Source organism: Thermobia domestica, chromosome 5, assembly GCF_964235325.1.
Source record: "Thermobia domestica chromosome 5, izTheDome1.hap1.1, whole genome shotgun sequence".
Classification (NCBI taxonomy): Eukaryota; Metazoa; Arthropoda; class Insecta; order Zygentoma; family Lepismatidae; genus Thermobia; species Thermobia domestica.
This window is the reverse complement of record NC_137458.1, coordinates 250,719,212-250,791,300: the sequence shown is the minus strand read 5'-3', so window position 1 is coordinate 250,791,300 and position 72,089 is coordinate 250,719,212. Positions and strand designations below refer to the sequence as shown.

General features: G+C 36.1%; 1 protein-coding gene and 1 long non-coding RNA gene across 2 annotated transcripts; both read right to left on the bottom strand.

Annotated features, from left to right (window-relative positions):
* Positions 1-42,480: 42,480 nt before the first annotated feature.
* LOC145684814 (uncharacterized) lies at positions 42,481-57,302 on the bottom strand. The gene is made up of 3 exons (XR_014131404.1): positions 56,911-57,302; positions 45,101-45,369; positions 42,481-42,722 (listed from the first exon to the last, which is right to left on the bottom strand). It is a non-coding gene; the product is annotated as an uncharacterized LOC145684814 (long non-coding RNA).
* Positions 57,303-61,160: 3,858 nt separating this feature from the next.
* LOC145686539 (uncharacterized) lies at positions 61,161-68,667 on the bottom strand. The gene is made up of 2 exons (XM_081759975.1): positions 68,511-68,667; positions 61,161-62,375 (listed from the first exon to the last, which is right to left on the bottom strand). The coding sequence occupies exons 1-2, from the start codon at positions 68,517-68,519 to the stop codon at positions 61,389-61,391; spliced, it is 996 nt and encodes a 331-aa protein (XP_081616101.1). The 5' UTR covers positions 68,520-68,667; the 3' UTR covers positions 61,161-61,388.
* Between the last annotated feature and the right edge of the window lie 3,422 nt (positions 68,668-72,089).

Here is a 72,089-nt window from a genome sequence, read left to right as displayed (position 1 = left end):
GAGACAACAAACAAACTGTGTATCTCCGACTGAACTGAATCCGAAACGGACCCAGTAAAGGTGATACTACCGGTGTTGCATGAAATTAAGACAGTGATGACATCAAAGAATCTACCCACACAGTGTTTTATGTCTATTGGTTGCAAGTATCCCAACTACCATCTATATGCCATTCATAAACTCTGGTTCACAAACTTGTTAATACGTTGAAAGCAACCATTTGGTCCAACACAAAATCAACTGTAGGCCTGCGCCACCTGACTGGAGACCGGTAGATATTGTAGTCACCGTAAATGAGGTGGGGATATATATGTAATATATAGAGAAGAAGTCGATACAAAATGGATGAAGCTATTTTGTTCCTCAGGTCAGTGCACCGAAAGTTATCCGCGCGGTTCCATGAGTATGACTGCTTTTGTCACTGGGGAAAATTACAGCTATTTCACGTTGTGAACAATGTGAAAAATAATTCTGCGTATTACCAAGAATATGATTTGGCGGTCATTTACAACAAAGTCCTCATATAGTATGAAGAAGCGGACACCAAACTGGTGATACTGCTTCAGCACAAGGCATCCAATCACACAGCCAAATCATCGCTGGCATTCTACAGAAGGATGGAAGCTAGAACTGAAACTATAGCGATTCCGTTCACCGACATTCGAGTGAGGAGTCACAAAGCCAAGCCGGTGGACTGATGTGCATTTGGACTTCTAAGATAGGGCTATTGCTTTTGTTTTAGTAAGGTATGCATAGTTCCGACCTCTCGAAAGCGACCCAATAAGAGTGGAATAAAACTGTCCCTTGTACACCTGCAAAAGAGTTTTCTCTAGTTAAAGTGCACTACCAGGAAATCGTCAAGAGTACTGATCATCGCTTCCAAAACATTTGATAGTAAAGGGAGTGTCATAGATGGGTAAACAATTGAAAATCGTCGATGTAGAAACCTATCAGCCTCTGTATTACCTAAAGTTAATAAAATATTACATTTACACTATTATCGTCGACAGCGTCACAAACTGTCGTATCTCAGTTTTCTAAACTTTTCAGGAGAGCGATTTTTAGGTTTTTACACAACTTTGAACAGCCATAACTCAAAATCTATTTTACCGAAAGGAGAGAAAATTTACCAAGTTATAACTTAAATCATAAGAAATCAGTGTAGAAAGTTTTATGGAATTTGCTTGTAAAAGCTTGTGGAAAATTTGGCGGGAAAGAGATACGACAGTTTGTGACGATGGTAATCCTCTCTTGTATGAAAGATACGACGCATATTTTTTATTCTGAGAACTACATTAATAGATGAACAATCGGAATATATTGCACTGTTATTGAAGAACTTCGTGTTTATTACACAAAATAATTTAACAAATGCTTCCTGAGATTCTTGAGGGTAAAACGAAATTCCTGAGAACACACAAGAAACGCAATATTAAGAGCATACTAACCATAACATAAAATAATGCTATCAAGTTGTCATTGCCAGAATATAAAATCTTGCAAAGTAATTTTCAAATTGCATGCTTTGATATTGCACTTGAGAAGGATGGTTAATGTGGTAAGTTTCTGTAAAATTGAACATGTTCAGGGTTTCGAATGATTGGGGTTGGGCCCGGACACAATGATAACGAGTCCTCGTAGGCGTGGGAGACCCGGGTTCGATTCCCGGCGGAAGCTCATGTGGTTCGGATTGTACGTTAATCAGTAGGTCAACGTCTCATATAGTGTCGCTTCTGAAAGGGAAGTTAAAAATCAATCAATCAATCAAAACGAGTCCTCGTACTTCTCTGGAGTGATAATTTTTGACAAGTCTGCAAAGTAGGAACTTCTATCTGGTGGATTCAATCTGCGTTCTTTTCAGGGAAATAGTTACGTAAGTGTCCTCAAAATGACTTGTCTTAAACTGAATGCAGTTCGGATAGTCTTTGTTCACTTTCGCTTCGCGTATTTCCGTCCAGTTGATTGGATCTCCATTTTCGTCACGTCTAACTGACAGAATACAAAGACATTGGGACAGAGATCTAGTCTCATACATCAATTCTGTCAACACGATGAACGGTATATGGGTTCTTTTTCCTTGACAGTTTAACAATCGGTTCAAGTTGCGAGGGTACAAAATTACTGCCACAGTGCTTAATAGATGTGCTTAGAGCACTGTGGACTGAATCTCCCTCATTTTATCCATGCCGAAATTCAAAGAATCGGCGAGAAATTTCTCTGATGTTCTTACGTGTTTGCACCGCATACCCCATCATAGCAGCCAACCTGAACTCCTACTAGGTCCATCCTTTATTTCTCTAACCCATTCGTTACGGATTTTCACGCGCCTCCCTATAAAGAATTTTAATATTCCATGTTCCAAATCTCATGTCCATTTTCTTTTGCTGATGTCGTGTCAAGTTATCGGTCTTGGTCCGAGGCTTCTGTGATTGTTTCTGAAAAAGTGTCCTTTTTTTCTATTACATGATGAGTTTGTTAGCCTCACCCAAACCCCTAAGCTGCAGGGTCACTCCTTGTCTTCCCGCGACTGCTTATTCAGTATCTCCTCAGCTAACCTCTATATCTAAAGGCCTTCTCCTCGATCCGCAACCTGAGGCCGCGGTGGCTCAGTGGTAGAGCGTTCACCTCTGGTTCATGGGGTCGCGGGTTCCAACTCTGCTCCCGCCAAGTGAACTTTGTGGTGGACAAACAGCGTGTGCGTGGGTTTTCTCGGGGCTCTCCCGTTTCCTCCCACTTTCTTCATTCCATCATTTCATTCACCGTCTCCTTTAGCGTAACCGGCATAAGCATGGGACGTAAAACTCAAAAATGTCATGTCATGTCGATCCGCAAACTGAGGACGCCCCATGCCGTGTAAATATATATGTATACAGCCGCGCATTGATCAAGTATAACATTCTAGCTTATAAGTTTATTTGCTTCGGCTGTTCCGAGCTTAAGGTATAAGTAGGAACAAATGATAAAGAGAATAAGTGGATAACAATAAGAAATGATATAAAAAGCAATGAGTTTATCAGTACGGAACTGTATACCTACTTTTGGGCTACTTTGTATATATAAACAAATTGCTTTGAATATAGGCGTATCTGTCCAGTTGCGAAAGATCTGTTGCTCACAAACTGTCGTAACTCAAGATACGACTGTTTGTGAAAATGGTTTATATGCTTCATCTTAAGATACGACACAGTGACGTCATCACCACCGTCAAAACAACGCACATTACAGATATGTCGTTTTGGGAAATTGTAGAAGTCAGTGTATGCAACCACATAGTAAAATATCTCAATTTTCGATTTTTTTGAGATACGACACTTTGTGACGCTGTCGACGTTATATCAAGCATTTTATTTTAAAAATCTATTATAGGGATATACTGAAAGTTTTCAAAATAAATCATTATTGAATAAATAAGTTGCATACGAAGACTGTTCACTCTTATTTAAACCAATCACAAAATACGTATTTATCTGTGAAGGAATTCGGATTATAAGCTGTTTAAATTCTTGTATGGAGGATATGTAGTAACTGAGGAAAATAAACTTTTCACTCTTAAAATGTATCTTAATATAATTCATTAGTTTCTTCATTTCTATATATAACACCAACATGAGTACAATTCTTCGCATGGGAAAGACAGTTTATGAAAATAAATTCAAAAATTAAAATATTATTGAAATTGTCTACTTTTTCCTTTAGAAGTGGTATTTTCAAAAATGCTGAGACACATTTACACTGATTTCTGCAAGGAGCTTATATGCTGAGTTTTACTTGCCTAACATGAGGCACTTTTTGAGACATAATTTTTTTTATATATATAATTTAATCCTTGTACTGCCTGAGAATAGACGTTGTAACCAAAAAGGATAATAAAAATGCGGCTCGAATCTCGTGCTATGTTTGAAAATAAAATCCAAAAGACTAATCTGTTTTGTGATGGAAAGGCCAGAAACAAATCGATTTCAATAATTAGTATAATATTAACATGTTTTGAAAAATTTTAATTAAGTAAAGAAAAAATTATATTTAGGAAAGGCAATAGTCACCTCAGTGGTCAAGCGCTTAGCTCTTTCGCGAGTAGTTTGAACGTAGGGCACCTAAATTTATTATAGGTATGCGTTTGGGTTATTTTCGGAGTTCTCGCACTATTTATTATAAAGAACGTAACAGGGGGACCCACCTATTTCCAATTTTACTTTGATTATATAATGGCTAAATAGATGAAATAACTTCTAATGTTACACACTGTGAGTAAGAAAAAAATCTTACCTTGTAATGTGTTTCACTGTTCTCACGCAGTGGGATTTAGTGCAGACATCTCCGTTACATATATACAGGATGGACATCTAACCTAAGATGTCGTGTCTCAGTCATTTAATTATGTTTAGAATATTTGTTGCGAGGAGATAATTCTTTAACAATATCCGCATTTGTCAAGGTAAAATCTCAATTGTTAGCTTCATTCAAAAATACGAATTCTAGAATATTATTAACTTTAAAAAGTCCAAAGACGAGACACATTTGTATACCAATCAATAGATGTCACCAAATCTGAACAAACTTTTCATTATGAAATTAGCAAGATGGTTTTTGAGAAATAGCACAAAAATTATAATTAACTTTTAAATTAAATTTTTTGTTTACGTATAATTTTGCCAAGAGATACGATTTATATCAATTGATGAATCACATCGAATTGAACAAAACTAAAAGGTTGCGGGTTCATTTTCATGCGTAGTTTTTCAGAAAATGAGAAACATAATCCTTAATGGCACTGAAAAGTATATCGTCATTGCCAATGTTAGCAGATAGTTCTTGTTCTACTCTTTATTTATATACATACTTTTCATGCACACTCATGTCCAAAATTATTGTCGCATGTCTATAAATATGTTGTTGTAGGAATGTAATTTGACAACGAATTCGCCCGTTATTCCTTATAATGTTGGTATGTGTATAATCGGCAGACATGTATGTGGCAAATTTCGTGTCAAAAGAACAGTAAATAAGAAGAATAAAACGAAAATAAAACTTTCTTGTCCATTTAGCAACATTTTGTTTTACCCATTCTAATTTTCGTATTTATAATTCTTTTCCTATGAAGTTTACCACAAATATACATTTCCCGATTGTACACATAGAATTAGTATTAAAAGTACCCTGGAAAATCATTATTAAATTATATTACAAGAAGACAGTTATAGATATGCGACAATCATTCTGGACATGAGTGTACAGTAAAAAAAATATAATTTTAAACAGTTGATTGTATATTTTTTGTTTGTCTACTTCTAACAGTGATATACCTAATTGTGACCTAGATATCCTAACAGTGAGATATTCCTAACAGTTGCGTATATACTCCTTAACAGTGACTAACATACAGAACTTTTAAGTAAGATACAACTGATTTTTTTTAAATGTAAAGCTTGATTCTCCAATCGTTATTCCCTCATAATTTCGTTCCCTATACTGCAATATAGAAGATAGATCTGCGCGTTCCGTGAGCCACTCGTGTGATATAAGTATGAATATAGTCTCAACTTCTATGTACAGATTGGTGGTTTTGCACTTTGATGAATTCTTCCAGGTGGGTCTCACAAGTGCGGGTTTCGTTTACTGTTTGAGGCTGGTAGTTTCTTTTAGTACGAGTTTGTTGGCTTTTTGGAGTAGCTGATCAAACAGCCGCTTATGGACTTGTGTTTGACCCAGTGTGGTGACCCAATATTTCGCAAGTACAGTAGTTCAAACATTTTTCATCAGTGAGTACAACATTTCTCTTGGTGGGTACTCCAAATCTCTGGCATATGCTCGAGTGCGCATTGGCGAGAAAAAATATCGCACTGGTAACATTTTCAACAAACGCTTGGTCTCTGGTTGCTCCTACTTTGTATGGTTTTCAGTTGAGGGTTAAGCCTTATGACGTAGCTTTGTTATCTTAGCTGGATCATAAGATAATAAGCGGATATAGGTCTTTTCAAAATTTTGATCTTTTTGCGTTGTGGATGTGATATCTTGCTACTCGAGTTCTTGTCTGATCCGCAGATTGCAGGTCACTTAACAAACAAATTTACAATGCAGGCGAATGCGTTCCTCGTTCCTAATTTTGTTTGATTGGCTAATGTTTGAGCCATGTGTTTTATAAGTGAGAGGCTGTGAGTCTTCTTCTCTGATGCGATGATATTCGCTTTTGTCTGAGTAAATGATGATGGAATAGTGATTGAATGTTGTTTGAGTTTTCCTGTGATTCGTTCTTTCATTTTTTGATTAATCTCTTGACGAATGTCACTGAAAAAATAAAAAGTAGCTCACCTGTTTTAGGGCACTGATTCTTGCTATGTTTATACTTCTCCGTTTCCGCAATCTTTTCTTCCTTCAGCGATACGCGATCCTGAATTAATCGAATTCTCCGTACGAATCCTCTCTTTGATGTATTTAGATGGATTACATCTGATCATATTAGGAACGACACTGTCATCTGGGGAATCATGCTAGAACGATGCACTTACTGTCCCAAGAAGTACTGTCCTAAGTAGTAGATGGGTAGGGTCGTGAGTGGGTGTCATCAAATAGAGTCTCATTAAACCGCTAGTTGGCAGGGCATGTAATGGCCCTTTTCTTGCTCGTTTTCCTTTCATGCACATGGTGAAATAGTGTCGGGAGAATGGGTTTACACTCGGAGTAACTACTACGAAAGCTTTTATGGTTCATTACACAAACCAGAAAACCATGAAGAAACAACTACTTTTTATACCTACGAAAAATACCAGGAATAGGGTACCAAGGTGGGCGACACCCGCAGTGCTCGTGAAGATGCGCTTATTGACGTGCCAGTGAAATTCGCCTATCCAACATGCAATGAGCCACATCAGTTTGGCACCTTCAACTGTGAACAAAGTCATACTAAGCGGATCTGCCTGAGCTGTTTCCGTAAGACTCACAGACATCATCTGCTACGTCTCGCATTACAGAACAAAAAAACAAACTGGAAAAAACTATATGAAAAGTTCCTGGTGCGGTCGATATAACAGTCAACACAATGAAGCGTACATCCATCTCCTTTCTGGTTGTCAGAGTTGAGCAACTGACATACTAAGAACCACTGCAACTTTGTTCGCCACTGCCAAGGAAGTTTGCTCCTGAGTTTATGTTTGTTACTGGACTCCGTTACGAGAGGAAGTTGCTAATACGTAAGGTTGAAGCTGAACACAAGCAAGACACTTTCAGGAATCTATTGTGACACCTATCTTCCGAATTGACATTTCTCAATTTTACACTGCGGACTCCAACCAGGTGAGGATCCATACGGACAAATATCCATGTCGTGCCGATGAAACATCCGTTCTATCAGGAAACGGAACGGAAATTAGGACTAAGAGCCTTTCCATTTGAAGACTTATCTCTGAAGAGTTCTGATACCTGTTCAATAATTTCTGCCGCTTCTCCCTGTTGAAAAGACGTCTCCAACATCGGCATCCGCAAACCGTTACAGGTCTCTAAAACGCTTGCAGGGGGTGTGGGATCGAATTCTATTGCCTGTGCTTCACCGGAATCTGCTCCAATGTCGATATCTGGTGATAGCCCGCAGTACTGAGAGTCCAACAGAATGCCATTAGTTGTGGTGGCGGCAAGGTTTATTGTAAGTTGGGTTTTCTCTAATATCAGTACAATACAAAGTGAACAACTCTCTGTAACAAATTTGACTGGAAATAGTCTTCAAATAATATCACGTTACAAAAAAAATTAACTCTTCATATTGAGCTGAAGATAGGTTCATTGTTAATGGAAGTTGAGTACAAATTGGAGTTTCAAGACATTTTTTTTGTTTCTAATGTTGGTGTTGTTTTCTGTTAATTTTTGGCTGTGACTTCACCCAACATATAGGAAGAGTATAAGTCACCTTTAAAATTTAGTTCAAAGTTGAGAATCTAATAATTCATATTAAGGTATCTTGGTTCTCTTCTATATTCAATTATTTACAGAATTAAAATATAAGTTATAATTCTAATAGTATTATCTACGAGAGAACACCTTATTCTACCATTCTTTACAATTAACATACCGTACTCACTAAAACAACATAAATCGCAGCAACACATTCACTATATACTATGGGAATTGTGACATACAGTTGAGGAGGGTATTTTTTAAAGGGAACATTTCAATATCCAATTTTATGCTAAATTGATCTTTAACAGTTTGTCGGATTATGCGATAGGTTTGATGCAAACGGGAAGGTCTTTGGTAGAAATCATAAAGTTAAGCACGTCTATAAGGAAGGAATATATTCACATCGTTCATTCACTTCTGCTGCAAAATTAGCAATTTTGGAACATTTCATTCCAAAGACTAAGAAATCCTTAATTCGCGTGGAAATATTCCTTTTCGTAAATAAGCTCTTCAGCTTAAGTTATAATCCCAAAACACAGTATCATTAAAATTTTAAGGTTCTCCCACCGAGAATTGAATTTTGGACGCGTGAACCAAGACACGCACGCTAGTCATTAGACCAGAAGAGAAGCCGTTAATTAGTTGTTGTTTAATAAAAGATCTTCACTTCTATACTCAATGAAATACGGTAGACTTCATCTACTTTGGTAATTATTCAATTCCAACTTATTTGATTTTATTAATGGTTAATTTTAAAAAAAATACAATTTTCTTAACAGTTTGTCAGTGGTTTCTAGTTTTAAATATAATATGTGGAATTAGGTTATCAATCCCTCGTCACCATTATCGGCGTAATTCTTATTATAATTATCATCATACATTTCTACTACTATTACTGGCACTCTATTAGCGTTGAAAATTCGTAAATTAGCATCTCTCCAAACCGATTTGACATTAACTTTCTTGGCCTGATATTGGCCTGCCAATGTGTTCTATCAACTTCAATATTTCTCTCTGTCTCTTCACTTTTATTTTCCTAATACCTTCAATCACGATTATGACAAGGAACGGACATGTATACACGACTCCAAAAGTGCATTACCACCTGCAATTCTCCTTTTCCTGCAATAGCAGGCAACCCAAAAAGCTCGGCGGTTGGGTTGGTTGCAAATTCGAAAGGCGTTGGACTAAACCTCAATTTTGTCACAAATATATCAGTGTGGCAAACTGCAAATAAGAGAATAAATTGTTAAGAATGACAATTTTATTATTGTGACGGAGTTGGATGACATCAAAAGTTATAAAATGATTTACTTAAGCAGTTCAAACAAGATGAATGGTATGAAACAGATATAAGAAGAATGCATTTCTCTCTTTCCCCCCACCCCACCCAAAAAAAGAAACTCAAAAAGGAGTTATATAATATAAAGGTTTCATATAAAAGTCTAACAGCAGAAAAACAAATAGCTAAACGAAACGAAAAAGAGACAAACACAGATTAGGGGACACCAGTGTCATAGCAGACTTGCGGCCCTCAAATGCAAGATTAGGAAATGGGACCTAAGTTGTAAACCCCATTGTCATAATAATAATAATAATAATTATTATTATTATTATTATTATTATTAAAAAGTCGTCTCCTTTTGAAAATCTATGAGTCTGCCTAAGAGCATGAATGCATATAGCGATCATGTGTGCACGTTTTGTCAATGAGCGGTCCCAAAGGCCAAAAGGGGTGGCAATCTCCAAGAGAGAGAAATAAAAAAAACTTTCTTATAGTAAATTCTAGTTCAAAGTTCGAAGCACTTGCTTTTGCAAGTGATTTTTTTGTTTGTTTTTTCAGGGAACAGAAAAGTTCTGGCGCCTAAGAAATTATACCATATAATATTGCAAATTTAAAAGTGGATGTACTTACATTGCAATTTGTGGTAATAAAGATATTATGATTAGAAAACAATATTGTAAAAAGTAAGTTTAATTTCTTCATCCATCGCAAGTATCAGCGGCCCCTTATATCTCGCCGCCCCCCAAATATCGATATCGAAAATTTAGAATGATATATTCATGTCCATATATTCGCGATATCGAATGCTGATATATGATAATATAGATATCGACGATAGCGATGTATCGACATATCACAGGCCCAGATCCAAGAAGTGATGCTTGAAATATACTGAAATCAACAATCAAATTCTAAATAAGTTCTCCATTTCCGTATTCAAGGTTGAGGGGTAGGGTGTGATCCTGAATAGAAATTTTAAGAAAAACAAATGTTAAGATAAAAGTAGGTTTTCCGTCTCCCCTTGAATACAAAAATTAACAGAAAACAATTACTGTAATTTACCTTTTACTTCTGTTTCTGCTTGTTATCACAAATCTACGACGTACACATACTTTACATAGTATACCAAAACACTCCATAACTTTTCACAATCACGCAAGCCGGAAGATGAATTTCCTGTGATATTAAAGCGGAATGTTCTACAAAATAGTCATAATTCATTGGCCATATTTCTATCAGTACTTTGGTACGGACTAAGAGCTACAAGACTAACAGAACTAGAAATTAGAGATTTCATTCCTTTTTTCTCTCAGACTAAAAGACTTCTGCATTTTCCTGAGATTTTCATTTTCTTAATATAAGTCCCCTATCCTGGGCTAATTCTGGCTACCGCGGTTTCGAGGTAATCGGTAAACAAAAGAGTAAAGTTTGTCGACTCTCAACTCTCGACAGTTTGTGAAAAGGTAATTCACAGTTAATGTTGTTATATCTTCGTTACAAAAACACTTCTAGTTGACTCTATTCATGGTGAATTACTGAACTTATAAACATTTACAATTATTGAAAAATGAATAATTATTTGTAAACATAAAAAGTCGTTACAGTTCAGTAGAATGCAGTAGTAGATGGAACGGAATGAAAATATTGTTTATTTGTTGAGATGTGCAACCTGAATGTGAATAATAAGAATTTCCCATTCTCTTGTCCAGAGGCGGATCTACGATGGTCTTCTGGGGGCTCGTTGGTTTGTAATACACCTACTTAGAGCTACTTTTAAGAGCTCCAAACTCTGGAATGGGTTTTATTTACACATAAAATAAGAAAAATTCCCTATCTGGGGGCAATCGCCATGATCGCCCCCTGGATCCGACCCTGCTCTTGTGTCGCAGATTTTGAAGACATTTAGTTAGTATATGCTCCTGACGATGCTGATTAGGGATGGCCACATCTGGATATTTTTTTTTATTCTGATATCGGATAGAAACATATCCGGATTTGCAATATCCAGTTAACGGAAAAGAAAACGGATGACGGATAACGTATATTATCCGGATAACGGATGACATATAATATCGGGCTGACGGATAATATCCGGATAACAAATGACGGATAATATCCGGATGACGGATAACGGATGATATCCGGATGACGGATAATATCCGGATAATGGATTTGTCCGGATAATTTAGAAAATTAAGATAACGGATAAGATCTGGATAATAGAACATTCGGCCAACTAATTACATACGGACTACGAATAAAGAATAATATTCGGATAACGTATATTGTTTTAAAAAGACACTATAGAAGAGGGACATATCAGTCTTTTCTGTTCATGGAATTATTAAAAGACGATCATTGGGCAGTAATCTTTAGCATTGAAACATATTGCTTCTTAGAATGTTTCCTAGTAACATCCAATTTTCTTGTTCTTGTTGTGGGTGCGGTGGCTCAAGTTTGAACCGCTTACTCTGGTGCGTGGGGTCCTTATTTTTTCGATCCCCGGCCAAGTAAGTATGCCGTGGACAAGATCGTATCTGTAAGTTCTCTCAGGGTACTGCCGCCTCTTGCCACTTTTCATTCCATCAATTCTTCTATTATCATTGACTTGCTGTAATCATTGGGCGCTGTGGTTCAGTGGCAGACCGCTTCCTCTGGTGCGTGGGGTCCTTATTGTTTCGATCTCCGGCCAAGTAAGTTTGTGGTGGACAAGATCGTATCAGTAGGTATCTCAGAGTACTCCCGATTCTTTCCACTTTTTATTCCACCAATTCCCCTATTAGCACTGACTTGCTTTAATCATTGGGCGCTGTGGCTCAGTGGTAGAGCGCTTCCTATCGTGCGTGGGGACCTTACTTTTTAGAACTCCAGCCAAGTAAGTTGTGTGGTGGACTGGATCGTATCCGTGGGTTTTCTCAGGGTACTCCCGCTTCTTCCCGCCTATCATTCCACCAATCCCTCCATTATCACTGACATACCTTACTCATTGGGCACGGTGGCTCAGTGGTAGAACACTTCTTCTTGTGTGTGGTGTCCTTATTGTTTAATTCCTTGAAAAGTAAATTTGTGGTGGACAAGTTCGTATTAGTGGGTTTCCTCAGGGTACTCCCGCTTCTTCCCACTTTCCATTCCACCAATTCCTCTATTATCATTGGACGCAGTGGCTCAGTGGTAGAGCGCTTCCTGTCGTGCATGGGGTCCTTATTGTTTCGTTCCCCAGCGAAATAAGTTGTGTGGTGGACCGGATCGTATCCGTGGGTTTTCTCAGGGTATTCCCGCTTCTTCCCACTTTTCATTCCATCAATTCCTCTATTATTATTGACTTGGTTTATTCATTGGGCGCGGTGGCTCAGTGCTAGAGCGCTTCCTCTGGTGGTCCAAGTAAGTTTGTGGTGGGCAATATCGTATCCGTGGGTTTTCTCAGGGTACTCCCGCTTCCTCTCACATTTCATTCCACGAATTCTTCTATTATCATGGATCTGCTTCAATCATTGAGCGCAGTGGCTCAGTGGTAGAACGCTTCCTCTGGTGGGCCAATCAATTTTGTAGTGGACAAGATCGTATTCGTGGGTTTTCTGAGGGTACTTCCGCTTCTTCCAACTTTTCATTAGACATTTTCTTCTATTATCATTGACTTACTTTAATCATTGGACGTGGGGCTTAGTGGTAGAGCGTTTCCTCTGGGGCCAAATAAGTTCGTGGTGGACAAGATCGTATAAGTGGGTTTTGTCAGGGTGCTCCCGCTTTCTTCCACATTTCATTCCACCAATTCCTCTATTATCATTGACTTACCTTAATCATTGGTCGTGGTAGCTTAGTGGTAGAGCGCTTTCTCCGGTGCGTGGGGTCCTTATTATTTCGATCCCCGATGAAGTAAGTTTCTGGTGGACAAGATCGTATGCGTGGGTTTTCTCAGGGTAATCCTGCTTCTTCCCAGTTTTCATTCCACCAATTTCTTTATTATCATTGACGCTTTAATCATTGGGCGCGGTGGCTAAGTGGTAGAGCGCTTCCTCTGGTGCGTGAGGTCCTTATTGTTTCGATCCCTGCCAAAGTAAGTTTGTGGTGGACAAGCTCGTTCCGTGGGTTTTCTCCGGGTACTCCCTTTTCCTCCCACTTTTCATTCCACCAATTTCTCTCTTATCATTAACTTGCTTTAATCATTGGGCGCGATGGCTCAGTGGTAAAGCGCTTCCTCTGGTGGGCCAGGTAATTTGTTGTGGACAAGATCGTATCTGTGGGTTTTCTTAGGGTACTCGTGCTTCTTCCCACTTTTCATTCCACCAATTTCTCTATTATCATTGACGCTTTAATCATTGGAATCTGTTGGTCAGTGGTAGAGCCCTTTCTCTGGTGCATGGTGTCCTTATTGTTTCGATTCTCGACCTAGTAAGTTTGTAGTGGGCAAGGTCGTATCTGTGGTTTTTCTGGAGGTACTCTCGCTTCTTCCAACTTTTCATTCCACGAATTCTTCTATTACCATTGACTTACTTTAATCATTGGGCGCGGTAGCTCAGTAGTAGAGCCCTTCCTCTGGTGCATGGGATCCTTATTGTACCGATTCCCGACCTAGTAAGTTTGTGGTGTTCAAGGTTGTATCCGTGGCTTTTCTGAGGGTACCCAACTTTTCATTCCACAAATTTTTCTATTATCATTGACTTACTTTAATCATTGGACGTGGTGGCCTAGTCGTAGAGCGTTTTCTCTGGTGGCCAAATAAGTTTGTGTTGGACAAGATCGTATCCGTGGGTTTTGTCAGGGTACTCCCGCTTCCTCCCACACTTCATTCCACCAATTCCTCTATTATCATTAACTTATCTTAATCATTGGGCGCGGTATCTCAGTGGTAGAGCGCTTCCTCTGGTGCGTGAGGCCCTTATTGTTTTGATCCCTGGCTAAGTATGTTTGTGGTGGACAAGATCGTTCCGTGGGTTTTCTCCGGGTACTCCCTCTTCCTCCCACTTTTCATTCCACCTATTTCTCTCTTATCATTAACTTGCTTTAATCATTGGATGCCGTGGCTCAGTGGTAGAGCGCTTCCTCTGGTGGGCCAAGTAAGTTGTGGTGGACAAGATCGTATCCGTGGGTTTTCTCAGGGTACTCGTGCTTTTTCTTACTTTTCATTCCACCAATTTCTCTATTATCATTGACGCTTTAATCAGTGGGAGCTGTGGCTTAGTGGTAGAGCGCTTCCTCTGGTGCGTGGGGTCCTTATTGTTTCGATTCCCGGTCAAGTAAGTTTGTGGTGGACAAGATCGTATGCGTGGGTCTTCTAAGGGTACTCCTGCTTCTTCCCACTTTTCATTCCATCAATTTCTGTTTTATCATTGACGCTTTAATCATTGGGCGCGGTAGCTCAGTGCTAGAGCCCTTTCTCTGGTGTATGGGGTCCTTGTTGTTTCGATTCCCGTCCTAGTAATATAGACTCGCTATTGAAAAGGATACCAACCTCCCAATGGATCAGTGGGAACTCGATGGCTCATTGATGCCAGTGGTTGATACTTTGTAGTCTTGAACATACTCGAGAACTTGAAGAGAATAGGGGTATTTAAAGGCCTTGTTATCCTTGCACCTGTGCTACTGGCTGCTTAACCGCCAAATTTTCTACTGAAATTGAACTAAACGAGACCTTTTATCCAGGTAGAGCGAATTTTCAAGCGCAGTGGTCTAAAAATCCAGCCGCTGCTAGCTATAATTGGTTGGTGGTTTGGCGATTTCCAATTGCCTTGGATTATATGGAACCTTTTATTCACAGCGGTTTGGTCTACGACTTTTATCTGCTGTGCTGACTCTCACGATTTACTTTCATATATAGAATTGCTTGTTATCTGAAATTGCCGAATCGAAACAACTGGTTTCAATACGAACGTTACAAAACCACTGAGTATGTAGCGAACATTGTCTTTGATGTATTCCCTTCCCTTTCCAGTATCGTCCAAAGAAACATCTGTATTATTATTATTATTATTATTATTATTATTATTATTATTATTATTATTATTATCTACTTTTTAGCTAGAGTTGTTTTTATAGTCCGTTATTATTAATATTATTTTAAATATTTTCTCCTTTCTAGAAAATTTAAGTTCGGTAATTTCAGTCCGTATATCGATCGAATGCAAGAGACAGTGTCAACCATAAAATATTTCTCTCTATTTTGTAAGCATCTCAAAATACTACAAAATGTACGGAACTGTGTAACCCACAGGATATTATGAATTTAAGTGAAACAAAGAGATGCAATGAGATAGTTAATACTTAGTCCTTCCAACCTTAGCTCGGAATACATCTTCCATAAGTAATGGACGTGATACAATAAGGTCCTGGCATCTGACGAGGGATATATATTGCTCCATGATAGATGAAGTACTGCATCCAGTTCTGTTAAATTACTGAGCAGCCAGTCAAGAATGCATATCTGGATTTCCAACCCGTTCCACAGGTTTTCAATCGGGTTCATGTTTTTTTTTTGCAGGCCAATTCAGATGTACAAACAGCTCAGTCTTGTTCGTAAATCACGGTCTTCCATTAAGGGCTTGACAACACTCTTCAGATGTTCTGATACACTTCACCAGCTCTGTGACGTTTTGAGGTAACTAACGGGCCTGCGCTATTTCATCCAAATGCTCATAATGCAAGCACACCGTTGCCACGAGTTTGCAACAACACGATGAACGCAATCTAGATGAAGAGCTTTTGTGCTATTCCCTGCGCACTCGTCTTTTAACATCGGTTGTAAACAGTGTAAATCTGCTCTGATCGCTCCACTCTACCTGTTTCCACAGTTCCACATCACATTGAAGGTAATCTTTCGCCCAGACCTGACGTTGTTTTTTGTTTGTCGGGGTCAAATACGGTTTACGCGTAATATATATCGAAAATAAATAAAGTAACAATACTTCTCCATAAATAAATGAAATACAATTAATTTTAAGACTAAAACACATATCAAACATCAAAACATTTATACTAGCTTGCATAATCGAGATGACAGTTGTAGACTTCAGAGCTCAGAAAGCTTTTGAATGTTTTCTTGAATAGATTTGGGTATTTCAAGTTTCGTGAAAACATTCCTAGCGACCTGTGTTTCAGTCCCTCTTGATCTTATGACCAAGTGCAGAACCTCATATAATTAAACAGAATCTTAAGCTTTCCATACTTCGCAACCTTCTCTTCCATCGCCATTATAACCGTTTCATCTTCTTCATACCTGATAGTAATGCCAGTTACATATGTATACAGGTCATTTTCAGCAATTAGATAGGTTTTTAATCTTCATTTTTCATATCGAACTCGAGCTCTTTACCAACCTGGTATCCCTATAAGTTGCAATGGTGTTCTACAATATTAAAAATCTGATTTTGCCTGTAAATACTCCTATTGCCGCGATAAAAAAGTATACCAAATATTTAGCAGATTCCGTGATATGGGCATTTGATTATAACAATTATAACTCTCACCAATTTTCATCCCTTTTCTTCCCTTCTACATAAATATCAAAAAGATCTGAAACATGTATCTAATTATTTTAAATAAGAGATCTATATACCAAATTTCTGGTCTCTAACCTTCGGAAATTCCGTGACATGAGCATTTTAAGGTAATAATTGCCATTTCTCTTCCTCTCTCCTCTACTAGTCGAATTTCCAAAAATCCTTCCTTAGTGAGATCTTACATCACACCTCCTATGCCGTGTCCGAATTCCAAGTTTATAGCTAAAGCGGTGTCGCCTGGGTGTTGATGAACCAGTCAGCCACTGATTCATTCAGTCAGGACTTCTTGAATAGCCGATAAACAGATTATTATTACTCGAGACTAGTTCATTCTTTTTGCTTTATACCCAAGTAGAAGATAGAAAGAGGGAAACACATACGGTTGCCAAAGAACGAGAACCAGATAGAATTGTCGTGATAGACTCAAGACGAGACACAGCTCTACCAATAGAAACAGATACACTCCGAGATGAGACAGTATCAACTTTTATCTTGTATACTTGAATACTGATGTTTAACGATAGGGACGAGCGAATTTCAGCGAGATTTCTTTGAAACTCAACTCGACTCGAAACAGATATTTTTTAGCTCCATTCAACAACTCTACTCGTAAAATTTCCTTCAACTCGACTCGAATCCGGTCGAGATTCGAATCGAAACGAGCCAAATCGAACCGAAACCTGTATGTAGTTTCAAGTACTCTTTTCAGGTATCCTATATCAAGTATAGACAATATATTATCAATGATACTATTACTACTACTACTACTACTACTACTACTACTACTACTACTACTAGTAGTAGTAGTAGTAGTAGTAGTAGTAGTAGAAGTACTTATTATTATTATTATTATTATTATTATTATTATTATTATTATTATTATTATTATTATTATTATTATTATTATTATTAATATTAGTAGTAGTAGTAGTAGTAGTAGTAGTAGTAGTAATAGTAGTAGTAGTAGTAGTATAACAAAACCGTGTATAAACATGAAAGATAGGTGTTTTGTATCTGAATAGTAAAAACTAGTTGACTGCCGACCACGGTAGTCGTGAAGTCTAGGATGCAAGGACATCGTATATGAAGTTCTGGGTTTGAGTTCCGAAGGAGAAAGTACATGTATTTGGGCTCGAGCCAAAAATTGTTAAAAGTTCTAGGCCGCCAACCAAACATGTTCAAAACTGCTCGCCCTGGGTTTAGGGTTGTCAACGGATAGAGCACCACAGCTCAGAGCTCATTCATTTACAAGTCGAACCGAGAAGTAAGCCGAGCCAGCTTGTGCCTTTTGCCCAGTTGAAACGACCGAGCAGATGACTCATCTCAACCGGGCCGGATGAGACGAAGGCTCACCCCAAACGAGCCAGCTCGAGCCATCGGCTCAGTTAAGCCGAGTCGAACTAAGCTCGTTATAAAAATATCTTGTCGTCTTATTATCGAGACGAAACGAGATGCGAGCAGTGCCCCTTCTCGTTAGCATCACTAAAAGTATTCCACATTACTACTTACATTTCACATGGTTTCTGTTTCCCAGTCTAATTAGGCCATGATTTCAAAACAAGTTAAAACGTGCTGAACGAGCGAGCCATTTACTAAATTCGACTCGACTTGGAAAACTCGACCTCAAAAAGTGGCTCGGCTCGGAACTCGACTCGAGAAAATTTCATTTGAGTCAACTCGTGTCCAACTCTACTGATGTTTGTTTGTTGAGGTTCAGTATCCCCTTTTGAGCAGCGAAGCTAAACGAGACCAGGTCTTCCAGTTTAAGGTGGAATCTTAACCATCGTAATGCGTTCAAAAATTTAGTGATCTCCCGCGGGAAATCGAACCATAGACCACGTACACCAAATGCGCTTGCGATTGTTAGTAGGTTAATGACGGGTTAGAATATTACAGATATAGACCATGGAACTTGGGAATTTCTGTACATAAATTTGTAAATTACAACAAATCGTTTGATTATATGTTACATTATACAATAATATTCGTGCGTTACTATTAATATTGTTTGTTTTTCTGCACATACAAATTGACCTACGATCAAGCGCTCTTCACTTACATTACAAAAAATCTTTTCCTAACTGTTCCTTTATGTAATCATTTTCATGAAGTTTATCAAGCAAGAAATTACTGGAAATCACGCGAGATATCGAAAACGTTGATTGACTTTCTGTTACGATTCACAAAACAAAGATGGATAGACCCAGTTGTCTCAATGTAGTTATTATTTATCTTTGGTTTCGTAGATATCCAGGTCAAAAGAACCACTCTTAAATCATTGTTGGGCGGAAGTGATTCTACTTGTAAATCTCTGATTGTGTTTGTTTTACCACCTCAATAGTCATTCACTTTGAAATCAATTGCAGCGTGGATTTTGAAATCATTTCATTCTTTTTAATTTATTAGCCTATGTGAAAGTATGTTCGCTGCATTCAGCTTTATGCACTTTCTTTAAGTGTTGGTTTACGGAAAGAAGAGCATAGCGTAGAGCTGTTAGTTTATTATAAGCGTACTCGAGTCCGGAACAGCAAGAATTGGCATTATGAAGTAATTTATGAGCATTATTCGCTTGTATAGCTTGGAAGAAAGATTTAAGTTTCAATTCCATAGGCTGCATTGAAAGTCATTTTTGTGTGTGTGTGATAATTTGCTAGGTGTTGCATGTTTAGCAGAAACTTAACACTTAGTATTATATTCTATCTAAGCCTACGGCTGATCAGATGTGTGATCAGCACATTGGTTCCCATAGCCCTAAGCCGGCCCTAAGCAATTTATCGACCCGTACATTGGCATCATCTGCTACCCCCTTTCTCCAGAAAGAACACATCTTAAAAGCCACGACTGTAAGTATGCTGCCCCATCATGAACAACGAACTGAAAGACCACTCGCACTCAGACAACACTAAAGACTACAAATACAGTCTCGTTGTGTCTGTTTTATTCTCTTTAAATAATAACCTATTATGCTAGTGAAAGATAAAGCAAACACACCTGTAGAGGAAAGTTGATAATTCTCTTTATAGAATTCAATATCGAGCTTTAATCTCAGTATATCAGTACGCAATTCTAGTGTAACTAGCTCTTTGATCTTTATTTCTTGATTTTTCTTCTACGTCTATTGTTATTTAAAACGACTTGTTTCCATCTTCAACGATAAGGAATTTGTTTGTGACAAGAACAAGACTAGTTTTGATGTAAAAACTGTAATAACTAACTACATGGAATAGATGTTCGCTAGTGTTCGAGAATTTTTTTTCTACACCAATCAAGCAATTCATGCTGAAATTTATTTGAGCGTTTTCTTTAGCACTGTTCATGTTACCTTAAACGAATGCGATATAAACATGATTTATGAATGTAGTAGTCAAATAGAAGGTTAGCTTAGTAAATTTAACTACATCATCATGAAGTCTGTTTCCAACAAGAAATATTTATTTTATGTAGTATAATTATCACAAATTTCATCGCCCCTCTAAACTTGCCCCCCATGCAAATGCAAGCGTTGCACATATGATAGAGCCAACCTTGTTCATTGTCATCATTTCCAGATATCTAAAGTGAGAGAAAAAATCCTGATTTTTAGTCTAGAAAATGCGAACAGGAAAACTTTAGTAAGATTCTGTGTTATACATTAGATTTTTTGTACCCGGCTACGTACAGGTTTGCTGCTTAGCCAAGTCCAATCAAGCAAATAGATGGAAATCACGTGCGTCCTCTGTTAGTACGTGCAGGATATAGAAAATAATGAATATGTACTTTGGTAAATATTATCTAGTTATGTGCAGATACTAGAAAATCTGCACCACAACACGAATTTTCTAGGATTGCTCTTTTGCTACCGTGGCAGGCGCAGAGCCAAGAAACTCCGCTGAAGCCTGAATCTACGGATTTCTTTCTTTTAGATGCGCTCAATTTTTATTTCCGTGAATACTTCTTAGACAAGACGAGACGAGAAATAAAATTTTCCCGTCTTCACTCTTAAATTTCGTAGACGTCTCGTCTCGTTTCGTCTCCATCCTCGAAGAATTATTTCTCGTCTCGACTCTCGGAATTATCTGATATAACAACATTTAAACCACATTTCTTTTAATTGGAGAACTTTAAATTTGGGGGGAAGAATGGTAAATTTGGAGTTGACGAATGGTAAATTTGGGAGAGAATGATAAATTTAGAGTGGAAGATTAGTAAATTTGGGGGAGAATGGTAAATTTGGTGGCGAACAGTATATTTGGTGGGAGAATAGTAAATTTAGAGGAAGAATGGTAAATTTGGTGAGAGATCAGTAAATTTGGGAGAATGGTCAATTTTTGGAGGAATGGAAAATTTGAGAGAAGAATGGTAAATTTGGTGAGAGAACAGTAAATTTGGGGGAAGAATGGTAAATTTGGTGGGAGAATCGTGAATTTAGGGAAAGAATGGTAAATTTGAGGAGGAAATGGTAAATTTGGAGTGGAAGAGTGGTAAATTAGGGAGGAGTATATTAGATTTGGAGTCGAAGAATGATAAATTTGCGGGGAGAATTGTAAATTTGGAGTGAGTGGAGTATTTCCTATTCAAGGTGTAGAATGGTGTCCCGCGTCATCGTAGCCACCTGGGAATTAGAATGTCCTGTAACAGGAGGGCCACTTTGCGATTCAGAAGTGCTGGCTCCAGAGTTTTAAATTTATCTTGAACGCGGTTCCACAGCTGACAGTTCACTGTTGCATTGATGCTCTGGCCAGCTGGTAGCAGTTTCTGATGCATGATGTCGCGAGAAATCCACCAAGCACACAGGGGGACCTTCTTCTGGTGCAGTGCTAGTTTCGGCTGATTTGGAATCGAATCATGGGATGCTAACCAATGATGACGGCACTGTGAAGCTTTGTACAGGACCCACTTCTCATTACATGTCAACACCCTGTTCAGTAATGACTCCTTCCTCAGACGACACAGCAAAGATATACAGGTGTCTGGTCGCGTTGCCTTCTGGCCTGGAGTCAAATCATAAGACCCATCGACTCAACTTGTAATGCTTCCCAAATCAATAGAGATGCTGCCGAATGGCTTATCCACTCACACTGAATTGTTGTTCCAATTCCTCACATGTCTGGCCATTACTCGAATCAATTGCTGCCTTAAGATCTTCATTTTGTGCATATGTTGGTTTTCCGGCAAGTGGTGAGTCTCCTAGTATTTCGTGACCGTCCTTAAACTTGTTAAACCACCTCTACACTGTCCGCGTAGTAAGGAGAACCTCTCCAAAGGCCTGGCATATCTTCCGTCCCGCTACAGTGGCGTTTGACCCCAGTTTGAACTCGTACAGAATACACGCCCTTATGACGCTCTGTAGAGTTCCCATGTTCACTCTGTCGTTACGCAGGATTAAGGTGTAACTAAATTACCACAACCAGGTAGTATGTTGGACATATCCACACCAACAACTGACCTTCGCCTTATTTCTAATCGCATTCAACTCACTATGTAAGGGCAAATTGAACACAGACCTCCACAAAAAGAAAATAACTTCTTTGGTTACCTTTGTACCTAAGTATTTCATGATAGTTTGTCTTTATCACTTTTTACTTTACAAAAAGTAATTTATATATGTATCATGTTGCTGATATGTTGCCTAAGAAATAAACTTACAAAAATATAAATTCAAATTTATTTTAAAGACACGAGTATTTCAAAGCTACTGTAAAATGATACGTTTGAATACTTCAGTTAAAACTGCAATTTATTTTCATTGTACCATATTAGTGAAAAATAGCCAGTGTTATATAACAAAGTTATAGGGGGACTTGCATCTGTGGACCTGATAAGAACTCTTCCTTTGTATTTGTCAAAATTTACTGTTACAAGATTACTAATAGAACTCCAACTGACCAAAGCAGTATATATAATTTTAAAATATATATACTGCTTTGGTCAGTTGGAGTTTTATTAGTACTCTCGAATTTTCCAAAGCTACAATGAATAATTTACTGTTACAATTACAAGCTGTACAATTTTTGTTGAAATTCCTAGACTGAGCTCGAATTATCCTTGATATTCCACTATGAATGAAATGTCAATACATTTAGTCTCCAAAAGAAAGCCAATAAACGTGATGGAAAGCAGAAACACACAAGTGATTACTCAGATTCAGAAACGTGTTTTTATGCGATAGCAATATATTGCAAAAGTATATAAACCATGTCAAGAAAGCTCATACTTTTCCAGAAGAGGATTTCTATTGAACGAAATTGTTTTCCTCAAAAGAAATATCATATGTCTAACAAATTGCTGCATTTGTTTTGTGGAATCACTTCTGTTCTGTGTACGTTGTGTAATTTGTTAAACGATATATTGGGAGAGGAAATGAGTGGTTTTCTGCATTCCTTTACAGAGCTGTTTGAATCATGGACTAGAGCAGGAAAAATCGGTAAACATGTCCATTTCTTGCTTTTTATTTTGTTTTATACAGGGTAGCCATAATGTTCCTTTACTCTTGCACTCCTTTCATACCTGCATTAATAATACTTAATAATCCTTACAGTTGTGTCCAAAACGTTCGTATGTGGACCTCCATTATCCGTACACAGCTTGATACACGTCTATGTTCTCCTACTCCTCCGCTTTAGCAGCTGCGGTGTCATATGCTGGGAGGCTTCAAGCACATTTTCCCGCAGAGCATCATTGTCTACGTTCCGCCCGACGTGTGATTTGATGATACATCACAACGCATTGTCTGGTGTCATAAGATCCGGACTTCGAGTCGGCCAAGGTTAAGGGGCTAGTGAATTATCTGTCCCACATCCTATCCACCGGCAAGGGAACAGTGCGTTCAGGCGTTCACGAACAGCAAGCGTAACATGGGCGGAAAATCGTTTGGTAGACAACTATGTTGATGCCCAGATTCTGAAGTTGTGGAAGAAGCGAGTCATTCAATATCTCCAGACAAGTAACATGGATCACGGAACCCTCAAAGAAGTACTGACCATAGATGTGTTATTCTGTCACTCCCGCCGAAAGCATGACGTGCGAAGGATTGTTCTCAATTTCTTGATAAAAATATGGGATTTTCTTTGCCCTTATAAAGACGCAGTTCCTAACCCATGAACTGCGATAAACAGCGTATTCATCACATAAAGAGTGCACTTTCGAGTAGGAATGGTGGGGAAGGTCTCTTTAAAGATCCTGCATGCTTTCTGGCGGCGGTTAAGTCATCTTCAGTTAGTTCATTGATGGTCATTGGCCGGAATACGTTCAGGTCGAAGGCCATTTTCATGTGGAGCTGCATTGTACTCCTAGCAATTCTACGTTCTGCAGAACACTTTCTGGTCGACTTGCAAGGTGAATGCATCACTGACGCATTAACTTCTGAACACGTTTCTTTTGGGGTTGGTAGACGATCAGGATGAGAAACATCCAAAACACTTCCCAGGCAAAAAGCTTTCTTCTCTCATGTGATCGAAGTCGGGTGACTTGACGACTCCTTACCGAACTGTTCATGAAACCTATCATTACCTCCGGCATATTTTCGTTGATGTGCTTCCATTCGTGGACCCACTTGCCACTAAGCGCTTCTCCAAAATGAAGTCACTGGTATTTCCCATTCAAGAGCGCTGATCCTGGGGAACCGGTCCCTAGTGTAATTACGAATATACATTATTTGGCATAATTTGAATGCAATTTGTCTTAACATCCTCATATATATATACCTTCTGCGTCTGAGTGCCCCCCTTCCCATATTTACAGAGAAATCCCGTTGTTGTTCACCAAACACAGAAAAGAATGACAACGAACTGGTCAACGCTCGGATTTTATTTTAATCCCTCCGCAGGCAGTTACCTGGCAGTTACCCGGCATTCGCATAGCAATTCAAGTGAGACAACTGTTGATATGAATGATGAGGTTGGGAGGGTCAAAGCTTAAATATCTTAACATCTTACGTTGTTACAAGCATTTAGTTTTAGTGTAAAATTCCGATCATCTTGTAGTATACGATGGTGGAAGTGATTTATCTCATTTGAACAGGAAAATGGAAACACTAGGCTACACGAAGAAATTAGGTAAATAAGATCCTGTAGAGACGTGAACATCCCTATTACATTGTAGACATGTCAGTGTCAACAGTTTTTCAAATACTAAATCTTTAATGTTTAAAGTTCTTTTCTTTCGTATAAGACAATTAAATGAGAAGCCATTTAGATGGTTTATTGTTATATGGTTTAATGAGCTTAACATACATATATTCAACATAAAAGAAGTTTGAAGTGTCTACACGACTGCTTACACACTAATCTTATTAGGTTCTAGTTGTCCTTTTTGTTTCTTTCGAATTATACGCTGGTGCATGGAGTCCTTGGTTCGATCACAGATCGCGCCAAGTGAACTTTGTGATGGACAAATACCGTGTATGCGGGTTTTCTCGGGATTCCTCTCACTTTCTTCATTCCACCATTTCCTTCATTTCTCATCATCGCCGTCTCCTTTAGCGTAGCCGACATAAGCGTGAGATGTAAAACTTAAAGATTTCTTCGAATTGTAGGTAAAAGTCAACACTACCCTCTCCCCGGTATCACTTGTAAATAACGCAATTATTTCGCAATCTAACCATTTGCACAATATATCAGCAGTTTAATAATTCTCCAATTTTATCCCCCTCGAATATCCTTACTCAGCAAGTTTTTTTTAAAAAAAATCAAGTATATAGGTACAAGGTTATGACAACACTACTAAACGTCTTTTATATAAAGAAATGATAATGAAACCAGTGGCGAAACTTCAAGATCGTTTCTCTTTGTTCTAAAACTACCAAGTTCTTCTGCTTTCCTTTCTTTTGTTTGTTTTAATTAAACTTGCAAAAAAAAAAAAAAAAAAAGGCTAAATATTACACAACGGTTTTGATTGACAGAATCTGAACCATGATAAATCAAAGGCCATGACCGAATTAAGGAAATATAACACGAAGAAGGATCAAATTATAAATTAAAATTTTATATTTTCTTACATTTAATCATCCATGCCTATGCGAGATAGGGCTAAGCCGTTGCTTGTTTGCAGAAAGTGAATATACAGATACCGGTTGAAAGTACTTAGTTTTCGGAGGCATGGTAGCTCAGATGTAAGTTGATGGGTGTAGTCGAGTAGTCTGACTTCTAAGACATTAGGCTGAAGATCGTGAGGCGAAATCCATTGAAGAGTTCAAGGCTCTTTGAAGGAAATGCTTGGTTGCCCGTTCTTGATGTTGCTTGGTTGCCCGTTCGAATCCGATAGAAATTCAAAAATGGTACTTGAATATGTTGAAAAAAAAAGTGGGACAGTATTTACCTTTGATGAAAATGGTATCTTGTTCCATTCCAGACCAAGTGAGTTTGTGGTTACATCGTGTCTGCTTTCTCGTTGTTCACAGTTTTGCCAGATCTGATTGGTAGGAAGTAGCGAAGTTGTCTCCAAAAATAGTGGATTTGAACTATTTGAAGCCCAGACGTAAAACAGACATTTAGCAACTTACAGTCTTACTAATGATAATATAATTCCATATCAATTTAATGGAAAAACCTGAAGTGTGAAATGCTTCAGATTTCTTGTTGGCAACGGTCAGGCGGCGACCACAGTTTCTGACTGTTGACAGCGGGGTGTTTGGGAAAACTCCCTACTAGGTGAAGAGCAGTAAAACTGCAGTGTGCAAGGAAGTGAGTAGACTGCAATAATATAAAATGGACGACCTTTCTGATTTTCAAGGAGATTCGTGTTTCTTTAAGTCAGGTTGTAGGTTCTGAGATACACTTCACAAAGTTTTCAGTAAGCATTTCACTGTTATTCCTCACTTCTCACCTGATTTACTAAATTCATTATCAGCGAGCCATGAATTTTTGGTGGTTTTTTTATTGTACTTACTACGCTTATCCTTTATATTAATATGAATAGTACAGTAGCACAACTAAATTTAAAATGCTCAGATTTATCCAACACTTCTAAGCCACTAGGACTCGGCATTAACTGGGACAGTAACACGATCAGTGATGAGGCAGCAGCATAAATTCAACAAAGATCTAGTATTGACAATTCTGAAGATTAAAAAGAACTAAAACAATAATTGAACATAATCGAACTTGTTACTTTTTAGTAAAACTATTGTTCTCTTCGAACAGAAATAATCAACAAACTCTTTGTTGCATTATACAGTATTTACATATGAAAATAAAAAAAAGTAGGGTAGTCTTTAATAGTAATTGCCTGCAGATAATTAAAAATAGCCCAGAAGGTAGTGTGTCACCCAATTTAAAATTTATGTAGCCAGAGCACTTTAAGAATCGCCCATTGTGCTGCTTCTAGCCCAATCTGGCAACACTGTTAGTCACCTATTTCTTCCCACATCCTTATTTCTTCAATTCGTACATAGTGATTCACTTTCGCTAATCATCCGTTTCTCAATGGCGTAATCCTTTGACGATAAAATAGAAATTGCATTTCATTTTATTATGTAGATTAATCGTTCATTTCTTTAACATAAAAAGTCGTTACCATGGAACATAAAACTGAAATATTTCATTCCTGTATTCTTTAAGCCAGTGATGATCAATTTACATAATGTACTGCGGGACAGGACGAAACAAGAACCAAAATATGATGACCAGGCAAATTAAAAGTAAACAGATAAACAAATATAAACATACAACAATGGAAATTTAAGAGCGTACGTTCATATTCTATTGTCTGAAACTTTGTTGTGGTTTGGATATAGTGCTTTCTTGCTCTACATATGTGTCAGGACTAATTAGAGACCGAGTCACGCCCACGCACTGAGGGCGAGATTGTTCCACTTTAGGTTTTCGAAAGGGGCTCAGTTCTTGAAAATAAGTGCCAAAACGTATTTGGTTACGCATACACTACAGTATTAAATGTGATTGTGTACTCTAGTAATAAAGTTATGCAATAATTGAACAATAAGGGAGTGAATAATAACACGTAAAAGTCATATAGTTTTACACATGAGGTATTCTGTGCATCAAAAATATGAATATGTTTCTGTGTAGGCCTCCCTCACTTTCTTGGAAAAAAAAATCCTGTAAGTGTTTCTGGCTTAAGTTAACAAACATTGAAAATAAATGAAAGTACTCCGCACAATTATTATGGAAATTGGATTTCGGTGGAATTACTTGAAACTGTGACATGTTGTAGATATTTAGTTCCCGAGAAAACGTCTCAATGGGTACAACCACCAATCACTGACCGTTTGGCCACTACAGAGCCACTTTTTGAAAACAGCAGAAAGTAACGGTATCTGGGTTTCAGTGGCATTACTTGAATCCATAGTAGATATTGTGATCCTGAGAAAAAGTGTTAATGGGCTCTTAATGGGCACAGCCACCAATCAGTAACCGTTTGGCCCCTACAGGGCAATTTTTTGAAAGCAGCAGAAAAACCGATATTCTGGATTTCGGTGAAAATGACTAAAACTATATGTTGTAGATAATTGTGATTCTGAGAAAAGTCTTAATGGCAATAACCACCAATTATTGACCATTTGACCACCACAAGGCTACTTTTTTTAAAAGCAGCCGAAGATAGAGATATTCTAGATTGCGCTAAAAATGGCTGAAACCGTGATATGTTAAGATACCGTGATCCTGAAAAAATTCTCAAAGGGTACAACTACAAATCACTAACCGTTTGTTCACTACAGGACCACCTTTTTGAAAACAACCGCGTTTAACAATGTTATGGATTTCGGGGAAAATGAATGAAATTCTGATGTTGTACATCTCATGCTGAGAATGAGTCTTAAAGGGCACAACCATTAATAATCCACTACAGGTCCAGATTTTTTAAAACAGCCGGGTATATCAATATTTTGGATTTCGGTGAAGATGAATGAAACTGAGTTATGTTGTAGATGTCATGACCCTGAGAAAAAATGTTAATTTGTGGCTACCGAGCAACGGTAGGTCAGTTAGTAGAGAATTTCTTCGCATTCTTGAGGTTTGGCCCGGGCAGGTGATCCTACCGTTTCGGTGTTTAGGGTTTTCCAGGGCTTTCGTTTGTTCCGCAAGATGAACATTGGGATTAAATCTATGCTTCAATTGTGTTGTCCGCTACTTTCCCCATCTCTTTTCTGGGTTGTTGGATAGGGTGAGAAGGTCTAAAACTTTTCAGGGTTTCATACAATTCCACCAAAATCCCAGAATATTATTACCTTCTGCTGTTCTCCAAAAATGTAGTCCTGTAGTTACCAAATGACAGTGATTAGTATTTGTGCCCACTGAGAATTTCTCTCGGGATCAAAATATCTACAACATATCACGGTTTCAAGCAATTCCACCAAAATCCAGAATACCTTCTTTCCTGTCCTCCTCATTTGTATAGTGACTAGTGTATGTCTTTGGTGGACAAGCTCCGGGTTCAATTCCAGGTGGGAGAGCATCAAACACATTACAGTAATTTCCGTTTTAAACTGTAAATCTCGTGTTATATAGCGTAACCTCTAACAGAGGACGTAAGTACGAAATAAACAGTTATGAAGTGTCGAGACAGCAATGCAAAAGTACATGGACAAAGCGTTCTTAATTAGAGGTGCCTGTGCAACTATCATAATAATTTGATACATTGTATGTTTCGTGTATACTGTTAACAGTTCACAAAATAGCATACCTAGCAATTCAAATATACAAGAGAGCAGACATCTGCAGTCTAATGGAGATTCCATTTAGTATATTGAGTCTGTAGAAAGAGAATGGCATACAACAAAATTCGTGAAAATATCTGACATTGACTTCAGAAACTGAAAGTGGTTTACCATATTAAAGAATATATATAAAAGTATTTAAAGGAGTGCCGTAGCTCGAAATAGCCTCAATGTATTAGCTATTGTATCAACAGAGTAAAAATTCTAAAAACTATACTTCAGAAGAGTTATTGACAAGTTGATTGTCCAGAACATCAGAAGTGATTTTATATACCAATAAAATGGAGCATTTGTTTATGAATGGATAATTTTTATTATATGCAAACATGTGTATAGTTACTTTCATTAATTTTTATTGTTTTTCTTATTTTGAATACTGAAAGAATTCTAGAATTAGAATTTCCTAAAACCAGTGAACTACCGAAAAATTATGTCATAAGACGCCATTGATCTTAATCCATTATTGCAACTAGTAGTTATAAATATATTACTTTAAGTTTGAGTATTAAATTAGCGTAATTTGAAAGTCTACCGTAGTTTCACATCTTGAAACGAAACTAACTTGTTTCTATCAGTAGCTGAGTTTTCAGTACTTCTTTGTAGTCAAATCTTTAGCTCATTTGGTCCAACCTCATGCCTAGTTGAGGAACCAAATTATCGATAATGAAGATGAAATACAATTTTTAGTTTAACACTCCACGATTATGAATTCTAAGCTATATAGGAACATTAACTAATGAAACGAATGGTTGTGAAAGAATTGGTGAAATGTGCTTTGTGAGAGGAGACTGGAGAATCCACGGATATAATGCTGTCTACCAGAAACTTACAAGTCCTGCGCTCCAGACCCGTATCCAGGGGGGTGTAGGGGCCGCCCCCCTAAATTTTTGCTTCCCTCCTAAACTTTTCACGGTAGGCTTGCAAATGAACTATAATATGATGATGAACTATAATAAGGTTGGATCTGCCCCCTCTAACTTAAGCCGGGACCCCCCCCCCCTACATTTCGGACCTGCTGCACTGAAAGCACAGGGACTCCTCAGGGCAGAGGCAACTTCTGTACCAGTATTATTGATGTACAGAAGTCAAAGATTAGCGTTGTGTTGTCTCGGCAAGGTGTCGTGAAAGTGGTCTGGTCTCGAAAAATACCTATTTGTGTTGAAGGAGCTGTATCGTCTTGAATCTTGTCATAAAAACTCTGTCTCGTTCACAACCCTGATTAGCACTGTGAGATAATTGAAGATCTACTTGAATTAACTAGAAATAAATTCAAGTCTAGAACGTCAGATAAAGTACGTTTTGAAATGATGTGCTGACCAGACAAAATTATTTTGAATGTAAGACATCAGGCCGATCCTCTTTATAGTTGTAGCTCTAATCCATAAAATTTAGGGATGCGCACGAGTCGAGTCGAGTCCAGATTTAAGCCTGTCTCGACTCGTCTCGAGAAAATGTTGTCTCGACTCGACAGTCTCTGTCTCGACTCGACTCGAATTCGAGTCGAGACGTCTCGAAATTCGAGTCGAGACAAAATATACGAGTTAAAATATACACACCCATCAGCCAGACCATTATGACTACCTACCTAATTGTTAGTATGTCCACCTTTTGCCACGAATAACAACGGCAACACGTCTTGGCATGGTCGCAATGTTCCTCGGTGGGTCGCTGGAGAGAGTTGGCACCACATATGCACACACAGGTCATTTAATTCCCGTAAATTCCGGGGAGGGAGTTATGCGCCCTCACGTCACGTTCAATCACATCCCAGATGTGATCGATTGGGTTCAGATCCGGAGAGTTTGGGGTCCAGCACATCACTTGGAACTCGCTCCTGTGTTCCTCGAACCACTCCACCACACTTGTGGCCTTGTGACATGGTGCATTATCTTGTCGAAAAATGCCACTACTGGTGGGAAACATGGCCGTCATGAACGGGTGTAGGAATATGTAGTCTGCAAGCAGCGTGCGACGCCTCGGCCGTCATGGTGACTTGCTCGAGCTCCACTAGACACATGGATGCTCACCTGAATGTTCCTACTGGTTACGTGTTAAAATTAAATAACAAAATCGCAGTGTATTCAAATTAGTTTCCCCGAGAATTCTAACTTTTATTATTACTTATCAGCTCCCAAATATAAAATTGTCGAATATAGTTATTCCATTCCCCACAGCTGTCAAAAATTTGGAAGTCGTACGAAATCAAAATCGCCTAAAAAATTTCTTGCCGATATCTCTAATGATCTAATTTATCAAGGTACTTGTGTTTCCACGTCTTGACTATTACCACTCAGCCTATTCTGATCTATCTGATAATCAGTCAAATCACTTGCAAGGAAAATGTTTGTATTACATTTATTTCCAGTTTAAATTACAGTTTGGATCTCTCATCATTTAAAAAAATTGTCACGGCCGACTTTAGTAGAAAGAATAGACTTCCATAAAATTACCCCCTTGAACAAAGTACTTACTACTTCCGAACCATCGTATCTAGCACATAGAGTATTATATTTATTTAACTTTCACTATAGAAGCACAAGATCACATGATAATTTTTTACTCTCCATATTTAGTCATAATACGAGTTTGTACTCCAAATCCTTCATAGTAAGTATTACATACCTCTCGAACAATTTAATTTGATTAATTAATAATGTTTCAACAGTTGTCAAATTTTAAGAATCTGTGAATTCCCTTCTCTTAAGAAAAGGTAAGATGTAAATAGCATATGAAGCATCTTCGTCTTACTAGATACCTGTGAATGAACACACATCTAATCAGTAGCCCTTGTTAATTTCTACAATTTATATTTATTTAGAGTTTTAGTACCGCTACATACAATATTAAATTCATGTTTTTCCATATTATTTTACTTTGGATTGTATTCTTCCTACACAGACGTTTCTTTCTTTTCTCGTAGTTTATTTCATTTCTTGTTTTGCAGTATTTGACTATTTTATTTACTTAAGTAGTATATTCCTATTTAAGTCGTTGAAATACTTTTCTTTTGTAATTGTTTATACTTTTGTGTATTAATACTGTTTTTTTTTCTTTTTTTTAAGACAAACAATGTACGTACGTAGTTGAATGCTCGGAGAAGGCTGTAGAGATATAACTTTGTCACATAAAACAAGTCATCAATTAAATAAATACTTAGTATTCTAATTGCAGAAGGTATTTCCAGAACATGATGAGGAGTGAAATGTTCCTCATTGAACATTTTTTTTTATCATAAAACTAATGAGTTTTGTTTCTTTTAAGGTTTACCTAAGAGACAAGAGTTTAGGCTCCGAAAAATGTGTCGTAAAAGTAATGTTTCCTTTGTGGAAGTACACCTGTTTCAGTTCGAAGAGCTTTGTTTCTTAGCCGTTACGAAAATATTGTCTCCTCTTCGAAAGTCCATTTCTTTCTGTTGAAAGAGCTGTTTTTCGTCTAGTTACTCGTCATGAAAATACTGCCTCGCCTTCATATATGTATTTGCTTTTGTTGGAAGAGTTCTATTTTGTCTCCAAAGTACTGTCTCGTCTTGGAATGTGCATCTGTTTCTGTTGGAAGAGCTCTGTTTCGTATCGTTATTTGTCACAAAAATACTGTCTCATCTTACAATGCATATCTGTTTCTGTTGGAAGATCTTTGTTTCGTATCATTGCTCGTTATGAAAATACTGTCTCCACCGGGAAAGTGCATCTGTTTCTGTTGAGGAGCTTTGTTTCGTATTGTTATTCGTTACAAAAATATTGTCTCATTTGGGAAAATGCATCTGTTTCTGTTGGAAGAGTTCCGTTTCGTCACGTTACTTGTCACATAGACACTGTCTCGTCTTGGAATGTCCATCTGTTTCTGTTTTAAGAGCTCTATATCATCACGAGAATACTATATTGTCTTGCTTTCTGAGAGTTATCCTAGTACCTTCATCAACGAAGTTGAAGGGGAAGAAGTAAACTTCAAGAGAAAGCTTAGTGGATTTATATTAGGTAAGATAAGACATTTCACATTGAATTCTTGACCATACGCTTAGCTATTCAAGATTGTTTTTTAATCTTGTGTCAAACGAGTGCACAGAATAATTCATGTCTGTTATGAAGAGGTTATTACAAATTTTGTAGGGAGAAAGAGGATTGATTGCCCGTATCCATAGAAGATTAGGTTCAGTCCTATTATAATATAATTATTTTTGCAGGGGAAAAGAAATCTGTCCATATTGTGGAGTTATCTCTTACTGAAAGTTGGCAGTTAAGTGAGGTTTCGTTATGCTTCGGTTCAATTTTACATAATGTGTTCCATGGTGATTAATATAAAACGCTCCACGGTCACTAATATATATTTCTAAACAGAAATATTTTGTTTTATATCAGTATTTTCCCACGTATGTGATCCTCCATATACAAGTCTTTTTTCCTAATTTTGCACATTTACCAAGAAATGTTTGGGCGAAGATATCTTGTGAAGGGCGTAGCTTGTTTTAACACATCACGATGTATTTTTTAATATGTCATTCCAATCATTTTTGTAACGCCCAACACTATACGAGATTTTTTTTTAAATAAGCACATACATATTATCTTCCTAGTAGATTGCGAAAGCCATGAATTGAATACTTGTGTTCAAAACAATAACTATGGAAAATTCACTCTCTCCTATTAGTAACTTTTGCAAATGAATTAATGATGTCTGAAATCTTTAAAAAAAAAAAAAAAAAAAAAAAAAAAAAAAGACAGAGAGATTAATTTCAACGAAAATCTCAAGCAGGTTACTGCATGTATGAAAATATACTGCAACATTCTGGTGTCTTTGGGTCTAAAATTTAATTTCCAGTTTGAACATTTTCGAATTGTCTAGATTTCAACAGTACATAGAAGTCATGTATTAGGGCACATCATGTAAGTTATTTTAGCCCGAACTTTTAGCTATCAATTTAATGAATACTATCGATAGTTAGTTCAGTCTTGTTACCAATGTTCTTAATACTGTAGACCAAGAATTTTCAACTTTTTAATTTGGGTAATAACATACTTCTGGAAAAGCATGATTTATTTGTCCCAGAAGCAAATATAAACACCTCTTTCCTTATTATCACCGATCATTATTTCAATCTTAATATTATTTTATCAACAACCTCGTTTTTCCATTGTGTATCTCTCATTTTGTTATTTAAAAAAGAATATCACGACATCAGGTTTGACAGTAATTCGCTGTAATTTACGTATCTAAGTGTTCAGTTTACAATCTTCTCTTTACGTCTGTGACCCCTTGGAACTTGATCAACCCAACGAACAACGTGACAACGGCATTTGAATCTTGATAACAAGTTCACATTGATCACAAGACAGAACTCCGTAAATGATGATAGGAACAAAAAGACAAGAAGTTTCAAAATACATACTTAATACCTGTATATTATGGCTAATTTCCAAATTTAATCATCTGCTCTTTCTAGTAACATATAATAATAATAATAATACTAAAACCTGATACCCGAATCCACCTATCTTAGGTCATACCTTGACCCATTGAAACCAACGCTGTTGCTTCATTTTATGGAAAACGGGGGAGAAATCGAGACCACAACACTGAAAATCCTTCTTTATTACAAGTCCTAAATTTGGAGGCGTAAATTGATAGGTCGTGAGAAGTATATTCAGATATCTCAGCTATTATATGGCAGATTCAATGTCATTTCTGTCAGCTTCTTGTTATATAATTGGACGGCGCGTCTCCATTTCTTCTTATTTTATTATTTAATATTGTTAGCTTACTGCTGGACATTTTGTACCGTTTGTGGTAACAAGCAAGATCGGTGAAAATAAAATAAGTTTACGCAATCAAGATTACCCACGCCCTCTGACACTGTACACTTGTGCGAGTAAGGTTTTACAATGTAATAAACTTTTTTTTTTTTAAAAAAAAAAGTCAATCTTCATTGCAGTTTAGTTTGCGTATAAGCATCTTCTTTGTTAAAAGATCAAGGATCAAGTAGGATGTCCGCCCTTCTTGTATGCACTTGTAACATAAAGGCTTCCATTCACTTTGAAATATCTCTTTAAAATCTAACTTTATTTTTAGTTAAATGGTGTCAATTAGGAAAGACCATGCGAAAACGTCAGCGATATTATTTCCAAAGTACGACATTTAGATATTGTAGACAACAAGTTTGCAATCTCTTTTTTCAGTGACGTCATCGTTGGTAAATATTGCTTTCTCTATACCTCCTTCCTCCTGAAATGAAATGAAATTAAACATCTAGTTTTATGCTCTACATTTATGATGATGAAAATGAATGATAAGGAAAAAAGTGGTGCGAATCATAGACAGTCATTTTGCACTGGGCTCGCGCTCCGGATCACTTCCCTCACTCAGGCTCGCGCTTATTTATTTCATTGGGACTCGGGCTTACTCGGGCTTGCGCTCAATTATTGAACCCGAGCCCGGTTCAGTGCAAATGCGAGTTAGGACATCTATGGTACAAACGAGAATGTGTGCAGCAAACTGAAAATCCCGAGAAAATCAACACATATGATGTCTACCACTAATACTTGGTCTAAGACCAAACCAGGGACTCTTAGTACCAGAGATGGGCACTCTACCACTGACCCACCATGGTCTAATGTATTATAATTTGTACTGTATGTTATTTTAGTAGATGTGATCCCACTGAGGACATACTGAAAAATAATATATCATTTTCCTATCTAATCTAATATAAATAAAATGGTTTGTCTGTAAGTGTGTGTGTGTGTGGGGGGGGTGTCTTCCTATTCTACCTAATACCTGTTCTGCCTAATGACTCTCCAGCACTTTGTAACGCATTTTTGATTTAATCTTATCTCTAGGCAGAACAAGAATTCCTGTTCGGCCTAGTTCCTGTTCTGCCTAATTCACACAAAAAGGGATATCTAGATTTGAGGGAAATTTATTAGTACCTATTTCCCTTTGATTTTCAAATATCATTCAAGAACTCTTTAGATTGAACGAATTGTTTCATGTGACCAAATACTCCTAAAAATCATTTTTAGTATAACAAATGTGGGAAAAGTGTCCGGTATAATGGTAAAAGCAAAACACCACAATTAAGTTGAGTAAAATGATTACACAATTTATTAGAAATAAATACTTTTAAATATCTACAAAGGAAACTTTAGAAGAACAAAGTTTGCTCTATAATAACAAATTAAAGTATCGGAAAGGAATACAGTTTTAACTTCTTAAAGTCACATATATATCTTTTCAATTTCGGAGAGAACAAAACTTCGAAACTTCAAAACACATACTAAGCCCACACACAACCTTCATTGTTATAAATGTAAACTGTAAGCTACAGCGTCTACATAAAAAAATCAAATCCAATTGACCCGACTCTAATCTACTTTGCAAGGACTTGATTCTCTGCAGAATACGCTTATATTTTAGTTTTTGTTCTCTTGGTTTCTTCCCAACTTCTAGAAGCATCATTGATCTTTCATTTTCGTTCTGCTCTTGCTGTAAAACCTGGACAAAGGTAAAATATTCGGATGTTCCTTTGTCAGCCTTTTATTAAACTTCGGATGCCAGCCCTCCACTATATTGGTTATCTTTTCTTCTCCGTTGTCATAATGGTTCCATAGTTCACTGGAAAACATTTAAGGGAGCATTAGTATTGAACAACACTAAGCAAACAAATTGTAACGTTTACGAATAGATAATTGTCTGAAATATCTGTTGAAGTTTCAACGAAAAGCGCATCACGTTTCCTGCCAAAATGTATGTACTTCATGTAGAAAAAAAGCTTTTCACAAGTTTTTACTCAGACGCAAAAGAAAAAAATAACTTTTCTTTCATAAAGCTGGTTTTCTACATGACGTAAATTACTAGAAAATATGCGTAATTTACTTTAAAGAAAACGTAACGAGTATATTATCTTTCCAATCCTGGTAATGGGTAAGTTAAGTGAAATTCTGAGCTTTGATTGCATATAATAGGTAACCTGCATCCAATGCTGAAGAGCTAGAGATAGGCTTTAGTAGCCCCATCTTGTCTACATGGAAGCTTATGATTGTATTTATGATTACAATATATGTGACTTACTAATTTTACATATGCAATTGTCTAACTAGAGTCCGGCTTCTGAAATACTTTTTTTTTTCTGCAGGTCTTTGGTAGGTTTAAAATTTACAGAAGCTTGTAAGCGGGAACACATTATTTATGGATGGTACATTTAAAGCTGCTCCACGTCTATTTCGTCAACTTTATATCTTACACGGGGAATACTTGGGGCAGGTCTTTCCATTTCTATTTTGCTTACTGCCAAGCAAAAAAGAGGACGATTATTACAGAATGCTGTGCTTAATTAAGGAGAAGGCTGTTGATAATGGTTTCACCTTGCATCCTGCCAAAGTTGTTGTGGACTTTGAAAGGGCTGCTGTCAATGCTCTATTTTGATCTTTTCTTAATGCTATTGTTCGTGGTTGTTTCTTCCACTATACTTAGTGCATCTGGAAAAAGTCCAGTCACTGGGTTTATCTTCATTGTACAGTCAAGATATGCAAGTTAGAAGGTGGATACGACGAGTAGTGCTTTACCACTTGTAAACATTGATAAAATTGGTGATATGTACTTTCATATACAAGAAGATGCACCAGAAGTGCCGAATCGAGACGATTGTCATAATTATTCGGATGAAACGTGGTTGGACGATGCAGACGCCAAGTTCACACCGTAAGTACTGTATAGTTAGGTTTACTTTTTCTTGCGAATTATATAAAACATATGTAATTTAATATTGCAATATTTTTCCCCATTACCGATTTGGGTTTAGTATATTGGTCCAAAATTGCAATAAAAAAGACAGACAAAATTATTTGCTTATGTTGATCAATTCCAGTGCTTCCTCAAACATATAGTTTTCGAAAATGGCTCTGATTGTCACTGAATAAAACGACACTGACACCATTGTCAAAAGCTCGCAAATTAATTACAGTAATTCATATGTAATTTACGTACATTTCGTATGGTATTAATGGCTGAAGTAATGGTTAGCTATGTAAGTGTAATAATTATGAATATTCAAATATTTGAGCTCCCCATGTCGATACATTTCAGTGTGAAGAGATTTTTCTTTGGTACTTCTGTCTCCTCCCACTTTGACTGCTGCGATTTTGTACCCTGTGTAGGAACCTTCAGTCTGTTTACTGCACGCTGAATTTCATACTTTTTGGCAGGAAACTTGATGCGCTTTTCGTTGAAACTTCAACAGATATTTCAGACAATTATCTATTCGTAAACGTTACAATTTGTTTGCTTAGTGTTGTTCAATACTAATGCTCCCTTAAATGTTTTCCAGTGAACTATGGAACCATTATGACAACGGAGAAGAAAAGATAACCAATATAGTGGAGGGCTGGCATCCGAAGTTTAATAAAAGGCTGACAAAGGAACATCCGAATATTTTACCTTTGTCCAGGTTTTACAGCAAGAGCAGAACGAAAATGAAAGATCAATGATGCTTCTAGAAGTTGGGAAGAAACCAAGAGAACAAAAACTAAAATATAAGCGTATTCTGCAGAGAATCAAGTCCTTGCAAAGTAGATTAGAGTCGGGTCAATTGGATTTGATTTTTTTATGTAGACGCTGTAGCTTACAGTTTACATTTATAACAATGAAGGTTGTGTGTGGGCTTAGTATGTGTTTTGAAGTTTCGAAGTTTTGTTCTCTCCGAAATTGAAAAGATATATATGTGACTTTAAGAAGTTAAAACTGTATTCCTTTCCGATACTTTAATTTGTTATTATAGAGCAAACTTTGTTCTTCTAAAGTTTCCTTTGTAGATATTTAAAAGTATTTATTTCTAATAAATTGTGTAATCATTTTACTCAACTTAATTGTGGTGTTTTGCTTTTACCATTATACCGGACACTTTTCCCACATTTGTTATACTAAAAATGATTTTTAGGAGTATTTGGTCACATGAAACAATTCGTTCAATCTAAAGAGTTCTTGAATGATATTTGAAAATCAAAGGGAAATAGGTACTAATAAATTTCCCTCAAATCTAGATATCCCTTTTTGTGTGAATTAGGCAGAACAGGAACTAGGCCGAACAGGAATTCTTGTTCTGCCTAGAGATAAGATTAAATCAAAAATGCGTTACAAAGTGCTGGGGGGTCATTAGGCAGAACAGAAATTAGGCAGAAGAGGCAGGAACCGTCTGTGTGCCCCTGGGGACCAGACGAGTGGACTGAGAGTTACCAAATTTGGGTCGCGGGTACCTTGGTTCAGGCTCCAGACCAACACGAAGAGCTTTTTACGAATTTCGAAACAGGGGTTCTCAGGGTGTGCGTTACCGGGACATGTAAAAGTAGTAGAAATTGACCGATATAACTGTCGAATTCATAGTTTTCGCGATCGCTGAGAACAATGGTAAAACTCTGATTGCATTCACCCCATTTTAATGTGTGCTGGGGGTCATCGGGGGAGGGGAGATACTGAGACATGTATAAATAATTCAAAATGACCTATATTAGTGTCAAATCCATAGTTTTCGCGGTCGCTGAGATCAATGTTGATTTTCCCACAGACGTTCATTTCCAAATATAACCCCCATGCGAAGAATGAGTATTTCAGCTAGTATTATACAGAAACATTCTAATAATTTTTCATACATAATTTCTTTTGAAACTAGTTATGCTATTTGGGGGGCATGGTTGCTCAGTGGTAGAGTATCCTTTCTTTTGTAAACACTTTTCTAAAAAAAAATCGAAGAAATATATGAATAATTTTGTTATCTTTGAAAATAGATATTCTAACTCTTTCTTAATAAGTGTTTCAGAACATGAATACTTTCAAGAACTAGAAGGAGCGCTGTAGCTCAGTGATAGAGCATTCACTTCTGGTACATGGGATCCCTGGTTCGATCCCAGCTCACGCCAAGTGAGTTTTGTGGTAGGCAAACACCGTGTTCCTGGGTTTTCTCGGGATTCTACCGTTTTCTTCCACTTTATTCATGCCATCATTTCATTAATTAATTATCAGCACCATCTCCTTTAGCCTAGCCGGGATAATGGTGGGACGCAAAACTGAAAGATTTCATTTTAGATTTTTTCCTAGTTATACTCTTACATTAGCCTGAGTTCCCCTTCCTAATCTTTCAGACAAATGTGCGGATACAATCCGTCGAGGCTATCTAGTTAGAGTACGCACGTCTGTGCGAAAGACCCAGACTCGATTCACGGTGAAAACTTATCTGGTTTGAATTCCACGTTAAGCTGTAGGTTCACGCATTGTATACAAGTAGCTTTGGTGTTAAATACGAGGTCAAACTTTAACAACAGACCTATTAGTGCGATCCTAATTTGCGAACCACTACTAATCCCAAGGAGGTAAAAAAAAAAAGGAGCTGACATTTCTAAGCAAACATGAAATCTCCCCTTTATCGAAAAGATCTCTAAAAAAACTCCTTCCCGATTTTTATCAAAACGTCCTTCACTTGGGACGTTTACAGATGTTGTGAGGAATGACAAGGAGGTTCATACTCATATGTAAGTGACGCACTGTGTAGAGCTAGTGTTAAATTAAAACTTCCAGTTCTACACTCTCCTGAAACTTTTATCGTCAATGAAGATATACTGTCTCTATGCGTGTGGTTTGAAGAACAAGTTTCTTCAAGAAGAACTGTTACAAATTCGCATGGAATCTCCTGAAAGAATCACCGTTCAAGTTATGCAAATTTAAAAAGCAAGGAGAAAAAGAACAGGTATTAAAGTAGGTCGAAACTTAGCTCATAAAATTGAACAACAAATCGACTATTTATATTCAGAGTGACACGCATTTAGAGAATATTCATGGATAATCAGTCATGAATAAACTGTATTTGATAAAACAGGGTATTTCCTTTGCACGAGGTTGTAAATATGGGAACTTTTATTTTTCTTAATGGTTCACCAAAAAGGCTGTTTAATTGAGTAGGGTAATAAGGGGTGCGTGATGTAACTAAACGATATATCTTTTTTTTCGTTTAAAAGTTGTTAAAGATTTCGTAAGCGCCTTTTGTTTCCCTCGCACGGGAACAGCTAATGATTATTGTAAACGTGATCCCAAGTTCTTTTAAGTACAAACATCCAACACATCTTCACCTACCATAGAAACAAAGACGAAATTTTTAGTTTCAATAAAAAGTGAGCGTTTCGCCTGTTAATTATACATCCATTATTTTTGCCTAAGAAACATCTCTGTTGAATAATGAAAATAAATTAATTCGTAAAGAAAAAAATTTAAAAAGTGAAAAGTGGATGGGTTAAAAATGTACTCGTTATATCGTCATTACTAAATTTTCAAGAGGTTATTTAGAAGTTAAAAAAAAGAAAGATCTTTTGTTAATTTCGATTTACATCGCGTGCTCCTCTGAAATAGGCAATTTATAATATTAACTGAACTATAGTATTGTATAACAAGGAAGTGTTGTCTTATGTGCGATGAATTGTATCATTATAACTAATACTGTCTGACAACAGAAGTATAGATTTTCAACTCTTGCTATAAGATTCGTGACAGTGTTGCTCTTCTCAAAGAAGAGAACTAATATTTTAACTCTAATTGATAAAGGTGTTATATCATCCTAGTTGCATTTTTAAGTGATTGCAAAAGACTTCTTTTCCCTTTCAGATGTGCTTCAGTCAGCACGTACAATCTCAAAAAAAGATTTTTCATGTAGGCCCTATGTATCATGTTTTCATAGTAAAAGAATTTACTTATTTCAGGTTGCATGAACTACAACACTCGGTTTATTTCTCATTAATATAATAATTTCAGTGGACTGAGGTAGGAACACGATGACTAAGTGGTAGAGTAATTACTTCTCGTGCGTGAGGTTCCTGGTTCGATCTCCGGGAAAGTAAATTTATGGTGTAAAACACCGTGTCCATGTGTTTTCAAGGGGTACTCCTTACATATTCTCACTCCACCAATTCTTCCAATATCATTCAATTGTCTAAATTATTGTCTCCCTTACCCTATAAGTCATAATGAAATTATTATGCCCTTAAGGCTACGGGAAATGGTGCTTAAAGCAAGTGAATGATAATGGGAAAAATGATGGGATAAGAAAGTGGGAGAATAAAGGGCATAATAGTGGATCATTAAACTGAAAAAAAAATCCAATGTACAGAGTTATTAACATTCACTTTTATTATTTCCTTGACATCTACACCTGTATAGTTCATGTGATGTACGAATGGCTAACGTACCTTTCTTTGTTTTGTTAATTCCCTAAATTGATTCTCGATGGGTAAAAGCTTGATTCATGAATTTTAATCTGACCCTTTCAACATCAAGGCATATAACTGCCTCGCAATTTATTCCCTTAGAATGGCATTCGAGCAATCAGTAGATTTTTATCCACTAAGTCAAGTTACTCCACCGGGGATGAAATCTGCTACTACGAGAATAAATAAAATAAAGTAAATTTAAAAGATAATACTTAATTTTCTTTAAAAGAATCATATAACAAATAAAATAAATTTTACTAAAATATAAAAAAGTCTATTTTTAAGATGCATGACTAAAGAGAAAAGCATGGGGAGCACTTTCAGATATAAATTTATTGCATGTCAGAGTGCTCCCCATGCTTTTCTTTTTAGTCACTCATAAATAGATTTTCATTTTTAAAATGTAATAGTTTATATATATTTATGCATGATTATTAATTGAAATGTGTGACGAATATTTCCGTTAACCTGGATTAAAAAGACAGTATTAATTTTGTGGTATGGATAAGTAAGGGAAATACTATAGCATGACCTTGTCCGTCTGTCGACAGTTGAGCAAAAGTGGAAAGAACTAACGAAATTTTTTATGGGCTCAACTTCATTAATATAGACTCTATTTAGAAAAGAAAATAAAACAAAATTATTCAATAGTAGAAAATATATTTAATTATGACTAAAGAGTAGAAAATAAGAATTCACTGGGTTAAAACAGAAACTTTAAATGAACAATTTTCCTTTTCCTTCCCCCAATTTTCCGGGCTAAATTTGGATTTAAATGGCATCGGAAATGTCTCTGTTCATCTCAGCTACTCCAAAAACTATGAATTCGACAGTAATATCGGTAATTTTAAATCATTTCTATCATTTTGAAATATCTCCTCCTTCTCCCTCTCCTGCGTTGCAGAGTCAAAGTGAAATAATAAAAAAAACATTCCAGGACTGAACTTCATCTATGTTGAAAATTTGATCGAGATCGACCGGGTGGTCCAAGAGGTATAAAGTAATAAACATAATCATTTTCATTTTATATATATGCTACTATGTTATTGACTGTGTATATTACTACTAACTACGTTAGATGTATTAGTAGTAACAGTTTTCGACACGTTTCCTTTTAACAAAATCCGGTAGGTATATGAATAATGAAGTACATATGACAAACCTTTGTAACTTTGAACACGTTTTAAGTTTTATTTTATTTTACTTTAATTTTCTATCTTCCTATTTGAATTCTTGAGTAAAGCATATTTTTACATGACAAATGACGGCTATGAGAAATGTCATTACTCGTGTTCTCGTTTTTTACGGTCATATTAAATATAAACCACAAGAGTTATTGAGTTGAATATTTTTTGGGGGTTCATTAGTGTCTCGTTCAAGAGTAAGGCTATATGAAACATGGACCTACAGCTTACGTAGAGTCCGAACGACATGAGTTCCCGCCGGAAATCGAATTAGGGGCTACCGGGACCAAAGTATCTTAAACCGCAAGATTGAAATAATAATAATAATAATAATAATACAGTTGTTGCAAGATATTATGTAACTACATGTAACTAAATGAAAGTACATGAGACGTGGTGACTTAGTAAAAGAATATTCACCTCTATGACGAAGGTTCGCTGGTTCTATACCAGCTAAGTAATACGTGTGTAGGAGACATGAGTCCATGATTTCATCAGAGTTTTGTTTTCTCTCACAATCTTCTCCTATCAGTTCTGCCATATCCGCCTCGTTCAACCTAAGAAAATAATCTTGGAACGTTAAACCATACGTTTCTCTTAATTTTCGGAAGACGTTAAACCAAACGTTTCTCTTAATTTTCGGATAAAAGTATTTACTATCAAGGGTCTTTAATCCATACACATAAGGAAGTAACGACTCCAATTGTTTTAGAATTTGGAATATGTTTCTCTGTATTTAAGCATTTCTGTTTGTGTATTATAGTTTCACCCTCACTCCCACCTGGATATAATATGTAAGTAGAAATTTGTTCTTAAAGCATTTTGAAATTCTGCAGCCTCCTACTTTACTCCACCTCATTCTTAGACCTTCCATGAGTGTACCTCTGATGTAAACTACAATCAAACACTAAAATATGACACACTGTGCATCCAAAAATGTATACGTGCAAAAATGAGACGGATACGTAGTAACCGAAAACGCTTTTTGAGCTGAAGAAAATGATAAGCGTGAATGTTCAAAGCTGGGTAGTTTTTTTAGAAAAAAGGCAGAAAATAAATTTATTTACAAACCTAAAAAAAATGATCACCCATGAAGACCATGTACCTTACTGACATGAAACTGATTTTGAGATGTACCTTTATCAAGCTCATCATTATAACACTATGACGAAGACCATATACAGTACAATTAACGAGATGTAGCCAAAAAATAGAATGCACTTTTAAGCTTTAATTTTTATTCGAGTATAATATTGTCCAAAGATAAGACACATAGTAATCGATAAACTACAAAGGTAACCAAGAATGTTCTTTCATTTTTTCACCCACCACCTTCGAACATTGATATGTCACCTAAAACGTACCTGGAAAGATCAAAAATTGTCCCCATCAGTTGGACGACCTTCTCCCAACGTTTTGGAAGGACATGAATTCCATCGCGGTAGAACTTGGTGGACCATGAAGCGAAGAAAGTATCAAGTGCATTTTGCACCTCTACTAGGGATTTCAACTGACGTCCTCTAAGGTGATTGTCCAAGAAATGGAACAGGTGATAATCGGATGGTGCAGTGTCCGGGGAGTATACCAGATACAATAGCGTTTCCCATCCAAGGCGTAGAATGGTGTCCCGAGTCTACAACAAAATACTTTGGATAGGTTAATAATTACCTGTACCTTGGGCAGAAAGTGCTCATACATATGCACTATACTTCATAGAATGTTAATTTAATAATAACAAAAGAAGAATGTTTTTAAGATATGTAAAATTATTATTATGGGATAGTTGTTGCTATGTAAATGTTTATGGATACCTAGTCAGCAAGTTTGTGTGCTTGACAGTTTGAAGTAAAATATATTATAAAGTATATCAACTAATAAACCATTTTAGCAACGTTCATCGACGTTATCATTCTAATAGAAAAGGTGAGAATAATGGTATATAATTATTAAAGATATTTTTACTTGTCAATGAGTACTACCACTCAAGATTTATACAACTTACTTTATCGAACCAGGTTGACGACTACCCTTGGTAAGTCGTTATAAAAATTTTGGTGCCGAAACCCGGGATTTGCTGTAAATTCATATCCCGAAGCAGAGTAAGGTTGAATTTACTATCGTCATAAAGTTAATGAATACAAATTTCACCATATTGAGAAGTGGTAGAATAATTATAAGAAGAATGGACACTGAAACAATGGAGAAAGAATCCACTAATAGTGACAACGGTGAACCTAATGTAACACCAGGATTGACATCAGAAGACCGAATTTTGCTAGTCTTACAGCAGCAATTGATTCAAATGTCTACCGAATTAAAGCAGACGATGAAGCATAACTCTGAAGAATTAAGTAGACGAATAGAACAGAAGTCTGATGAATCTAACAAGCAATACGAAGAATTGAAGCAGACGATAGAACAGAAGATCGAACAGAAGTTCGACGAATTTAACAAGCAATATGAAGAATTAAGTACACGGATGGAACAAAAGTCGGATGAAACGAAACAATTAATTATCCAGACGATGAGCGATATCACCTTGCAGTTCGAGGAAAAGTTAAAAGGAATATCGGAGGAATGCCAGGGTAATCACAACCACCTGAGCCAAGAAATCAGTGATATAAAAAAGGATTTAGAAGTAACCGAATCTTCTGTTCAACAACAAAAGATCCAGGTCATCAATAATGCTAACAACATACGAGCAAATACGCAGTCGATAGCTACGTTACAGGAAGAAATTAGAATGCTACAGGTTAAGGACAACACATACCGTAATAACATGTGTAGTGATCGCATGGAGTTTCCCCACTCACCAGAGATGAACTCGCCTTCGCCGGTGTCTGATGAGGATATTATATTGGAAGAAATACATCCGAAGAGTACAGATGGGCGAAACATAGATGGTGTAACGACGCATCACGTCATGGATAGGAACTGTCACCCAATAAATACACGGAATGATAAAAGGAAGGTAAAATTAAGTGTTAAGATGAGTGAAATTCGAGCTATGAGCAAATTCAGTGGTAAGTGTAACGAGAATGCTACTTCTTTCTTAGAAAAATTCCAGGACGAATGCAATATTATGTGTATAGATAGATCACAATATATGAAATTAATCCCTCATGTATTACTCCCACCTTGTTCATTATGGTTTAAAGCAGTACGTGATCACATCAGTACATATGATGAATTCAAAGCGGCACTGATCGCGAATTATGAAAATGACTTTTTGCTTGCGAATAGAGATGCTACCATTAGAAATCAACACTTCAATCCTCGATTGCATAAATCTGTTGTAGAGTTTGTTGTAAATACATACAACGAATTAAAGGTCGTTAATCCATTGCAATCGGAATCGAGAATAATAGCATCAATTCGAAATTTGCTTCCATTTAAGTTACAACAGATCTTATTTTCCACACAGTGTATGAGTTTCAACCATTTATTAATGCTTGTCCAATGCTATGAAACTCAATACCATGCTATGAATCAACAAGCAGGAATGGGTAAAAATAAGAATAATTCAGATCATTTTGTGCCTGTTCGGAATTTGAATATCCGAAGTGTGAACAATACGGAACATAACCTAAGCCGAGTAAATTCTAGCAGTCAAAACGAGCAAAATAGACAAAGTTATGTAGGGAATCCGCCTAACCTAATTAATCGTAGCAATTCATATGTTAGACCATATAATCAAAATAGGTTTAAAAATAGACCGAATGTATGGCTAAATTCTAGGAATACAGCAAACTACGCGGATAGACATAATTGGAGATCAAGAGATGGCACTTCACATCCGGATCCAGGTATTGAAGTAATTCCTGTACAGAACAATAATACGGGACATAATAATGATTGTGCAGTACAATGTACTTTATTAAATTCATATGCAAGTATGAATGTAACCTGATTACCGTTAATGAAATTAAGTTAAATTCATATCAGTTATAGATTTTCATGAACATTTATTTTATTTTTATTCAATTTAATTCTCTTTAATTCTCATTAATCAATGATAATTCTCAAATGTTTTTAATATATGTAAGAATTATAATTCGATTCATAAATGATTAAAAGCAAAGGTTATTTATATTATATTGATTTGTGTAAAAAAACTTAACTGTCAAAGATTATGTTAAGAAGAAGATCTATTCTATAAAACTAAATATTCGACAACTATCTTGAATGAGATTCTTCTATGTTGTGATGCCTTATTAATCTAATGTTTATTTTAAAATATCACCTAAAATGATTATCATATAATGCGCCCTGACTATTTGTAACTCATGTTTTTCCCTTTCGATTTTTGAATTCGCACCCTTCAACGATTAAATAAATGAGCGACGATATTTTTAATAAGAAAATATAATAATAATATAATGAATGTAATTAAAAATAAGTATTGATGAAGTGTAATATTTGTTATAAATATATATATATATATATATATATATATATATATATATATATATATATATATATATATATGAAATGTAATGAAGATATATATATGGTGCGATCAAAATGTGATGGACATATGCAATGTAAGAACAGTATTGTAAACGGACCAGTGGTTCTTGAACATAAAAGCCAAACTCGCTTATGACTTTTATATTCAGTCCATTTGTCGGGCGACATTTTATATAACAAAATACTTTGGATAGGTTAATAATTACCTGTACCTTGGGCAGAAAGTGCTCATACATATGCACTATACTTCATAGAATGTTAATTTAATAATAACAAAAGAAGAATGTTTTTAAGATATGTAAAATTATTATTATGGGATAGTTGTTGCTATGTAAATGTTTATGGATACCTAGTCAGCAAGTTTGTGTGCTTGACAGTTTGAAGTAAAATATATTATAAAGTATATCAACTAATAAACCATTTTAGCAACGTTCATCGACGTTATCATTCTAATAGAAAAGGTGAGAATAATGGTATATAATTATTAAAGATATTTTTACTTGTCAATGAGTACTACCACTCAAGATTTATACAACTTACTTTATCGAACCAGGTTGACGACTACCCTTGGTAAGTCGTTATAAGTCATCCTAGCCACGTGGGGCTTAGCATAGTCCTGTAACAGGAGGGCCCCTTTGCGATTCAGGAGTGCTGGCTCCAGAGTTCTGAGTTTTTCTTGAACACGGCTTAACTGCCGACAGTACACAGTTGCGTTGATGCTCTGACCAGCAGATGGCAGTTCCCGATGCATGATACCCCGAGCAGTCTACCAAACACACAGGAGGACCTTCTTCTGGTGCAGTGCAGATTTCGCTGTTTTGGAACCTGTTCATGGGATGCTAACCAATGATGATAGCGAAGTGGAGTTTCGTACAGGATTCACTTCTCATCACATGTCAACAACCTGTCCAGAAATAACACCTTCCTCAGACGAGACAGGAAAGAAACACAGTTGTCTGCTCGCGTTGTCTTCTGGCCCGGAGTTAAATCATGTGGGACCTATTCCCAAGTTGATGGAGGTGCTGCCGATTGGTTTCTCCACTCACACTGAATTGTAGTCCCAGTTCCTCACATATGTGGCTACTGTTCGTCTCAATTGCTGCCTGAAGATCTTCATTTGGGACATGTGTTTGTCTTCTGGCACGTGGTGCATCTTCGAGTGTTCCGTCGCCATCCTTAAACTTGTTAAACCACCGCTGCATTTTCCGCGTAGTTACGACACCTTCACCAGAGGCCTGGCTTATCTTCTGCCCCGCTGCAGCAGCGTTTAACCCCAGTTTGAACTCGTACAGCATATACGCCTTTATGACGCTCTATGGAGGTCCCATGTTCACTTTGTCCTTACGCAAGTTCACGGTGTAACTGAACTGCCACAACCAGGTAGTATGTGTGATATACCCTCACCAACAACTGACCTCCTCGTTATCTCCATTCTCATTCAATTCATGGACCAATTGCAAACAGATCTCGACGAAAAGAGAAAGAACTTTCTTGGTTACCTTTATGTGTTGAGGTGCAGCGAAAGAAATGCTGAGGGAAAAATATTTTGACTAGTTTTTGAGAAAGTAGCATGTAGGAAATTGTGTGGCCCTGAACAGTATGTAGTTTCTTGTCAATAATATAATTCATAGTTTTTATTTTGTTGGAACAAAATTGTTATATAACAAAATATGTATAACAAATTCTATTGTTAACTAACAAATTGTACATATTGTGCATCTAACTTGTATACCTCTGTTTTTATCTATATGTGACACGTACTCCTCTACGCAAACAAGGATGGCTCTACCATATGTGCAGTACTTGGATTTGCACGGGACGGAGAGGCGTCAAAATCTGTCATAATTACGATTATTTAATATAGATATTTCTTGTTGGAAACAGACTGCATAATGATGGTAGTTAAATTTACTAACTTGACCTTCTATTTGAATACTACATTCATAAAACCTGTTTAGGTTGCATTAGTTTAAGATCATTTAGACAGTGCTAAAGCAACTGATCAAATAAATCCCAGCACGAATTGCTTGATTGTTGTCAAATACAAGAACTCAATTGTTGAATAGAAGCATTCAACATACCTGTTCCATTTAGTTCAGAGTTTCGATATGAAAACTAGTCTTGTCTTTGTTACAAACAATTCCCTTCATATTTAAGGTACAAGCAAGTAAAAAAGAAGAGATGTAGAAGGAAAATCAAGGGGGAAAAAATAAAAGAGCTAGTTGTACTGGAATTGCAAACTAATATATTGAGATTGAAGCTTGATATTGAATTCTATAAAAACGATTACTATCTTTCCGCTGCAGATGTGTTTGCATTATCTTTCACAAACATAATAATTATTATTTAAACAAAAAAGAAGACATAACGAGATTGTGTTCGTAGTGTTTAGGCCTTTCTGAGTGCGATTGCTCTTTCCCTCCGCTTCGTTGTTCATGTTGGCATAGCATACTTAGAATCGTGGCTTTTAATATTTGTTCTTCCTGGAGAAAGAGGTACGCAAATGATGCCATTGCTCTCGGCGGCAAATTGCCTATAGGGCTGGCCCTGTACGCAAATACTGCTTGTAATTTTGCTAGTGTGCGAACTTTTTCCATTAATGCAACCTCTCACCAACACCATTAATGAGAACTAATAGCATTAATATAGACATTATTGAGTTTCCCATGTAGCCTCAACTGGTATTCATGTTTCTAAGAAACGATCTTCTTTAAATATAACGAATCAGCTGCATTTAGGGCATATTATAACAAGTTGACAAATATGCAAGACAACAATATACAAAACACATCGACTTATTTGTACTGTAGTTGTATGATACAAAATAAAGGAAAACAAAAAACAAAAAAAGCACCTTCATTATTCGCTTATTAGTTTCCTTTTTTTTTAAAAAAAATCGTTACAAAAGCGACGCCTCTTGAGAAAGATGGTAATAAAAGGTGTTTTCTTTTGATTACGAAATATTGATGATCGGACCGAGTGCACGAGCTCACCTGGTTGCAGCACCATCAGGTAATTATGGTGAAAAAAAGGGGGAGATTTTTTTTTTTTTTTGTATAAAAGTCACGACAGCAACTCAATGAAATGAGATCCGTTTCGCTTTTTTTTAAAAGCTCTCTTTTAAACTCTCCTCCCACATTGTTTCGCAGCTGGGAAACCGTGTTTAAATCATACACTCTGATACCTTCTTATTAAGACACTTATTTCTTACTTGTTAATGATACTTTTAGACCCCGTCTATACTGTGTGCAACATTTAAAATAGCAGCATACAGCAATTTACGATGGTAATTTGTACTCTCTGCATCTATATACTTGTTGGTTGGTTCTCTTATTTGAAAAGTCGCAAACTATTGCTGCAGTTGCTAAAACACCACTTGTTGAACTTAAACAAGTTCTACATAGTTAAAAACACTTATAATAGTTGACCATACAGTTAAGAAGTTGACAAATTTTACTTTTAATTGGTAAGTTTCCTCGAGTTAAAAAAAAAAAAAGATTCGTCATTCATTGATTCTTAAGGAATTTGGTCTACCAACCAAAATTCCTTTCTAAGCGTATGCGCGTGTCCAACTGTCAAGGACACAAACATATCTCAAGAACTACTTGAGGGATCACGATTGATATTTTCCACGATGTAGATAGTCAAAAATTAGGAATCGAGTCCGGTTATTTTCAATCCGGAAGTGGTAGCAATTCGTTCTTTTAACGTTGAACTCCAAAATGGTAATAGATATTCAAAGTATCTCTTCTAAAACTCTAAGTGATAGCAATCTTCTACCACTTCCGGTTCATAATTAAGAAAAATCAAAATATATCACATACAAACCAAATTCCTTTATGATCAGTGCATATCCCACCACTATTTATTTTTACCAATCTTTATTATAAGATTTTGTGTAATATCTTAATATCGATGCTGAACAAGGAATTTAAATGAAATGAAATCTTTGAGTGTTACGCCCCATGGTTATGCCGGCTAGGCTAAAGGAGACGGTGACGATGAGAAATGAATGAAACGGTGGAATGAAGAAAGTGGGAGGAAACGGGAGAACTCCGAGAAAACCCACGTACAAGGTATTGGCCCACCACAAAGTTCATTTGGCGCTAGCTGGGATCGAACCAGGGTCACCATGCACCAGAGGTGAACGCTCTACCACTGAATCGAAAAGGGGTCCTCCTGCTACAGAACTATGCTAAGCCCCACGTTGCTAGGATAACCCGGGAAACCATTATACGTCTTGGATTGGAAACGATACTGTATGCGTCATACTCCCCTGACATTGCACCGTCCGATTATAATTTATTCCATCCCTTGGACAATCACGTTAGAGGACGCCAGTTCAAATCCCTAGTAGAGGTGCAATATGCACTTGATACTTTCTTCGCTTAACGGACCACCAAGTTCCACCGCAATGGAATTCATGTCCTTCCAGAACGTTGGCAGAAGGTCGTCGATGCTAACGGGGACTATTTTTGATCTTTCAGGTATGTCTTAGGTGACATATCGATGTTCGAAGGTGATATCGAAAAAGCGACAGAACTTTCTTGGTTAATTTATATAATATTCTATATGTATGTATGTATGTACGAAGAAATTATCTATGTATTTTACTGTTTTACGTAAACATGAAATTAAAAAAAAAATCTGCATGTAAAACTGTATAATTGCTTAAGACGGCAGTTGGTTTAGGGTGTGCTCATATGGAGGTTTTGTTTTTTCTTTAAAAAAAAAAAAAAAGAAGTTGTAAACCGAATACTACTTTTTCTTAAGCCACAAACCTTTTACAGTTGTAATCGTTAAGAGTCTTCGAAATTTGTTGACAAGAATCTCCATTAAGTGCTTGAAGTATTCTTTCTCGAGTGGAAACAGAACAAGGTTGGATTTTCTATCGTGAAGTATTGATTCTCTTCGTGGTGTAAGAAGTCTTCTTAGGGAGAAAGAAAATTTCTCGCATATTGTTGTTGAAGCACCAATCGTTACACTCCTGCATATAATTTCTACACATTGGAGAAAGCACTTTTTCTACGAATACAATATATCGTGTCTATGATCTTTAAAATATTACTGTCGCTCTTATTCTTACATAAAATATAACAATTTCAGCTTTTAATTTGAAACCTTGTTTATTGCAGCTTACGAGGTTTAATAGTGGCAATGCTTCGGAACTTTTCAATAATGTTTCTGAGTGTGGCACCAAATTATCGAGGAATTTCGAATACTGTTCATTAGTCCATACATCATTCTCTCTTCAATTTCTAATATTTATGCTCGAATGCCTCATTAAAAAAAAAATGTTTAGGACAACTGCTTTATCTTGAATCATATGGGGAAAATATTCTTCAAAGACAAAATGTTTTAAAGACGGATGGATCTTCATAATTCTCTTCAACGAAGGAAACTCAGGATTTAACATTTTAGTGCAAATATCTCTAATTTGTCTTTGGCTGTAGTAAGAACATTGTCAAATCAGACTGTCTCTTCTGCTCCAAAACTTACGGATAGAACCTCACGACTTAATCTGCTTTTCTGAGATGCATATTTCTGTCTTGTAATGCACTGTTGCCTCACTCAAATGTTGATAGGATTTATAACATTAGAGCAGTAATGAAACAGAATTCTAATGTGTATCATTTTCTTAAAAGTCGCGTAACTTCAATAGATATCTTCAGTAGGCTTTCTACATAATTCAATTGCCCTTAAAAGGAAAAAGAAAGAAACCTTCAGTAACAGATGCTATATAATCAAAATTCTCTTGAATAATTTTCATTGTTTCCAAGTGTCCAGTCCGTTGTTGATTCATCAACCTCATAAACCTCTTTGTACGTCTGTGACACTCAATATTTTCTGAGAAATCTGCACAGCAACTTGGCTAATTCACGATACTCTTTCACATTATGGATCGCTGAACAAATATGAACTAACAATGTATTACAGTATGAAGTTGATGATTATAGCAATGAATGTAAGGAACTGGTTTTCAAAGTTCTCGTAACAGTTTTTGAACATCTTTCCTACACCCTGCCATCACATACCATTGTCATAACATTGACAAATTATTTCTTTTATTCGAAATCCTGCTTTGGAAGGAATTTCAAAGGATTTTTGTATGCCTTTGAGTTTTAAATCCGATAAAATAAAAAGACCTAATAAATGTTCAGGCATCTTTTCTTCTTTCATAAATCTCACAACCACTATCAAATTTTCTACTTCAGGAGTGTCTCGTGTTTCATGTGCTTTCAACCAAAGAAACTGTAATTTACTTTCATTATGTTCTGTTCTTATTTTGTACAACATATCTATTATTTTGTACTGAACTTCAGGTGATGTATATTAAACATTCAGAAGAGCACGTATAACTATGGACTTCGGTTTCGAATCTTTCCCATTTGTATACTTGAGCAGGTAGTGCCATAAAAAAAATACTAGAAGTCATAAGAATTTAATTCTTGCTGATATTTGAGTCCACATTGTTACCCACTAATTTAATATGGTACTGGTTTCTTGCTATCTTTTCTGCACCTAGAATTATATTAACATTTTTCATTCTGCACAATTTTAATTGAAGCTTTCCCAAATTTGAATTTGTTCTATGTGATTTATAGAGGAGTAACGCTTATCAAATTCTTTTCCCCGCTCCAATGCTGACTTCCAAATGCAAAATCATGTCACAATAAAAGACTAATCCCGTAAACGGTTCCTTAACCCTTTATTTGCCAGTGTTGCTCTGAAGCAACATCGCATTCTATTATGTTATCCGCACGAATTATAACTTCAGTGATCGTTTAATTGGCACTATTGCTTTCATGCAATATTCATATACATGATTTGCAGGTCGCTTCTTTAGATACTTCTAATCTTCGTCAACAGGGTACAGTCAAATTTAGTATTGTAGAACCTTTATCTGCTACATTCCGAGAAAGTTCTTTTATAAAAATTTTTATTTGTGGTTTCTTGCTCTATAGGAAAATATTTCAACGAAACTGTTGGTAATTACTGAGAGTGTTCTTATGATATTTTATCATAATAGGGCAATACTACTCAGTAGCTACACATAAGATCTATTTTATGGCAATGTTGCTTTGAAATAAACACCCTGTATTTTGTAACAAAAGTATATACAAAAATACTTTATAAAAATTATGAAATTATGATCAAGAAGACATGGTTCAATCATAAAAGCAAACTGGATATTTTAATGGTAATGCTATCAATGCTTGCCAACTAAAGAGTTAAAAGTTTCCTATAAGGATAACGGAATACATGGAACGGAATATTGTAACCAAGGTCTTGTGTGACACTACTGCTTAGGAAGCTAAATTATTTTTCAGCGAACTTGGTTTCGATATAGGTGCTCTCGTAGATTGGGTTGAGCAGATCTCTTGTTCCCTAGATCCGTCGTTTGTGCAATGCATTTCGAGTTGTAGCTTTTGTACCTGACAACCTGGTCATCTACTGAAACTTCAACATCAAGTATGTCACTGTGATTACGCCGAGTGTGTCACTGTAACTGAGCTGTTGGTGTTGTATCACCGTGGACAGGGCCGGATTTCCCAATAGGCCCGGTAGGCCCGAGCCTATAGGCGCAAGCTCCCAGGGGGCGCACGGTCGAGAGAAAAAATAAAAAAAATATTTAGAAATAAAAATAAATAGCCATAACTTAACATATTTTTTAAATTGATTTTAAAAAATCAGGCTAATAAAGTATTCTGATTTTGAAGTTCATTGGAACAAATAATTGTTGGTAAAGTTAAACTATTTTTCAACATTATGCATCAACTTCGTTACAACATTGATCTCAAACACGGTAGAACTGGCTGTAGGGATGTCGTTGAGCGGTACGCATCGTATTGCCACTGTGGAGTGGTGTTTAAGCAATTAACATATAGGCCTGATATAATTTTTTAATAAAGGTTTTTACGAAAGTAACTTTAACCAGACTAGGGGGCGGAAAAAATATTGGGCCTAGGGGCGCCAAAATGCTAAATCCGGCCCTGCCCGTGGATCATTAGTTTGAGCATTTAGTTCTCTCAGCTGGCGCATTACAGTTGATTCCAATGTCACTTCTGTGCACGCATCACAAAAAACACAATACTGAATTGATCAACACTATTTTAATATGGTTCTATCTTATGGTCCATAGATTGTTCAGCATTGGCGTTTCAAAATGTCGCCACCATTAATCGAATATGTTTGACAGAGTTTAGTTCTGTTGGTGAATGACAGAGAAGTATGACTAGATGTTGGAAACAAGATGGGTCTGGGGGCAAAATTCCCAGAATCGACCTATATTCAACTTTGTCACTGCGTGCATGTCTAATAACCTAACACTTGTTCTCACATTCATCCCAGCTCAATTCAAAAGCAGCATTGCATCCAGAATGCGGTTTTTCTCAAACATTTTCATGTGCTATATTTTCCAAACGTGCAAATATGTGCACGATTTCTCTTTGCATACAGTAAGAACAATGTTTCTGTTACGAAATATTAAAAAAATCACAGACATATTATGCCATATTTTCTAGTAAAATGCCATTCTATCGTTTGACCATAGTTTATATGCTTTCAGTACCACAGCATTTTCCAAATATGATATTAAGTAGGGGATTATCATAAGGATATGATAATGATATTAGCATCATTGCAAATATGATTATTGACTACACATCACATCAATATTCTAAATATACAAAACGATACATACTTGTCGGTCGTGTCACCATGTTTACCAGCCACTGAATATCTACACGCAATGTAGGAATAGTCACATTCAAAATCAATTTCCTATCTTCTGTCATTCCTATCTTCTCTCCGGCTTCAGCAGATAATCAAATTTACACGTCCCATAAGTTCATTGTAAGTTGCTATTACTTATTTTCCTGCACACTATCTTACGTGTACACTATCAAGGCTTCATTATAACAAATTATATCGAGTCAATCTTTTACTTCATTCTTCGAGTTTTTGCTAAGAATTGCCTGGTTGGGCCCCACTGTGCGACGGTGAGAATGAAGGTATGAAAGTGAGAAGAGTGAAGAGACAATTCAAGCTGCTGTTTGTGCGATAATATTAAAAATAAACGTAAACGAGGGGAACAATAAAATTTTCGAACTTCAAGCAGTTGTAGAATAGGGACTTAAGGGATCAGAACTTAGCCCAAAGAAGTTCAACTTTTTTAGATACTAATCACTACCAATGATTTATTTTTAAATTCCATTAACATATGAAATTCTTCCAGTTTGAAGGAATTTATTGGGATCATTTTTTCATCAACTTTTTGTATTGCCAGCATATTATTTTTTGCATACGTGTCTAGTTGTGTCATGTTTTTATCTATCTACATACATACAAAACATAAGTACGCACACTCTTAATTAAAGTACGTGTTAGTGTATTTTAATACGTTAATTAATAATAAGTAGCTTAAATTCGGATATTTCATTCATTAAGAAATTTTCAGACATATGTAGTAGTCAAAGTATATTTTGGATTTTAAGTACAAACATTGAACATATTCTTCACCTCCATCGATCAATATTTAGAAATTCACAAAGAAGGCTCCTTCTGAATTTCCATTACATTTCACAAAATATTTTTTACCGTAAAAAGATCGAAATTAAAATGCTATTGATGTGGTCACATACAGAATAAAATTAAAATGTTTACAATTATTATTGGAAATTAATACTGTCATTCTTATCGATAGTATTAAACGTTGTGAATAGTACTAACTTTCCATAACTGATCTAGTGAATTTGTATACAACCAAACGTAGTTTTGTCAATCTTAACAAAAAGCCCAAAATAAGACTCTTGAAAACAGCTCTTATTTGAAAAAGGATACATAATGATCGTTTTTAGTTGATGCAATGGTCTTTCCAAGAAGATTTATAAAAATTCAGCGTAGCATAACAACAAAAGCTGCTTTTCTTATATATATATATATATATATATATATATATATATATATATATAATGATTGGTAAGATTGGTAAGACGAGTGTAGGGGCGCCGAATTCTACTTCGCCCCGGGCGCCGAAATCTCTAGCTACGGCTCTGCTGGTGTTGTAATAGCATATCCTCGTACAGTTAAAAGACAGGTACACAGATCTAGTGTAGAAGCATCAAATCCTCAAGAATTCCACAGAAGGAATGTTTACCTTCCATTTTTGGACCACCTTATAAATGAATTGTCTTCGAGATTCTCTTCAGTTCAATCTGATATTCTTCCCCTTTTTAAGCTGTTACCAGCCTTTGTGAAAGAAGTTAAAGAAAATGATGTTTTTGAATCTGCTCGCAAATATCTGGAAAATTTTGATGGTTGTGAAGTTGCACTAAAAAGTGAAGTGGCTCTTTGGCGTGAGCATTAGAAAAATAAAAGTAATCCACCTAACAGTGCAATAGAAGAATACAGTGACCCACTTACAGTGTTCTACCCCAATATATAAAGAAACTTCTTCACTTGCTATGTGTTCTACCTGTTACAACATGTTCTGCTGAAAGGAGCTTCTCCACTTTGAAATCGGTTAAGTCATATCTGCGGACAACAATGAGTGAAGATAGACTAAATGGACTTGCTCTAATGAACATTCGTAGAGAAAATGTTTCCATTAGTGTTGAAGAAGTTATAGATCATTTTTCTCAATTGCATCCTCCACGAATGCAATTGTTATTCCAGTAAACCAGGTAAGATCAAATTAAAGAGTGTTGCGTTAGGCGTAAATGTTGTTACATCTTCATTCTATTTTGTATATTTGTTACAATGAGGTTGTACACCATGTTTGTTGTTCCTTATAATTATGGTTCCTTAATGTAGCGTGTTTAGCACCATGTATAAATAATTTAGGAAGTTTTTTCTTCAATCGAACTAACTCATGTTGAAATATGCTTATCCAAGCCCCCCGCAAAAAAATATTTCCTGGATCCGTCATTGACTAGAACCATGTGTACTATTTACAACACATCAAGCTTGCAAAATTGTTTCATAATTGAAGGTCTGTTTTGTTCAAATTTAATAAATTCCATATATTGGGATAAATAAATGTATTATGTTCTGCAGGTCTTTGGAACAATTGGAGGCTTACAGAAATTTGAAACGGCGAAAGCAATTTGGATGGATGCTACCTTCAAAACCGCTCCTCATATATTTCAGCAGCTTTACACTTTTACATGGGACATACTTGGGGCTGACCCTACCGTTTGTATTTTGTTTACTACCTAGCAAGAAAAGAGGAGAACTATTGTAGGATGCTGCTTCTGATCACAGAGACGGCTACTTCAAAATGGTTTCAACTTTAATCCTATTACAGTACCTGTCAACATCGAAAGAGTAGCTTAGCTATCAAATCCGTTGTTAAGATTTTACCCGATGCAGTCGTTTGTAGATATTTATTTCACTATACACAATGTTTGTGGAGAAAAGTTCAATAGCTGGGATTGTCTACTTTTATTATTAGGAAGATAAAGAGGTCAGGAAGTGAATACGATAATCTGCTGCACTACCGCTTCTGTCAATAGAGCAAGTGAGTGATATGTTCTTGTAACTTCAAGAAAATGCCCCAGAAGTACCAAACACAGAAAAGTTTAATTGCTACTTAGTGAAAACATTCCTTAACAATGCAGACGCCAACCTCACAAAGTAAGTACAATATAGTAATTATCTTATTTTCTACACTAATTTTACTATTTTTTTTTAATTTGACTTTCGGTTTTGCCAAATACAGTATAATGAGATTTTCAATTTAGGGTGCGAAATCTTCGTGCTTTTCAGAATCTGTTAAATAGAATTACTAAACAGCATACTACAGCCATTAAAAGATACGGGTGCAGATCTGCACAGAAAACACGCTAGGAAATTTGCAGTTCGGAACTGTATCTCTCTATCTCTCTTTAAAAAATCCCACCTTGCATAAAATTCCCTGTCTTGAAAGATTAGCAGAACAGGGATTTCCGTGGTGCCTATAGATAAGATCCTTGAAAATATTGTCTACATAGCAAAAACACAATTTACACAATTAAAATGTTACCGTACCAATTACGGAAATGTTAACGTAGTGTTACAATTCAACATGTACCGGTATTGCATAGTTTTCAACTGGAATGTGTGTCAGTAATATTCCATCACCTTTCGATCTAAACATACCGAATTTTTGTGTTTTGAATTATTATTATTATTCTCATAAGTCTAATTGAAGGGTTGGATGCAAGAACCAGGCAGGTCCATTTTTTAGCGTATTTGAGATTTTTCACATGTTCCAGTTGGAAAAGAACACTCTACATTGTGTGCAAGAATCACATGGATCCGATGATAATATTCAGTGTTATAATGTAAAAACAGGTACTGTACCTACATACAGTGTTCATCGTAAAGTTAGAGCAAGAAACAGTCAGCTCCAGAAAAAAAAAATCTAAACGTGGACTTACCTGGTTCTTGCATCCAACCCTTCAATTCTTAAACTAGATTTGTAAATGAAGATATCCAAATTCAATATTGTTATTACGGAAGAAAGTCGCACCATACAAACAAAAGCACCAAATGAAATCCGGCAATCATGTTCATCTGTATTATTAACTTCAGGTAGCACTGAAGCTGACAAAGTTGTCTGTAATCCTCAAAAAGAGGACATATCACCATTTTCCGAAGAATCCGCCTGGACTAATTTTAAGGCTCAAAAAAGAGAACATGGCCGAGTTAAAGAAGTTATTTAGTAACTCTAGTCATTTGAGATTGTTTTAAATGTCACTTCCATTAAATAAAATACATTGTTAATGTGACCTTTCGATATGAAATTTGATTCATATTCATAAAATAACATCACTGGAGTTTAAAATATGTCTGTCTGAGTATATCTTGTTTCCTTAATTTCTTCTATTGATATTCGTCTTAAAGTTATATGAAAGGGTCGATTTAATGGGAAACAGGATTCTTTAGGAAGAAAATTTAATTACCCATTCATAGTATTTAATCATTCATTTATTCAGCAGATACAGCATGTTAGCTCTAAATTTAGTCATTCACATTTCCTTCCCGCAGGCAACTACTTATTTTATATTATCTCTTCATACCGAATTTTTTCAAGTATTGATTTTTGTAATAACAGTAAAATTACATAGGGCAAAGAGAATTAGCATTTTGGTTGCAGAACTGGAGTGACAAATTTAGGCGTAATTTTTCTGCATTCTTTCAATATATGATCACCTCATCAACCTCAGGATTGAGCACGTCAACTTGTTCTGTTGATAGTTCCACTTCAGTGTCTGTGGGCACTACCAATTCGGGCTGCGCTGGAACTACAATTTCGGTCTGTGGCTGTGAAACTACCATTTCATATTGTGCAATAGGTAGAATCAATCCGGGCTGTCCCATGGGCATCAATACTTGATACGGTTGCTGTACCATTATTGTCTGTAAATTAGGAAGATCTTGTTTCATTTTCCTTGCTGATGATAGTTCTACTTCACTGACCGGCGGCAGCACCAATTCGGGTTGTGCATTGGGAAGTACTACTTCGGTCTGAGGCTCGGGCACTACTATTTCAGATTGTGTCCCGGGCAAAATCAATTCGGGTTGTGTCATGGGGATCAATACTTGATATGGTTGCTGTACCATTATTGTCTCTAAATTAGGAAGATCTCGTTTCATTCTCCTTGCTGATAATAGTTCTACTTCACTGACCGGCGGCAGCACCAATTCGGGTTGTGCATTGGGAAGTACTACTTCGGTCTGAGGCTCGGGCACTACTACTTCAGATTGTGTCCCGGGCAGAATCAATTCGGGCTGTGCATTGGGAACCACTATTTCGGCCTGTGGCTCGGGGACTACTACTTCAGATTGTGTCCCGGGCCAAACCAATTCGGACGGTTGCTGTATAATCGTTGTCTCTAAACTAGGAAGATCTCGTTTCATATTCCTTGCTGATAATAGTTCTACTTCACTGAGTGGGGGCAGTACCAATTCGGGTTGTGCATTGGGAAGTACTATTTCGGTCTGAGGGTCGGTGACTACCACTTCAGGTTGTGCCGCAGGCAAAATCAATTCGGGTTGTGCCATGGACATCAATACATTATACGGTTGCTGTACAATAATTGTCTGTAAATCAGGTAGATCTCGTTTCAGATACCTTGCTGATGTTGTCCCTATGATGGCCAGCGCCATAAAGTATAAAGTTATCTGAAAGTAACAAAGAAATGTATTTAAGTATATAACTAATCTTCTTTTATCACATTGTGAGTTTAAATTGCTCTTAACAATTGATATTGCTGAACTATACGGTAAAAAAATATATATATATATATCCTTATATTTTATTACTTATTTACAAGTCCAAAAACAAAAAAACATAATAGAACGTCCATAAATCTATGGATACTATTATGGGGTATCTATTGAGAAATTGAGATGTGTTGAAATTCAAAAATAAAATAAAATAACAAGAAGTTAGAATATGGAAACAACCTGGGCATAAACATTTCAAAAAACAATTCGAGGTAGATGCCTTTTCGTATTTGTAATGTTTTACTTATTTAAAAGGCAAAGAAGGATTGAAAATAAATGCCTAAATTCATATGGTCATATGGAATTCTATTTAATATTTTAAAATTAGCTACGAGTATGTAAATATACATCGTTAGTCACTTAAGCTTCGTGAAGATCAATGTAAATTTTGCCGAGAGAAGTCAATGTGTTAATTACTGATAATTTTTCGAAGCCAAGTAATTCGAAGACAAAACGTACAGATCTCTCTTGTTACTCATCAGCGTTTTTTACACGTATTTATACACGAATTATTAAAATGATTTATCTGGAATGGCTGAACTGTTTAGGTGTTTTGCCACCATCTTCCTAATCCAAACAATAAGCAATCTTACTTTGTTTCTATAGTTGGTGTTCAATACACAGAGTCACAAGTGGTTTGTTACACTTTCTTACTCTGTTTTGGTGTAAAACTTCGCTTCCCAAACGATGACAATCAGCGCTTCAAAAACGATCTACTGAATCCACTAATGATTGTTGAATATTAGTGTAAAATGTAATATTGATGGTTCGGTACGTAAATGATAATGTAGGCTATATACCCTCATTTATTATGATTTAGGGATTTAGGATTTAGATTTCTGGGCTTTCGGCATCTAAGACCATTTAGAACGTCACGATTTGAGGGATGATGTCCCTCGGCGAGCACACAATCCGAGGAAAGGGAAGAAAGGAAGGATTGGGGAAGGAAGGAAGCGGCCTGGGACCTATAAGACAGGTACCACCACAGCATTTGCCTGGTGTGAATGAGGAAAACCCAGGAAAACCTCATTCAGGGTGGCTGCCCTGAAAAAGTGTTTTACAGTTCATATACATATATAATTCTTAATAAATGGGCTCAGGGTAAATACTTTCATCTAAATGTCCATATAAATTTTTGATTTTAATGTCCGACGATTATGCTTTTTGGGCTAAGGGAGAAAAATGATTAAGGCAAGTAAATGATGATGTTATTATCAGTGTAATGAGAATGTGGGAGAAAACGAGAGTACCACGATAAAGCCTAATTGCATGATTGAAAATACATTTCTAATTTCTAAAAATAACGATAAGAAAAAAGGAAATTACTGTAATCGTGAAAGGAAATGAAATTGGAGATTTCAACGGATTTTTATACGTGTTCATAACCTCAGCATTATATTGTTTTTCTTGTTTGTTTGTTTCCGTCCGTTCGTCCGTCTCGACTTATGTACACTCGCCGGAAGATCGTACAGTTATACAGTACGTATCCCAACTAAATTTTAAATTTAAGGTTTTATAAGATTCTTCAATTTTCGGACTTTCTTCATTCCTCTAATAACAAATGAGTAGTTTACTAAAGAGTCAAAATAAACCAGAACGAACTTTTTTTTTTTTTTAAAAAAAAGTATTTTCTTATTAATTTCTATTAGCTGTATACTAATTATTCTATGTATTTTATACTCCTTAAACAATTCTTGTAATATATCTATCAATTTATAATTTCATTGAGTACTCAATTTTATACACATGCTTTGTTTAAAGGTTCTGTTAACACGTTCTTCCATATGCTGTTTTATGAAGATACGTGCTCAAAGTGGAGGATTTAAAATTGAAAAATTTGTAAAATAACATCTCTCAATGACTACAGTTCCTAAGATATCACTCTTTAGATTTCCCGAAATTTGAATTTATTTGGCCAATATCTGGGGAATGGTGGCCAGTTGGCCAGTGACCATGGGTTACTATTTGGTAGCAAAATGTTCACCATCCTCTTAGGTATTGATCAATATGATCTCTGTATGTCTTACAGTTGCCAAGATATGACCCCTTAAAATTCCCGAAATTAGAACTTTCTCTGGCAATATTTTAGGAACGGTAAGAGTGACGCAAAAAATTTCATCTCTTCCTCAGATAGTGTTTAATGCTCTATCGAATGGAGGACTCATTCAGTGGCGGATCTTTCACGGTGCTGGGGTGGCCTAGGCCACCTCCCATATTTTTGAACGACAAAAATAACAACTTAAGCTATTATTTATATATTTTTGAAAGTTTATAGTAAACTCGTGATAAACCTATCATAATCTTGGGTCTGGCTGTCCCTTCTAGTTCTTACCTTATACTTCCGCCACTGAACTAGACAGACACACACACACACACATACATAAAGAATTCAGTAACGAACTTCTTAAGTTCGTTGAAAATGTAAAGTTATCAGAAACGATTTTGTTTATATTTGAAAAATCAATATTTTCTTTAAAAACTTACAATGTGCTGTAAGTCGTTTTCTTGGAAAATGACAAGAAAGGGCTAGCTTACACTGTAAAAAATCGTTGTGTTATTTCAACGGCATGTCTATGTGTTAACACAACTGTGTTAAAATATAACACAAACAGGTGGTTAGAACAACTCACTCTCCGTTTAGAGTTGTGTGTCAAATGTCGGTAGTTGAAATGACACAGAACCTGTGTGTAAATTAAGACAAGTGTAGAATTTTCGGTGTTGTTTTCTGCGTGATTGCTAAATATGTTGGTCATCTAATTATAAAGGCTTATGTACTGAAGCTAAAGACAAACACAATAGAAAAAAATACTTAAACAAATCCAGGTATTCGCAAAACTTCAATGTGCAAAGCGCGCGATGAGTTCTCAATTGTTTTTTACATAATGTTTCTGAAGAAATATGTCGACAGCGAGAAACAACGGCGTATTACTGTGTCACTTCTACAATGCCCTAAAGCCCACCAGTCAACACCGGGGACTATGTTTCAAAAATGAAGGAAAACAAGTAGAAACACGATTAAGAGACAAACATATTATAAGCATATAGGTAAGAGTTTTCTATCATTCTTTAACAAGATATTGGTGAAGGTTGTGTTTCGCACCAAGAAATACTTCACAATAAGTGTTGATCAGGACGAAAAAAAGTTTATGAAGATTTTCTAAGTAAAGTGTTCTGTAGTTTACTATTCTTATTTTAAAATTAGAATATTCGGTAATCGTAAGCATGCACACGCCACGAGATTTTCAAACACAGAAAAATGGTTACATCAATACCGCACATTGAGTTATTTCAACTCCGAAATAGGTGTCATAAAAACACAGAAGTGAAGTCTAACTAACACCGAAAACAGTGTTAATCTGGTAGTCTGACCTTGAATTTTAAAGCAGGGAGTGTTGAATTAACAGCAAAACGGTGTTACTTATGGCTTTGACCTTGAATTACAACAGATTGTGTGTTGAAATAAAAAGGAAATGATGTTGAAATAACACAGGGACTGTGCTATATCGATACTTGACATGGTGTAATATTAACACTAAATCATTAACACACTACACACTATGTTACTTTCTTCGTATTGGTGCAACACCACCACAAGCAACACTCAACAGTTTTCCCCACACTACCGACCCTGACATGGTGTCGAATCAACACCGAAAATACTAACACAGATCCGAATTTAACACCGCTCATCACCAGATATATGAAAAACGTAACACACACTGTCTTAAACGCCAACACCGCGGGTTCTGTTTTGAATTAACACTGCATAGTGATAGTTACGCTGGAACCACTGCCCTGTGTTAAATTTGAGTTGAATTAACACAGCCATTTTTACTGTGTACACCTACAGGTAAGTTCTTGGTTCAGAAAGGACTCGCGTAATTTGTTCATAATTGATACTGCGACAATAACTGCAAAGCGACATGAACAGGTTTCAGAAATGAAGGAAAGTAGTCCGTACTTTTTTCTGAAAAAAGTGATTTTAACGTAAGTTTCTAAGAACTTGAATGTTTGAGTTTAATTCCTTGTAAGATACATAAGTTTTACACTGAAAAAATTTCCTTAGTTTAAATTACCAAATATCGATATAAAATCATTTATCTTTCGTTTTGTAAGTTGATATACATTTCCTTAGATTAAAGTTCAAAATTTGCTGTTTTCTTTCTTTCTTTTTCTTTTTTCTTTTCTTTTTCTTTTTTTTTTTTTTACAAATTTACAGTAAATTTATAAGAAATATGATATTTTTATTGATAAAAACTTAATTTTACACCATTTCATATTAGTAATTTTACTTTATGGGTGTAAATTGATTTACTAAGAGATTTGGCAAACATATTGCCAACGATTTTTGTAAATTTACCTATTAAAGGTTTTACAGTGTAACTCAAAATGGTGACGCCTTCTTGCTTAAAAGTTATTGTACTTAAAAGGCAGTGTTACTGTATCTAAAAGGTAGTTAAGATATAATGGTGTTGAGAACTAATGTACTAATCAGACATTACTCAGTTAATATATCTATGTTGAGCAACTTTATCCCACTTTCAGATGAAAAACTAAGAGAGTATTTTCTAGAGTAGAGAGAGTTGTCTTTTATGTTTGAAAAAGGTTGTGTGGGACATTATAAGACAGTGCATGACTGGCAGTCGGGTCCGGGCAACGATAATTACCCAGTCACGCCAAGATTTACAGTAGACGAAAGAAAGCATGCCCATACATATATTTAGCATTGACACAATCAGTTGTCTCTCCGCACACCTACTTGTGTGGCCACAAGAAATTGTAACCCGTCCTTTTAAGATCAGTTCTATTATATCTGTGTAACTTGTTCAGAATGTTCAACAGGCGTCATGTTGGAGCTACTACAATCTAACATATCCTTTTCATTGCGTACCAATTTTGGCCAGATCCTATTAGGTGTTCTTAATTGAAGCCAAATGACGTTCCACGTTTACTCGTCATCGTCACTAGGCTAAAGAAGACGAGTGATCAATGAAACCAGTGGCACACCCACAGGGAAGGATTCTACCGGGCCTGAAACTATCCCCAAATATCGACAGATATTCCTAATAAAATATACTTGCTTTAAAAGAGAAATGATTGATATAGTGTAAAGATTTGATTTTATAATTTCATTTGTTTTCTTTCTTTTTTATGTAAAAAGTGTTCTATTATTTTTTCTAAGAACATAGGTGGCCACAGTTAAAAAATAATTATCGTTTATTCCGATGTAGAATAACAACCGTTCAATATTACATAGACGTAATAGTTTGTAGTATTGAATTCTTCGCAGTTTATCGGATCCTCCAAACAAAAATTTCTGTGTTCACTGCTAAAGTAAATGCTAATGAGGGAATTGTTAGGGAAAACATCCAAGGACACAATGTTGTTCATAGCAAACTCTAATGACTTGTGATCGAACCAGAGAGCCACCGTGCCTCTAGAATTAGGGATGCACACGAGACAAGATTTGTGGCTGTCTCGTCTGGAAAAAGTGCTGTAAAAGTGATGTCTCGACTCGAAAAGTGTATATTTTTATATTGGAAGAGTCGTGTCTCGACTCGAATTTTGTCAGGAAAACCTGTCTCGACTCGTCTCGTGCGCATCCCTACCTACAATCTTTTCTTCCTGTACATGTATGATACTTTCATATTATGATATATATATATGAAATTCCGGTTCAATTAATAATTGAAGCACTTAGAGAATAAATTTGCTATGTCACGTTTTTTGAAACCCTGCATTCTACCGGTTCATGCATGTGTTATATGTTAATCATGCTACGTAACACATTATTAGTAAGTACTCGTCTGAGTGCAGATATTTAGAAACGATGAAAGCGGTATGTTAACGGACAAAGGTGTGAAAGTAAATTTTCCTGTCATATTCATTTTTTTACATAACACCTTTATCCTCTAAGCGCTGCAATTAATGCTAAACATTCAGACTAGAAAGTACAAACATACTAGTACAAGAGTATATGTGAATAGACTAGACTTTATATTAGAAAATAATATTACTTCTGAACCTTACCTTAGTCATTGTGGAGACAGTATTTTCGTGACTCGTTGAGGTTCAACTTGTGACTGAAAGATCTTAACAAATGTCGACTTTATATACTAAAAAAAAGAGGCATAAAGTAAACAAATATCATCATACACCTAGCTCTAATCAATAATGTGTTTAGATATAATAACATATTAGTAATATCTAACATAAAGAAATTCGAAATACTTGTGTCTTGGCAAATTAGTAGACAATTATAAAGCAGTCTCTACAATACATTCTTATCATTCCAAGATGAAACTGGACCTTTTGAAGGATATATGATGCAATTTTCTGTTAGTGTTTCGCTATAGGATACACTGTAGTCTACTCATTAAAGAAGATATCTATTCCAGGATACATTCTTGTTATTAGACGCTCTTGTACTGTGCTTGAGGCTTCTGTTGATGTTTTTGAACTATTATCAATAATAGGTTTTAGAAAAGCTCTTAGTACTTAGTAAAACTAAGAATGTTCAAGTAACATTTATAGATAATATAACAATTAAATTGAGATTACCAGAAGGCTAGAAATGAAGTAATAGTTCCTATTCCGTAACATTATGTGTGGAACGGATAACTGCACCTTCGTTGCCTGGTTAAATTGAGTTTAGATTTCATTTCAATCAAGGCGAACTACAGTTTAAAGGCAATCCGAACCACCCTAATAGTTCAAATTGCAGGGCCGCTGAAGATCAGTGGCAGAGCGTTCACCTCTGGTGCGTAGGGTCCCTGGTTCGATCCCAGCTCGCACCAAGTGGATTTTGTGGTGGACAAACACCATGTACCTAGATTTTCTCTGGGTTCTTCCGTTTCCTCTCGCTCTCTTCTTTCATTTCATTCATTTCTCATCATCACCGTCTCCTTTAGCCCACACGGCATAAACGTGGGACGTAAAACTCAAATATTTCATGCTCATGTTTAAATTACAAGATTCTCTTACCAGAGTGTCTAACCAGGGACAACATATACAAAAGACGTGGGAGGTGATTACTAGACCATCAAAGAGGGCTAAATGCACTTTTCTTTCTATTTTTCCATAGCTTATGTCCCATGATTATGCACCATGACTAATATGTAACACTTCCCAAGTGTAACACTTCAATTTTGATAAAAAGTGACAGGTATATACTACATATAAAATAAACGTGTTTTTATATTTTCTGCGGAAAAACGGTTTTAGGGGGCAAAAGTCTCCACTCAAAATTTTGAAAGTTGACGCCCTTAAGGCAAGAACAAGTGGACCGAAGTGAATGAAATTTTGCACAGATAATTTAGACGTAAAATGAGGGAATACATGTTTCACCTTTACCTGAAAAAAAAACAGTTAGGTGGGGCACGGACCCCTCCAAACCTTTGATCAAAAAATATATTGATAGCTATAAAACACGTATTCGTTTATTTTTTGTGTATTGTCCCTACACAAGGTTTCGTTGCAGTGAGGTGTTTGCCCCACCGAACTATTATTTTCAAGAAAATACGAAACATACATTCCCTCATTTTACAACATTTATGTACAATTTCATTCACTTCGGACTACTACTTCTTGCCTTTCTTGCGTCAAATTTCAAAATTTTAGTTGGGGACTTTTGCCCCCTGAAACCGCTTTTCCGCAGAAAATAAAAAAACACGTATTCGTTTATTTTATGTGTAGTATCTACCTGTCAAATTTTATCAAAATCGGCGTGTTACCCTTGGGAAGTGTTACATGTAACCGAGACTGGCGATAAGGTGGATGATTACAGTGGAATAGCGAAAGTGGGAGAGAAAGGTGAATTCTGGATAAACCCACATACATGGGGTTTGTCCACCACACAAAGTTCACTTAGCGTGGGCTGGGACCCTAAACACCAGAAATTTGCATATGAGATATTACAAAACCTTTAAATACTTAAAATCTTCAGTCATTTTTGTGGAAAATCAACCGAAGGAAACACTGTGCTGGCAAAAATTTACTTTCCGTTATACAAATGAATTGTAAGGTTGTTAATGGCAAGTTGACATACATTTAAAACATCCAATGTCAATAGAACTTTTTTATATATAAAAAAAAATCATTCGTATAGCATTCAGCTCCTATATAAAATCTTTATTTCTGGATTTTTACAAGTCAAATGGATTTTATTTAAAACTTTGTAACGAAGCATTGAAAAATAAGTAAATCGATATTATATTTTATTATATAGTTTTATTATAATTTAAAATATCGGTTTATATTATTCGAGAAGAAGAATCAAGATGTCGAACAGCGCCTTAATCCTATGTCCTTTTTGAAATGTTTTCTTCTCGTTGTCTGCGTCCTTTACGCAACATGACTCCATATATAACGAAATAAGTTCCAGAAATTATTTTGTTATTTGTTCTAACAAAAAAAAAAAATTCTGTTTCATACGTTAGGTATCATATTATTTCCTACATTCGGAATGATTTTTCATTTTTTCTATTTTTTAAGGAAAGATTTTTGAGGACGTAAGCAACACCGAGTGAGAAAATGTGAAAAGTGCCATAAAAGTGAAAATTGGTATTGTATTTGTAAACTTTTGGACTGTGTGTTGATAAGTAATTTTTAACGAAAAAATTATAAATCTATACCTGACAATTGCCATTGACTTACAGATTAAGTTTAACATCGCTAGAGTTCGCCAGCTTTGTAGTTAAAATTTAATTTGCGTTATGAAAATATATAAATATATATAACTAGAACTAGGACGTTTAGTCGCAAGTTTTTTTTTTTTTTTTTTAAAAAAAAAAGAAAGATGCTCAAAATTCTGAAAGAAGGAAGCAAATTTCAAATTTAAGTGTTCATACAAACACTATCATAACTAATTACGTCATATACAGTAAAAAGTCTCAATTTACTGGCACATTAAAAAGTCTGTGTAAATGATCACAAGGACTCCCAATGTCCAGAACTAGAGACGGGTGCAGGGCTTTTTTCAAGGGAGAAGCTAAACACCAATTCGAAGGGAGGGAGCATATTTCGACAGGAACTTCATTAGAACTAAATCGTTTCTTGGATTCGGATTTTCAGTTTGAGACTCTCTGTACCCACGAAAATGAAGCGTTTGTTCTGTAAAGTAATAGAATCTGTGAATGCCAGCCTCTGTAAGAATCTTCGTGTTATTCAAGCTGTTCCAATACCTGTCCTGAATCATAACAAAATCTATCTGATATTTTTGGGCGTCTATTGAGGATTTCCATGTATATCTTCTCTTCCGCTGATTGAATCATATGTTTCCAATTACTAGTTCATTCTGTCTATAGAAATTGACCAGTCCCTTTCCCCTTTCAGTTCTTTCGCATAAAGCATATTTGCCTACGACATTACCTTCCTGTTTTCCTCCCACAACTACATTGAAATCTCTCATTACAATTGCACATGCACCCCCTCACCTTCCTGTTTATAATATCTTCTATTTCCTCATAATTTTGCTCTGTTTTTTCAGCTGTATGGGAAGTCGTCAGTGCGTATGTATGTATCATTATCGTAAATCCTTCTTTTTCTCTTTAAGTCTTAAAATCGTAACTCTTTCATCAACAAAGGGGGTACGGTGGCTCAGTTGTGGAG